This window comes from Tamandua tetradactyla, chromosome X (genome assembly GCF_023851605.1).
Source record: "Tamandua tetradactyla isolate mTamTet1 chromosome X, mTamTet1.pri, whole genome shotgun sequence".
NCBI classification, from domain to species: domain Eukaryota; kingdom Metazoa; phylum Chordata; class Mammalia; order Pilosa; family Myrmecophagidae; genus Tamandua; species Tamandua tetradactyla.
This window is the reverse complement of record NC_135353.1, coordinates 144,113,288-144,185,376: the sequence shown is the minus strand read 5'-3', so window position 1 is coordinate 144,185,376 and position 72,089 is coordinate 144,113,288. Positions and strand designations below refer to the sequence as shown.

At 36.6% G+C, this 72,089-nt stretch overlaps 1 protein-coding gene and 1 non-coding gene across 2 annotated transcripts; one reads left to right on the top strand and one right to left on the bottom strand.

Moving 5' to 3' along the window:
• Positions 1-19,945: 19,945 nt before the first annotated feature.
• LOC143670128 (interleukin-1 receptor accessory protein-like 1) lies at positions 19,946-60,747 on the top strand. Its single transcript, XM_077144757.1, has 5 exons — positions 19,946-20,073; positions 22,031-22,176; positions 46,551-46,694; positions 59,221-59,391; positions 59,850-60,747. Exons 1-5 carry the CDS (start codon positions 20,012-20,014, stop codon positions 60,566-60,568), a joined length of 1,242 nt encoding a protein of 413 aa, XP_077000872.1. The 5' UTR covers positions 19,946-20,011; the 3' UTR covers positions 60,569-60,747.
• On the bottom strand, positions 24,907-25,012 carry LOC143672264 (U6 spliceosomal RNA). The gene has a single exon (XR_013169734.1). It is a non-coding gene; the product is annotated as a U6 spliceosomal RNA (small nuclear RNA).
• Positions 60,748-72,089: the final 11,342 nt, after the last annotated feature.

The window sequence follows — 72,089 nt, the reverse complement described above, 5'->3', positions numbered from 1 at the left end:
AAGTTACTGACTTCTGAAAGATTTCCTGATTACCTCAGCACAGAAAATTCCCTCCCATTTTGAACTTCAGTTGTTCAAGCAGTTTCCATGGCAGTTTAAACTGCCATCATGTCTCCTTCTATCTAATGAGGACTTAAAAACCAAGCTTCATGGTGTATTTTGGATTCAGAAGCTGTCAGAAGCATTTTACTAAACCTCTACAAAGGAGAGACAAGCAGAGCTGTTGCGTACTGAAAGGATATTACTGATCTTGAGTCCCCAAAATACTGCAAACATGTTGACTACAATTCGAATATAAACAAATTGAGAAAAACATGTTTCTTTCACAAGCGATAACCAGACATTCTTGCGAGGATATAATATGGGCTGGTTTGATGCCTGCCAGAGGGTCTCTCCCTCAGTAAGAATATTGATTATGCCCAGACCTCTGTGGCATAAAAACCCAGTGCAGACACCACTTTAGTGAGTATCTGGTAAAGGCAGTCTGACACCCAGTTGCTCTGAATCTTGGCTCCAGTGCCCATGCTGCAGTACAAGGCTTGCTGCCATCCTCACCACACTGCAACCAGTGCCTCCCACCAATGGCTTCATACCCTTCACTGATTCTGCATCAGACAAGCTCTTGAGACCTCTCCTTAAAGGTACCTACCTACCTTATGTTGGTTCTCAGGCTGATGCACTTTAGACTCGGGTATCTTCCATCTTTAAATATACTGTGCCCCCTTGACCTGGGTATTGTGCATTGGTCATGTTGTCAGCTTGCAACTAAGCAAGCAAATAAATTGCAGTGAGCATCTGAACTATTGTCATGCTGAAGCTCCTTTCAAGTAGTACCAAATCTCCTTTTGAATCATGCCAAATCTGATTTTGATTTATTACAAAAATTCCATGACAAGAGCAAACCACTGTCTGAAATACCAGTGGATACACTAAGTACTTTTAATATAATGGTGGCAAACAAAAGCTTGTCTAGGCAGGAAAGGAGAGGACACAAGGCAGTGAGTTCACTAAATGTTTGTTTACATCTTAAATAATAAACAGCATGTACAAGTTATCATTATGCCCTCCACTAGCCATGATTTATAAGCTTATAAAATTTCCTGAAGAGTGTTTCATTAACCTCGAAAGCAATATGAACCTAATTATTATGATTTTTATTTTTAAAAATGTAAGAAAAGCAGACTTTGTGTTTATCTGAGTTATCTCTTAAGACCATGAATGTTAGGAAACTTAGGGAAGATTCCTTAGGAAAATGCAGAAAATATAAGAAAATGCAATTTGAATCTGACTTTTGATGTTCGCCCAACCAGTCCAGGCAAACAACAATAAAACAAATAAACAAGAAACCCAATAAGCCTTACTATCCAGAATATATAAAGAACTACTACAACACAACAAAAAAAAAACCCACAAATAACCCAGTTAAAAATGGGCAAAGGAACTTATGGTAAACCAAGATGACAACATAAGATATTTTGGGGTATGGTTCCCCATAGACTTTTTGAACAATTAGCAAAAACTAGCAGAGCCATCTTCTTCAAAATTCCAGAAAATATTTAAAGGTTGCAGTAACTTGATGATTGCCAAATCAAGAAAATGCAACTTTAAAAATGGTAGCAGAAGCTCATGGTGCCTTCTAGGCCTCTCCCCCAACCCCTTGTGGGTATCTTATGGAGCCAGCCTACACTCTCTTTGGGGTCCATGGGCCTGTTCCAGAGAGAGCAGATTAACCCTTATGTGCATTCTGGGGTGCCTGTATGTCACTGCCAAACTATAAGATGGCAGCTTGAAAGACTGAGCCAGGAAATTTATCTGGCTTGCCTCCCCTCCTCCCCCAACCAGAGAAATTGTCCTGCAGGCAGAAGCAGCTTAAGGATAGCTAATGCAGTATAAGAACCATTGAAATCAAAGTGGCTTGGGGCAAAGGAGTATGGCTTTAAGACATAAAATAAAGCACACAAGAGGCTGCGTATCTACTCCAGGGTGAGCAGAGGGGACTTTCAGATTCTTGTAAATGTGGGAATTACTAAAGCCAGCACAAGCCCAGGGCAAGACTCAGAGAGAAAGGACAGAGAGGACCCTGTACTTTTGCCACAGGCTGATCTTCTTGATAGAAGGAATAAACATGGCAGAAGAGCACCAGCCAACACAGAACCAATATGCAAAAACCATGAAAGATGTTTTTTGCTTTGGTTTGTTTGTTTTTGTTAACTCCTGGCACTCACGGACATCTCTATTATATCACTTGGTGGATACAAACTTAAGGAGCAGATAGCTCACGACTGAATTTGAGAATTAAAACTTTAAATAAAATGTACACTGTGCAACAAAAGATTGCAAGACAAATAAATTAAATGGAAATGATGGTCCATCCCAAAGAACAAGATAAAAAAAATTAGAGACTTGTGAAAGTCTGGGGGTGTATTACCCCTGAAAAATATGCTCTTAAATTTAAACCATTCCTATGGATGTGAACCCATTGTAAGTAAGAATTTTGATGAGGTTACTTCAGTTAAAATGTGGCCAAACAAGATGGGTTTTGATCTTATTACCGGAGTCCTTTATAAGCAGAATAAAATTATGACAGAGAGAAGGACACAAAGGGAGCAGCCAGAAGCTGAACATCAATGGAATCTTGAGAGAGAACAGAGATACCAGGAGAGACTGCCATGTGCCTTGCCACATGACATGCTAAGGACCAAGGATCAGCAGCAGCCAGCCTCACTATACCACAGTCTTTGGGGAGAAAGCATCACCTTGATGATACCTTGATTTGGACTTCTCTCTTAGCCTCAAAGCCATGAACAAATAAATCCCCATTGTTTAAGCCAAACCATTGCATGGTATTTGCTTGAACATCCCAGGAAACTAAAACAGAGACCACCAGCAAAGAAGATCAAACTTTAGACATACCAGACATAGACTGTACAAAAATGATCTTCAGTATGCCCAAGATGAAAGGAAAACATGGAGAAAGAACTAAAAGGTATCATGAAAATGGTGAATGGACAATATGAGAATCTCAATAAAGAGATAGAATTATTTTAAAAAAGGAACAAAGCAGAAATACTGGAGTTGAAGACCAAAATAACTAAAATGAAAAACTACCTAAAGGGTTTGAACAACAGATTGGAGGTGGCAGAAGAACTCGAAGACAAGACAATTGAAATGATTCAGGATGAGGGGCAGAAAGTAAAAAGAATGAACAAAAATGAATAGAGCCTAAGAGACCTGTCGGACACCATCTAGTATACCAATATATAGTATTGGAATCCCAGAAGAAGAGAGAGAGAAAGGGAAAGAAGGAATATTCAAAGAAATAAATATATATGGAATAAATTCTCCAGTCAAAAGGCAGAATTTGGCAGAATGGATTTTAAAAGCATGACACAGTTATTTACTGTTTATCAGAGACTCACCATAAATTCAAAGACACGAGTGGGTTGAAAATGAAAGGATGGGAAAAAATATACCATCCAAGTTGCTACCAAATACAGCTGGGGTAGCTGTACTAATATCAGTTAAAATTGACTTTAAGCCAAAAACAATTAACCCTTCTGATACAGGGGTCAATTCAACAAGACATAATAATTATAAATATGTATGCACCTAACAACAGAGACCCCAAATTATATGAAGTAAATACTGACAGATTTGAAGGAGGAAGAAATAGATAATTCTACAGTACTAATAGGACACTTCAGTACAACGCATTCAATAATGGATAGACCATCTAGATAGAAGATCAATATGTAAATAGAAGACTTGAACAATATTATAAACTATCTAGACCTCGCAAACATATATGGAACACCCAACAATAGCAGAATCTACTTTCTTCTCTAATGCACGTGTAACATTCTACAGGACAGACCATATGCTAAGTCAAAAACACGACTCAATAAATACAAAAACTATTGAAATCATAGAACGTATCTTCTCTGACCACAATGGAGTGAAGCTACATATCCATCTTAGGGAAAACTGAAAAATTCACAATTGTATAGAAATTAGCACACTCTTAAACAACCAATATGTCAAAGAAGAAATCACAAGGGAAATTAGGAAATATGTTGAGGTGAATGAAAACAAAAACACAATATATGAAAACTTATAGGATACAGCAGAGAGAGTGGGGAATAGATTTATAGCTCTAAATAGTTATGTTAAAAAAGTAGCATCTCAAATCTGTCTGGATAAGGAAGCACAAACTAAACACAGAGCAAGTAGAAGAAAGGAAATAACCAAGATTAGAGTGGAAATAAATGAGATAGAGAATAAAAAAAAAACAATAGAGGGAATCAATGTGAGCAAAAGTGGATTCTTTGAAAAGATCAGCAGAATCGACAAAACTTTAGCTAGGCTGACAAAGAAAACAAAAAGAGAGTGCAAATGACTAAAATTTAAATGGCAGAACATTACCACTGATATCACAGAAAGAAAAAGGATCATAAGAGGATACCATGAACAAATGTACACCAACAAATTAGATAACCTAGCTGAAATGGACAAATTGCTAGAAGCACACAAGCCACCTGAACTTACTCAAGAGAAAAGGGAAGCTGTCAGCTGATCTATAATATGTAAAGAGATTGAATCAATAATCAAAAACTTGTCTATAAAGAGCAAACCAGGATCAGACAGCATTACTGGTGAAGTTTACCAAACATTCCAAGAAGAATTCATAGCTATCCTGCTCAAACCCTTCCAAAAACTGAAGAGGAGGTGTGCTGGTTTGAAAGGATGTATGTCTCCTAGAAAAGCCATGTTTTAATCCTAATCCCATTTTGTAAAGGCAGCTGTTTCTTCTAACCCTATTCGATATTGTATGTTTGAAACTGTAATCAGATCATCTCCCTGGAGATGTGATTTAATCAAGAGTGGTTGTTAAACTGGATTAGGTTGAGGCATGTCTCCACCCATTTGGGTGGGTCTTGATTAGTTTCCGGAGTCCTATAAAAGAGGAAACATTTTGGAGAATGAGAGATTCAGAGAATGAAAGATTCGGAGGAGAATGACGTAGCTATGAGAAGCAGAGTCCACCAGCCAGTGACCTTTGGAGATAAAGAAGGAAAATGCCTTCCAGGGAGCTTCATGAAACAGGAAGTCAGGAGAAGAAGCTAGCAGATGATGCCATGTTTGCCATGTGCCCTTCCAGATGAGCGAGGAACTCTGACTGTGTTCGCCACATGCCTTTCCAATTGAGAGAGAAACCGTGAACTTCATCGACCTTCTTAAACCAAAGTATCTTTCTCCAGATGCCTTAGATTGGATGTTTCTATAGATTTGTTTTAATTGGCACATTTTCTCAGCCTTAGAACTGTAAACTAGCAATTTATTAAATTCCTCTTTTTAAAAGTCATTCTGTTTCTGGGATATAGCATTCCTGCAGCTAGCAAACTAAAATAGGAGGCAACACTTCCTAACTCATTCTGTGAGGCCAGCATCACCCTAATACCAAAGCCAGATTATGATCCCACAGAAAAGGAAATTATACTCCAGTTTCCTTTATGAATATAGATACAAAAATTGTTAACAAAATTGAACAGCCCAGTTTTAGTTTCCTAGCTGCTAAAACAAATACCATACAATGGTTTGGTTTAAGCAAGAGGACTTTATTGGCTCACAGTTTTGAGCCTAAAAGAAGTTCAACATCAAGGTGGCATCAAATTGATACTTTCTCCCAGAAAACTATGGTATTGTGGGGCTGGCTGCCTGCAGTGTTTGGTCCTTGGCTTTCCAATCACATGGCAATACATACAGAAGCCCAGACTGCTTATTTCTCTTTCAAGTCCTGTTGATTAGCAGCTTCTGGCAGCTCTATCTGTATTCTCTATAAGACTTCCAGTAATAGAGCCAAAACCTATCTTGATTAACTTGGACCGTATCTTAACTGAAGTAATCTCAACAAAAGGTCTTACAAGGGTTCACACACACAGGAATGGATTAGGGTTTAACAGCATGTTTTTCTGGGGTACATAGGTCTGCACCACCACAAGCCATTTAAGAGAATTATACACCCTGACCAAATGAGATTTATCACAGGTATGCAATGGTGGTTCAGCATAAGAAAATAAATTAATGTAGTACATTACATTAATAGAGCAAAGGGGAAAAAATACTACCTGATCATTTTAATTGCTGCAGAAAATCCAGCTCTCCTTCTTGATAAAAATACTTAGACTACTAGGAATAGAAGGAAACTTCCTCAACACAATAAATGGCATATATTAAAAATGCACAACTAATATTGTACTCAATGGTGAAAGTCTGAAAGCTTTCCCTGTAAAATCATGAATAAGACAGGGATGCCCACTGTCACTATTGTTATTCAACATTGTCCCGGGAAATCTACCCAGACCGATTAGGCAAGAAAAATAAGTAAAGGTATCCAAATGGAGAAGGAAAAGTTAAACTTTCCCTCTTTGCAGATGGCATGATCATATACATAGAAAATGCTGAAAAATCCACAACACAGCTACTAGAGCTAATAAAGAGTCCAGCAAAGTTGTGGAGTACAAGATGAATATGCAAAATCAGTAGTATTTCCTCACACTAGTAATGAACAATATGAAGAGTAAATTTTAAAAATTCCATTTACAATAGCAACTAAAAGAACCAAATAACTAGGAATAAGTTTAACCAAAGATGTAAAGAATTTGTCCAAGGAAAATTACAAAATATTGCTAAAAGAAATTTTTAAAAATCTAAATAAATGGATCTTCTGTGTTCATTGATCTGAAAACTAAATATTTTTAAGATGTCAATTCTAGGCAAAGCAATTTACAGGTTCAGTGATACCCCAAACAATAGTCCAACAGTGTTCTTTGCAGAAATGGAAAAGACAGTCATCACATTTATATGGAAGGATAAGGGGCCCCAAATAGCCTAAGCCATCAAGAAAGAGAAGAAAGAATTTGGAGGATTCATATATCCCAATTTTAAAGCTTATTACAAAGCCATAGAAATCAAAACTTATTACACTGGCATTAGGATGGACATCTAGACCAATGAAATAGAATTGAGAGTTCAAAAATGAGCTCTCACATCTATGTTCGGTTGTTGTGACAAGAGTGACAAGTCCACTCGATGGGGAAAGAATTGTCTCTTCCACAAATGGTGCTGGGAAAACTGGAAATCCACATGCAAAATAATAATGATGACCCTTACTTCACATCATATACGAAAATTAACTCAAAACGAATCAAGGACCTAAATATAAGAACCCAAACTATAAAACTCCCAGGAGTAAATATAAGGAAGTATCTTCAGGACCTTGTGTTAGACGATGGTTTCTTAGATTTTACAACAAAAGCATGAGCAACAAGAGAAAAAAAATGGATAAATGGCACTTCATTGAAATTTAAAACTTTTGCATATCAAAGATTGCATCGGGGGTATAAGGAGTATGGCAGGATTTGAGTTTTCTTTTTATTTATTTTGGTGGAGTAATGAAATGTTCTAAAATTGATCAGCTACATAATGATACTGTGAGAAACTTCAGGTGCTTTGGATGGTTTGTAAATATATCTCAATAAAATTGCATTAAAAATAATAAAAATATGAATGAATAATAAAATACTTCATCAGGAAAGTAAAATGAAAGCCTGAAGACTTGGAGAAAATATTTGAAAATCACATATCTGATAAGGGTTTAATATCCAGAATATATAAAAAAAATATTACAAATCAACAAAAAAATGTCAAACAACCTCTTCAAAAAATGGGCGCAGAACTTAAATAGACATGTCTTCAAAGAAGATATACAATTGGCCACAAAGTACATAGAAAAAATGTCAAAATCATTAGCCATTAGGGAAATGCAATTCAAAACCACAATGAGATACTATTTTACACCCACTAGAATAGCTGCTGTAAAAAAAATGGAAAATAACAAGTATTGGAGAGGATGAGGAGGTATAGGAACACTCATTAATTGTTGGTAGGAATATAAAATGTTCAACTGCTACAGAAAACAGTATGGTGGTTCCTCTGAAAGTTAAGTATAGAATTACCACATAACCCTGCAATCCCACTTCTAGGGACATACCCAAAAGAATTGAAATCAGGGACTGGAAAAGATATTTTCACACAGAGGTTCATAGCGACACTATTCACAATTGCCAAAAGCTAGAAGCAAACCAGGAGTCCATCAGCAGATGAATGGATAAAGAAAATATGCTATATGTATACAATGGAATAGTATTTAACTATAAAAAGGAATGAAGTCCTGATACATGCCACAACATGGATGAAACTTGAAGATATCATTTTGAGTGAAATAAGGCAGACACAAAAAGACTAATAATTTATTATTTCACTGATATGAAACAACTGGAAGAAACAAATTTTTAGAGTCAGAAACTATAATATAGGTTACCAGGGGCCAGGGTGGGCATAGTGAATGAGGAGTTTTAATGGGTATAGAATTTCTGTTTGTGGTAACAGAAAGTTTTGGTAATAGTTGGTGGTCATGGTAGCACAACACTGTAAACATAATTACTAGCACTGAATTATATATTTGAATGTGGTTAAAAGGAAAAATTTTAGGTTGTGTATATGTTATGAGAATCATTTAAAAAAAAACATAGGACTGTGTAACATGAGCAGTGAACCCAAATGTAAACTATGGACTATAATTAAAAATATAATTATATTATTTCATCAATTTTGACAAAGGTGCCACATTAAAGTGTTCATAATAGGGCCAATCATGTGTGTGAGGGGGGAGGTATATGGGAACAGTGTATCTTATGCATGATTTTTCTGTAACCTTCCAACTTCTCTACTGAAAAATGAATTTAAAATACTATGTGCAAAGGACTTATATCGACATTTCTCCAAAAAAAGAGAAACAAATGACCAATAAACACATGAAAACATATTTAATATCATTGGTCATCAGGAATATGCACATCAAAATCACAATGATATACCTCCTCATACCCACTAAGATGGCTATTATAAAAAAAAGAAAATAACAAGTGTTTAGGATGTGGGGAAGGCGGAACCCTTGTACGCTGTTGGAGAGATCTGGGAATGGTACAGCTGCTATGGAAATCAGTTTGGCAAGCCCTTAGAAAGTTGAACATAGAATTAGTCTATGACCTGCTCATCCCACTTCTAGGTATATACCCAAAGGAATCAAAAGTAGGTACTTGAACAGATAACTGAAGTCTGATATTCATAACAGCATTACTCACATTAGCCAAAAGATAGAAGTAACCCAAATGTCCATTAACAGGTGAATGGATAAACAAAATAAGGTACACATAAAATGATAGAATGGACTATTATTCAGTCATAAAAAGGAAAGAAGTGCTAATACATACTGCAACATGGATGAACCTCGAAGACATTGTATTGAGTAAAATAAGCCAGACTCAAGAGGAAATATCATATGATATCACTTATATTCCATACCTCGATTAAACAAATGTGTAGAGATAGAAAATACATTACAGCTTACTAGGGCCAAAGGAGGGGTAAGGGTGGGGTGAAATTATTGCTTAATGGATGCAGAGTTTCTTTTTGAGGTGATGAAAATGTTTGAGTAATGGATATTGATGACAGTAGAACAAAATTGTGAGTGTAATTAATACCACTGAATTGTACACTTGAAAGTGGTTAAAATGGGAAATTTTTAAAATGTATATGTTACTTCAATGTAAAGTTAAAATACAAAGCAAAACCAAAACCTCTCCAACTTATAAAATGCCTTATAATATATTTAAAACAGATATTATTTACTGTACTACACACACATAAACAAAGATCCAAGTAAATGTCTTGTAGTTGTCCTCTAATTACAATTAATTCCTTTCTTAAAAGGAGACTCATTCCTGATTCTATGCTTTCCTTTACAAAGAAGGGGTTTATATTTTTCTGTGTCTGCATTATGTACACAGGCACTTTAGGGAATTATTAGGAAATTAGCAGGAGATAAATGTCAATCTTGTCTACATCACTAAGCAGAACCAATTGGTTAGTATAATGTTATGATTTTGTCCTGCCACACTGTAACCTGGGAGATAAGGTGGTAAAAGTAGTTTTTAGAGGCAATGATTGGGTACAGGCTAGGTTGGGTACAAAGATGTCCCCAAATGCAATGTCTTCAATAAAATAGAGGTGTATTTCTCTCCCTAAATAGTCCAGTAGAAAACAGGCACAGGCTACTGGAGTGATCTGCTCTATGAAGTCATTCAAGAACCCAGGTTCCTCATGTCTTATTGTGCAATCATTTTGTCTCCAAATACACCATAGAAACCAGTTCACTGATACATCTGCTTACTAGCCTATACAAAAGGGAAAGATAAAATCCAGGGAATGAAGCTTCGTCATACAGGAAGTGACTAGAAAATTGGGCATATCACTTCTTCATACATCTCATTGACCTGAGCTCAATCATATGGCCACATCTAGCTGCAAGAGATTCTAGGAAATGTCATCTGTAATTGGGTAGCCATGTGTCCAACTGAACCCACTGGGGAGGGGGGTCATATTACTTTCAGAAAGAAGGGGAGAATAGGCACTTAGTCTTTCCCTCGTTAGATATCTTCCAGAGTTTGGAGATAACAAATTAAGCACAAAAAAATGAAGGCTATATAGAGATAGGGTCTGTTCAAGCTCATCACAACTTCTATATAACTGTTGGTCACTTACTAACATTTGAATGAGCTGTGTGGGATATTTCGATTTCCTTCACCACAACGAATATCCCTTTCCTTCCTCCTCCTTTCATGTTGCTTTCCCCCTTGCTCTCCTTTATTTGTATACTCCTCTTCTTTTTCCCCTCGGCTTTTTTTCCCTTCTTCTTTCAATAGCTTGTGATGTTGAGGTCTAAAGTATTTGCTGATCTCTGACCACAAATAAATGCTTTCTCTGTGTATTTTTAATAGCTTATTTGAATATGCTTGGAGGCTGAAAATGGCATAATTATCCTTTAAACTGTGAGGTTATGGTAGGATGAGAAAGCACTCTAAGGATTTAGTACAGTGACTGTGATTAAAGGAGCAAAAATAAAGGAGATGTCCTATGAAAATGTAATTACAAAACCGGGAGGATGGCAAAACCTCTGCAATTAAAACCTCAAAACACCTGCATTACAAAAAGTAAAATCCACTTTGTAGGCGACTCAAAATAATTTCAGAAATGTAAAAAATTATAAGCAGTTTTGATGTCTTTGGTGGAAAGCAAAGCACAAGGCACTTCTTCCATCCACTCTTCAACTAAGGGGCAGAGATGGCCCCACCTCCTGCCCTTTATCTTCACCGCACATTTCTGAGTAGCCCTTCTGAGCAAATGCATTTCCTGGCAGTTGAAAGTATCTACTTCAGGTCTGTGTCCTCTGTATCTTGCCTAATACCCATCATCTCAACACTCAGAAACAACATTACACCTTCCCAGGGTGACATAATGAAGTGACACATGTCTTAACGAATGTTTGGCAGGTCCCCTTCTTCAGCCTGGTGTCCTTGGATTGTTCTGGAAGCCATAATCTCTTGTATCATGCAGATAGAAGGCAGCCTTCAAGAGCTATGATTTGAATCCTTACAAGAATCTTTGAACCATCCAATTGCAATACATTAATCAATTCCCTTTTGCACACCCTTTTCCTTCAAGTGCATCAGATTTCCTTTCTGTTCCGAAGGGGCTCTGTCACTGCCTCTCTTCATCTCATTAGAGTGGGGGTTGCACTGCAGGATGCAGACCTCAGGTTCATGAATGGCATAATTTGGCCCAACTTGATGCACACATCACAAGTCATCACTTACAGCAAAACTTAAGTCACTTAGGTCATGTAATCGTAATAATGGTTAACAATTAAGGTGCACTCATTCACCATAGGCTAGAGACGCTTTGAGGTAATTTGGGTATATATTAACTCCATTAGCTTCAAGTTATTTGCTGTGACTCAAATCCTCTTATGAGCTGTTGGCTAGCCAAGTATGCTGGTTGGTTCATCAAAGCTACTGAAACATGTAGGAAGATAGTATAACATCCATTTTCATAAAGAAATCTGACACTATTAAATAATTAAATTAGCCTTGTTTATCCTTTGCAAGTTGAGCACTGTTCCTCCTATTACCTTTCCTGTCTTTTGATGTTCCTAAATAAATCTCTAATTTCCAAAGAACTATCTGTCCGTTTGATGCTAACAAGTATTATGTGTCATAGGTCCCAGTGCTGATTTGGGTAAATGGTCTTGAGGAAGTTCCAAGAAGGAAACGTTTTTTTTTTTATTTTCATCTTTAGTTTGGTGTGTGTGTGTGTGTGTGCACGCATGTGGGCACGTTTTATATATGAGAGAGAAAGAAGGAGGTAAGGAGAGTGCGAGGGAGAAGACGAGAGAGTTTGAGATTCTTTTTTGTTTCTGAATTAAGCTTTCTGGAATATTTAACTAATGAAAAAAGATAAATATGTTTTGTAAACCACTTTGCTTTTATCTTAAATGGAGAGTGTTTACCAAGACATTTATCTTTCCTATGACCATAGAGTAATTTTAATATGCATGATTAATAGTGCAAATGAAATCTAAAGTCCCTCTCCTAGTCACCATCTTATTTAAGAACAAAATGCTCGCTATTTCTTAGTTGCATTGAATAAGATCTCTGGATACTGATGTTTTTTAATTAGGAGAGGAATTTTCTTTTAATTTAAAAAAAAGTCAATTTTTCAATAAGTTAGAGAGTGTCCTCTAGTGGAGAGAGAAGCTCTTCTCTCAGCAGTTTGAGAAATGGCCATTTGATACCTAATTAGAAGGTTGTACTAAATAAAGGTCCCTACAGCCTATTGGAATCCACTGGTTGAAGAGAAGATGCATACTTTTTGCCCCCTCACATCATGGCCTGTTTGAACACCTGCTGTATGACAAGCATTGTTCTCATTTTAGATAGCAAATGATTTTTTGTGATCAATTTTAGAGTGCTTCCTTCTGAACCTGGGAAGATTGAGCTGACGGTGCACCTTCCTGCCAAAAAGGCAGCAGAAGCATTTAGTGCAATTTACTGCAGCTTTTATAGATAGCAACTTGAGACAGCAAGAATACCATTATCTCTGGGGCTCCAGCCCTGGCAGACTGTTATGGTTGATGTGTGTGGCTCCCTAGGCCGTAGCTTAAATTTGTCTGTTATTATTTGAAGGAAAATAAAGAAACTAAATTGAGAGAAAAATTAAATAAATGTCTCTCTCTTCTCTGTAACTTGTGGAATTCTAATGCTAATATTTCTGACTAAGTATAGAACTATTACTAGGGTATCAGAGATGAGACATAGAGTTGTTTTTTTTTTCTAATATCTAAATAGAAGAGGAAAGAGCTGTAGTGCTTAACTCTCTGTATCACGAGCTAAGATTGCCTTATTAGAAATTGCATGTTACAGCAAATTAGAGACTGGATGATAGAAAAGATGGATAGTGCGCTTGGTAAGTCCAATAATTTGAACTTAGGGTAAAGATAAAATTATCTTGCTGATTCTTTTATCTGAAAAGATGGAGAGGAATAAGGAAAGTGCCCATTACATCCTTTAGTAATCCAGCAGATGCCAGAGCCATGTCATATATGTATGTATAAATGTTGCTTATATTAATTGCAGTGATAAGCAATGAGACAAGAATTGTAATCCTATTAGGTACTTTTCAGAAAAATGCAAAATCGTGACTCATATGCAAGTATAAATTTAACACATATTATATACTCCTATGTTATAGGGGGACTAGGCCGAAGTTATAACTAGTTCAAAAGAAAACATCAGAATTATATGGAATAAAAAAGGAATGTTGAAATGAATTGCAAATAGAGACAAGACTGGCCTTTCCTTGGAGGAGATGGGGCATCAATTAAATCACTTCCAAACAGGACAGAATTTGCGTATCTATCAGTTATCTACAATTTACAGAATTGTAAAATAGATCTAAGACAGTGAAAGGGCTATAATCTGATAACTGGGAAGATTGTGCTATAGCTGGATGGGTAGTTTTCTACTGAAACACAATTTTTTTCTACATTCCTTTGGAAAGGGAATAAATCCCTCTGTCTTGGATTGGGTTGTCAGTGACCCAATTATACATCCTACTTCTTGTCTCCACCACCTGCTTTTCTACCCACCACTGTCATTATTATGAATCTTTCTTTCCTCTGCCCTGGCTTTGTTTCCGGTTGAAGGGCCCCCCTGTAATGTCATTCAATCATACTGACTTCTGAGCCCCAAATCCACTTTAAACAAAATCCATGGTAAAAAAAAAAAAAAATGCTCCAGAAAGATCTTCTCAAATTGTGACAACTTGCATTGAAATTGTATGGAGGTGCTCGTTAAAAATGCAAATCCCTAGAATTTTCCAGATTTGCTGAATCAAAAGCAAGGCTAATGGTAGGTGTTAGGGGTTATAACAATAATAACTTCCCTATAGATTCTAGAAAAATCTGACTGTGATTATTTTCGATTTGAATATCTGAAATATTGATATATCAATGCCCTTTCTAAGCTTTAAGAAATTTTATACACCCGTCACAATGCCTATAACACAACGGTGGGTAAATAAAAAGCATTTTTGGTATAATATTGACAAGTATATGCTCTGGTCTCATAAAATGAGTATTGTTCAGTCATAAAGAGGAACTGATACATGTTATATATGTTATAAGATTATAAAGGCACTGGGCCAGGGCCTTGGTTTTTTCCAATCTGTAGCAGGAAATAAAAAAGACCTTGAGAATTCAAAAGAAAAAAGATTATAAAGGTAGAGCCTCCTCATTCAGGTATTATTTCAGGGGTGTATTGGAGCTGGTTCATGCCAGTTTGCTAAAATTCAGATCTGTTCAAAAGGCATAGAAAGAGAAAGGACAAAATGACTGCCTATTCCTAGAAAAGCCAGGTCAGTCTTTCTGAAGAAGTGCTGAGTTGGGATTTCATGCATGAGGAATATATATAAATACTTGGTGGAAATGAGAAGAACTTAAAGCAAAGTATATAACATCTCAAAAAGCCTGAGAATATGAACTGAATCATGGATGGGCTAGTCCTAAACCTCAGATGCTAAAATCCTATTATTTAACTGGCATGTCCTGTTTCATTGGCTCAAGGTACAAACACAGCCACATCTCTTTTATTTTCCTGATTAATTACTATTAATCCCTATTTGTCCTCATTGGGTAGATGTATATCATCTCCACCTAAGCCCCACCCTACCCCATGAACTTCTGTCAACTCCTGGCTCTTCTTTAGTCTGAGGGGAAGGGATGATAGTCGTTTATTTCCGCTTTCAGACAGAAAGTAATACACAACTTGAGCTCCCTGACCACAGCTCTTTGACTCTCAAGTAATTAGCCACGATTTCCAGAAGGAAAAGTAGTGGGTGGTCCCAGCTTTTTTCCCAACACTTAGGCCCTTGGTATAGTCTCAGGCAAGACCTCTCAAGATTGACTCCACTGAGCCCTCAGGGTCTCTGCCAGTAAAGTTTTGCCTAAGAAGGGGATTGGTGCCTTTTAGTTCAACTACAGAAATTGGTCTAATTAAGAGAAACCACTCAAAGCCTCTTCACGAAACAAAGCTCTGCTCGAATTTACCTTCTGTCCTGCTTGTATTGAGAAGCAGCTGGCAGCTCTCCATCTCTCCTCTCCTCTCCCCCAACTCCTTTTCCCCCCCTTCCCCTCCCTTCTCTCCTCTCCCTCCACATGCATAACAAAAACATATATAAATTTTTTTAATTGTTTTCTACCTTAAGCTTCCTATTTAATCTCTGCTTTGAGAGGTTCCCTATTAGCACATTAATAAGAAACATAGTGATTTGCAATCACTGCTGTCACTTACATTTTATCCTTTTAGGAAGTTATGAGGAGATAATTCAATCTTTGCAAGTTTTGCAAATGCAGTAAGAGTGATGATTTCTTTAGAATGCAGATGTGATGATGTTAGTTCCCTAGTTGAAACCTTTCCCCAGCTTCCCATTGCCCTTCAAAGAAAGTTCCAAATTTTCCATAGGGTCTACACGGAAAGATAGGTGCTCACCGCCACCCCCCCCCCCACGCCTTCCCCCCACCCCAGACACACATGCCTGCACTTGTTTCAGCCACTCAAGTGATTTTATTTCCTTTATATCTCTTCCAAAGGTAGCCCTGCTTTCTCTCACACTCAGTCTTTCCTCTCTGCTTGAAGTGTTGGTTTATTTCCCCCACTTCTCTTCCCCTCCTCCTGCCATGAATTCCACTCCCTGACCTACAGTCAGCCCAGTCCAGGTCTGGATAAAGATCCCCTAAGGGCACTCAAGTCTGCCCAGTACTGGTACCCAAGATGAATTGGGTAATCAAGGACCAGGTGAGAGATGATGACTGAGCAAGCAAATCACTTTGTATATGTGTACGGGAGCCATTCCCTAGGCATGGCTGACACAGGACCTGTAGGGGACAGAAGTAAGAAATTCGGGAAGTGAAAAATCAGTTGATCTGGGAAGGTAGGAGAGTGATGAGAGAAATAAAGTCAGCTCCCATTGCAGGATTCACTTGGCCTCTCTGCTAAGGAATGTCAGGTTGAGTTGCCAATAGCTTGACCCTTATTATGAAGCCCCACTGTGTTGACCAAAATTGTTAAGGAAAATTAGGCACTCTCTAAGGAGTTCTATTTATGAGTTGGTCATTAAGCCGTACGTCAAAACTAAAACTTGATCCCTGAAAAGTCAGACTATATAAATTGTAGCTATATGGATTTTTTTAAACTCTGTAATATATATTGACTCTGTGACACGTGATGTTGATCATCATATTTTGAGATTTACTGTTGAATTCATGACTGCCTTGGCGTAAACATTAGTGCTTTTATCAAAATGTAAATGCAAAGATATTTGATTGAAAAGTATTTGTGCATATAAATCTCAACTGTGATCAAATAACTTTGGATTGGCACTTTACATAGAAATCATAGATTTGCAGATTTCCAATCGATAAACTCACCTTCACTTACTCATTTTGCCATGTAAATACTCTCCAAGGGAGGGGGCAATTCCATATTAAAACATTTAGAAAATCTTTATGTACAAAAATAAATAATAAAGGAACCTATTTGGAGGCCCATTTTAGCTCTGAAAAGCTTGCAGCATTTTCTGAACTTGCTTTATCTCGTCACCAAATGATGACTATTGCATAAAAAAATCAAGGTCATGAGGAATCTTCTTATGTGGAGAATGTACAAGTACAACCAAAAATAAGGTAAAAGGGCCATCTTAGAAATACTGGAAGAACAACAATTTATTTATTAACCATTATTACATGATGACCATAATTGAATGAAGGTCACCTTTCTCCAGTGTTCCAGCCCAGCATAACCCCAAGACCAAAGAACACACTTGGCATGGAGTTACCCATGAGTTTAATTAGGGACTTATGAACAGAAGATTTTTCCATATCACGGCAGGGAAAATGGAAGTCAATCTTGCATGAGAGAGAGAGAGAGAGAGAGATTCAGTGACATTCTTTTCCCCCTGAGGGTGTCTGTTGAACTGAGTCCTAAGTCCTCACATCCAGTAAAAATATTCTTTTTGCAACTTGGAGAACAGAGCTTACATGTAGGTGATACCAAGCAAAAGTAGGAGGTTCTCTGATCGATAGAACAGCCGATCTACGAACCTGGAGTTTCAAAGAGAGAGCTTATTGTGAAGTGTAAAGCAGGGGACCAGATGGACTATAGGCCCAAAACTCTGTCTCCCCAGGTCTAAGGAGTTCAGGGTTTTTATGGATCCAAGCAAGGAGAGAGAGAGTTGTTATTATTACAATATCAAATGCAAGCAGGGCTGAAACTAGGCTAGAATAACCATACAATAGTAAGTATAAACAGGACTGAAAGTTTCAGTGATTTCAAGTATTAACTTTTGGCTCTTCTACAGTATAGGAAGAAAATCTGTATAATGATGTAATACTCATAATCATTTGTTAATTCTTCATTTCTTGGTTACATATTCATGCCTAGAGTTAGAAAGTAATCAAATTAAAGTTGATTCTGCTTTTCTTCTGGGTTGATATTGTAGAATTAATCAGAAGCACAATTTTGGGAGATGTTCACAATTAATTCTTAGCTCTGAAGCCTCTAGTCTTTAACAACCTCCTTCCTTGCACCTCAAGGACATAGAGTTGTTAGGGCCCTCTTGGAAACCATTCAGGGTTTTATGGCTGCAGACAACTGAGAATATTTGCTTACTTCAGATCCTTGCAAAAGTGCGGCTGGGGCCAACTTTTAGGGCCCTCCTGTAGTACCCATCCCTGAGGATTCCTTCACCCCAATCCAAACTGGCCTAGGGCCTTGCAGGGCCCTATCCTTTCTAAATGTTTTACTCCACTTGGAGGAAGCAAGCTGTTAAAACGATCATGTGCTAAAATGTTCCAGTTCTCTAATGCTGACTGAGGCTTGAGAAAACCAGGCATTTGCAAAAGAGTATAAACTGTCCAGCAATAAACCTTAGCCTTCTGCAGGCATTAAATTCACTTCCACCTTTTAGTCAAGGTACTTACTTACCTTGCTAAGTAATCAACCACTCTGTATTCACCATGAAAATAGTCTCTCCCAAGTAGTGTATTCAAAGACATTAATCTCCATAGTGGTGTCATTGATTTTACATCTAATGAGAATCTTACATATTTATTATCATGAGTCACTCGTTTGTTTTTAATGTGCTTTTTCTTTACCTGTGCATGTGTTGGTTTCCTTAATTAAGATATTATTCCTTATGAATTAAAACAACTTTAATCACATTTTCTTAAGATTTTGAATATACGGTTTCTTTTCTTTCCCAGCCAAAAATTTTGCAGCCTTTCTATTTCCCACACTCAAGACGGAGAAACACCTTCTACCTGCCATATAAAAATCTTATAATTATGTACACCCTGATATCATGTTTTGAGAAGGGCACATTGTAACCGAGAAATCAGGATTAACGGATGATTTTGGTGACTGAATCATTATATGGACATTTCTTTTGCTTTCTGGTATATTGGAACAGATAGAGGGAAATACCTAAAATCTCTAAATTGTAAACCAGCTGCCTTGATCTCTGATAATGATTGTACAGCCTTTATCTCCTGTCCCTGTAATTGTAAAAACCTTGTGAATAACCTTCATTTCTACCCAGTTATCCAATTTTTCAACTTTAGAGTCTTGTAATCACTAAAGACAGCCCCTAATGTTTATTAATGAAGGGTCTTAGGTCAGCCCAGAACTAACCCACCCCAAGCCCAAAGTTATCTTGATCACCAAGACTGGATCTAAGCAAAATGGACCCGCCTGACATGTGCAGTAGCTTAGCTTCAACAAGTCACCTATACCTCATTCTGCCATCTTCTTTTACACGTTCTATGACTAAGCATGTAATCAATCTGCGCATGCTCAATAATTAGATCCCCCCCTAATTACATCACCTGGGGCCACTGTGCTCATTATCCTAAACCCTGCCCATTTTTTCTGTAATAAAATGATCAGAGTTGCTGTGATTCAGAGACACAGATTTTGGGCAACTAGGCCATCTGCTGTCCTACTATGCGCCTAGTAATAAACTCTTTCTTTGAAACCCCAGTGTCTCAAGAATTGGTTATTGAGCGTGTCAGGCAAAAGAATCCACGGCCTTTGTCCAGTAACATCACCTCTGTGGGTTCTTCCCAGAAATGCATAACCTCTATCTAATCATGAGAAAACATCAGGCAAACCCAATTGAAGGGCAGTATACAGAATAAAACTAACCTATATTCTTCAAAACCTTATGAATAACTCTCATCCCATTAAACAAACTATGCTGTCAAAAGCACTCATTCTATAAATTTGACAAAGTTGAAAATCACTGAAAAATTGTTCTTTTAGAAAAATGTTTATTAAATCAATGAAGTGATCAAAATGTTACTTGCCAGTTTGTCAAAATAAATGTATACAAATAGTTTTATAGCACATTTCCATTCCTTCTTTCCACAGGCGACTCAGCTAATCTAACCTGCAGAGCTTTCTTTGGGTATAGCGGAGATGTCAGCCCTCTAATTTACTGGATGAAAGGAGAGAAGTTTATTGAAGATCTGGATGAAAATCGAGTTTGGGAAAGTGACATTAGGTAAAATATATTTTTTTCTTTTAACTTGTACCATCAAAATTAATATTTGCTGTATTAGTGAATAGAGAGTGAGCTAAAAGAAAAAAAAAACGTGTTTTGCTTTGGGTCATTATTATCATAATAAAAATACTGCAGTATTTAATGACAAATAGGTAAAATTGCAAACCATAAATGCTGTTTCTAAAGGATGTAAAAGGAATAAAAGGGAGTTTTTTAAGATCTCTAATGAATGTGAGACAGATCAAAAACCCATAAAATATAGAAGATATGATAGCATGCCTTTTGTTCCTAAGAGTTCTTTTTGTTTTATTGTTGAGAAGAAGCATTAACAAAGTGCTAGGTCTCAACAAAACACAATCTTTGTCATTCCCTTTTATATGCTTTTGTACATATGAGCCCTTGCTAAGAATAGTAAAAGACAAACAAAATGTTTCCATCATCTTTCTTAATTTGACTTTACGGTCTAAATATTTTTATAGTAGAATGATACCAAGCGAATAAACATTACAAAATATCATCAAATTTGAGGGCATAATGTTTAAGCTTCTTTTCTTTAATATGTATATATTTATTCATTTACTTTTAACTATCAAGATATTCAAGGATAACTAAATCATACTTTGGCACAGATACTTATTTTTAATTATAATGTAAATTATCAAGAATATTACTAATAATAACTGAGTTAAAAGAGAAGAAACTTTTTCATCATTTCTAAACCTTCTCCCATTAGGCTTCTGGGTTGCCTCACCTGGGTACATTAGGAGCTTTTTAACCAGGTTTCTACTTCTTAAATAGAAGACCTTAAAAACTGGAAACTTGATCAAGGAAAAGGTCGTTCAATAGAAAATTAAAACATAAAATTGTCTTAAGTTTATTTCAATTGGCTTTTTCTTCCTAGCAACAAATACACAGAAATCTTGCATATTGGTATTCCCATTGAATTATGGAAAGACCAGATGGGCAATTCTCCAATATGTAATAAAATACTCTTCTGCCATCTTTCATATTTAAAAGTTTTCTCTTATATTTTACCCATAGACTTTGAAATGCTAAAGTTAAGAAGGATCATAAACCAACTAACTTTCCCCCCTCTGGTTTTGTGTGTGTCTTTCATTTTCTTTCATTTTCCATTTAGAAGTGTTGAGCAGAGATGAGTTAGCAAAGAGGTGGGAGAGTGGAGGTGGAAATATGGAGAGCAGAGGAGAAGCGAGCCCTAATTTGAAGAAGTTTCCCATTTGTACTGAGAAATTGCCAAATTCTTTTGACATTGATGTTAGTGAGTTTTTACCATTAATTTTAAGTGTTAGAATTAAATAGTTTGGCAGAACACTAATTCCATGGGTTTATAATTTCACATTTCTTTAAAAATAGGCAATTGGTTTTTATCATTAAATGAAATATGTCCTTGCTCATCTTCCTTCAGGCATGTACTTTCACTGCGCATTAAAGTTTTGAACTGTAGAAAAAAAAAGTCAGGCTGGAGGTTTCAACTAAAGTGTCAAAATAACTCGGAAATTTTCTTTTCCTTCCTCCCTTCCTTCCTCTCTCCCTTTCATCTTTCCTTTTTTTTTTTTATGAACCCAATATATAATTAACCTCCAGCCTAAGGCATTAGAATTTCTTATCCTATCTTTACATCATCTTTCTTCATAAAGAGGAAGCAATTTGTAAACTTTTCTTCAAGGTCTCTCTCACTCCTCTTTATTATGACAATGTGATTGTCCTGCTAAGAGAGATAATTAACTACAACTTCATTAGCATCTACAAAGACAAGCTTCCTCCTTAGAAGTGAAGAAGAAAAGGGCATGATATAATTTAATTAAGAAAGCATGAAACCATAGCCAAACTTGAAGCACAAATGCTGGGTATTTTCACATCAGGTTCATCTACATTTCTTTATGTTTCATGTATTTATGTTTGTGTGGAATTTGTTTCTTTCTGCTTTATATTTTAGAATTCTTAAGGAGCATCTTGGGGAACAAGAAGTTTCCATCTCATTAATTGTGGACTCTGTGGAAGAAGGTGACTTGGGAAATTACTCCTGCTATGTTGAAAATGGAAATGGACGGCGGCATGCCAGCGTTCTCCTTCATAAACGGGGTGAGTGTAACCTTTTAAGCTAGAGTGGTTAACTGCACCTACAATGGGAGGAGACTCTTTAGAGACCAAAAAAAAGACTGGTTTTTAGCGCAAATTTATCCCAAATAAAATACTTACTTTAGCATAAAGGCATTCAGGACAGACAGCACTGGAGATGGGTGATCCGCTCTGACTCTAGAGTCAAATTTGAATCGCTGTACAACCTTGGGTTTGTATAGCCAACTTCCCTAAGCTTCAGCTTTCTCACATATAGAATGGGGAAAATAATTGTAAGGATGAAGAAGACAGTAAAGTTAAAGGTCTTGGCACAGAACCTGTACATGGGATATTTAGTTTAACACTATTTATTAAAGATAGGCAAGTCAATTAAAAATAGCCTGAATGGTTTTAAGTCAAAGAGTGTTTTCCTTACTGGGAAGTTGTTCCTCTACCATAAGAACTGTCCACTGGATTCTGCATTGTGTTATTTCTTGACAATTTTTTCTGACTTGGATAACTTACATGTGTAGCATCCTTCCATCATTAATAATAATTTATTATAAGTAAGATAGGTTGTGGTTGAAAGCACTGTCTGACACACTAACTGCACAGCAGTCCTAACACCTTAACTATGTCATTAAAAATATATCTATCATATAAACGTATATTAAAGTATAGGTATTGAATTGTTTGAAATTTTGGACAAATTGTAAAATTTGAGACATGCTGTTTAGTTAATGAAAATGTTCATGTTCATTATAAGATTTAAAATGTATTTTTCCTACATTATGCTAAGAGAAAACATTAGCATAGCACACTTGATGTTCTCTTACTCAGCAAATTTGCAGTGGGTTTAATTTCAAAGCACACATTTAATCCTACACTCTTTAAGGTTAGAAAAGAAAGGAATTGCTGAAGACTGTTTTCCCCACTTTATTGGGCAATAGATTCCTTTTACATAGTGTTACTGAAAGCTATTAAAACACAAGCCTCTGTTGTCAAGGTGGCTACAGTATTAAAATAGTCTACTTTTGGGGGATGTGAGTAGAGGGGAAAGGCAACTCGCAATGTGGTTGCTTCTTTCTCAAGCTTAATATACTTACTGTGTCAATGAAGCATCTGTATTAGACATATTGGACATATTAAAAGCATAGCAATAGCTTCTCAGGTTGGGAAGCAACTTAATTGTGTAATTGAGTTGCTCACCCTTCTACAGTGTCTTCTCCACGTGATCCTTCAGCTTAACACTGAACCACATTTCCACTCAAGGGAGTCCATTCTACCTTTGGAAAAATCTAACTATTATGAAGCATCCCTATTTTACTGCCTTTCCATCCATTGTCCCCAGTTCTACACTTTGAATCCCTCTTCTCCAAGACAGCCCTTCAAAAGTTGGATGACAGTCACCATGACCAGATTCAACTTTAGCTCTTTCGTTCTTCATTTCTGTGGATAAACTCCCTTCACTATTCTGTTCACTCTTCTGAATATACTTTAATTAAAATGCCTGAGAAATTACTCATAGGGAAGGGAGGTAGTTAGATGAATAGAAAACATAGGGAACATATAATGTCTGTTGACTTGGACGACATATATTTCCTTTTGGACAGGGTAGGGTGAGAGCTGGAAAGGAAGGAAAATGAACTGTATCTAAATTGTATCTAAAGACACAGCTTTTAAAGATTAAAGCTCTGTTCTTACAGAGGGGCACATAGCCAGGGAGAGTCAAACTCCCCCACCCCAACACCCTAGGCTGTTTTTAGCTGTGTGGCTTAAGGCTAAATTGTCTGTAGCTACAATAGCTTCCAGTTCTAGAAACATAAAGGAGCGAGGAATTAAAGATAATGGTTTGAAAAACTTTCCCCATAATGTACTGTTCCCCAAACAAAAAGAAGAGAACTGTGGCCAATGCTAGAGTGTTCTTCAATACTAAGTGTTCATGGTTTTTCAACAGCTTTTCATTCATAATAAAATAAAGGCATTAAGAAGTCAAAAGGAGTCCTTCAAACTTTGCTTTCCTTTTAAAGGAGTTACAGCAGATGAGTCATCGATTCACACAGGCAGCAATGGATGTAATCTATCCAGGAGGGACTCATAATTATACAGAATGATTTGGGGGGGAAAGAAAGGACTTAGGTCAAGGTATGCCATGCTTCAAGTTTACAGCCCTGCAAGGTTCAGAAGGGCAGGACATGGTACATATGAGCTGAGAGATTTGGGCCTTTAATCAGAGTTTCTCTAAAAGAGGCAAATTGTTGTCACACTAGAAATTACGTAATTATCAGATGAGTTTCTATATGACTCAGAGAACTAAGGCTCAGAGATGGAACTGGAAGCTGTCACTGTTAATCGAATATTTCTGCCATCAACTCATAAATCCCTTAACTTATCTTATAGGCCTTCAAAGCCTTTCTTTGTTAAACCTCTCTAGAGAGACATGTTAAAGCATTTGATGAATACAGATCTTGTAAGCAACGAACTGTCATTTCTTCTGACAGATACACTTGCCAGGACACTGTTGCCAAAGTTAGCAAAGCATTTTTTTCTCCACAGTTACTTTTTGTTTAGTATTGTTGACATAATAAAAATGATTTCAGAGGGCTCTATGGGTGTTATGGGTTCTTTGAGACATCATTCACATGTGTCAAATGAGACTGAAGCCAGAAAGCTCCAGGAGTTTTCAGAGAAACCGAGACCTCAACCAAGGGCTGGTGCCATGAGGGTTCTTTCTCCTTTTTTTTTTTTTTTTTTAAATATATGGAACACTTCATGAATTTGAATGTCATCCTTGCACAGGGATGATGCTAATCTTCTCTGTATCGTTCAATTTTATCATATGTGCTGCCGAAGTAAGCACGCCATGGGAGTTCTTGACTCAGCAGCAGGAAAGAATTCAAGGTCGAGTCAGTGTGTACAGCCCAAAACTTTAAAGTGTGACAAAAGTACTCACTCGAAGGGGGTGAACGCAGATGTTCTCCAAAGGAGGAGAAGCTCTTGGAGGTTTGGGTCCTTCCATTATAAGGACTTGGAGGGGCCCTTTCCCCTCTGGTTATGATAACAAGAGACTGATGAGCTATACTTTTCTTTGGTTCTTGTCAGGTGCTAACCTGAGTGAGGGGTAGGTGTGAGGGGGCTAGGTGTGAGCATGCCAAAAGGAACTTTTTATTATGGGGCTTAGGGTCACTTCCTCCTCCCTCCTTCCCTATCTAAACTGCCTCAAGGATTCCTTAACAAAAAGGGGATACTGCAATAAATAATTCAGCTAGGTTTGAGCTGGGCTAGATTCCAGGTCAGCCTTTTATCTTTAAAAAAGAAATCTTAATTCCACAAAAACTAGCTGAAAATTGTTTTGGTTTGCTAAAGCCGCTGGAATGTAATATAGCAGAAATGGGTTGGTGGTAAAAGCCAAAGGGGATTTATTAAGTTACAAGTTTACAGTTCTATAGCCATAAAAATGGCCAAATTAAGGCATCAACAAGAAGATACCATCACTCAAGAAAGGCCGATTATGTCCGGGTTTTCTCTGTCAGCTGGGAAGGCATGTGGCCGGCATCTCCTGGTCTTTTGCTCCTAGGTTGAATTGTCTTCAGCTTATGATTCCAATGGTTCTCTAAGCATCTCCAAATGTCTGTGTCTAGGTGTCTGTTCTCTGTGTCACTTCTTTTAAGGACTCCAGTAAACTAATTAAGACCACTTTGAATGGGTAGGGCCAAATTTCCATGGAAATAATCTTAATCAAAAAGTCCCACCCACGGTTGGGTTGGTCACATCTCCATGGAAACAACGTAATCCAAAGGTCTCACCCACAATAAATCTGCACCCACAAGATTGGAGTAAAAGAGCATAGTTTTTCTGGGGTACTTAACAGTTTCAAACCAGCACAAAAATCTACCAGGAAATTTCACTACAGTGATAGCTTGCTTGAGAATATCCAATGCTGTCAATTCTTGCAGCCAGAGAAAGTACTTGAATAGTGATTATTATTATTCACTATACAGAGAATTAGAATATGCAGTTAGAGAGATGAAGAATGAAGAGGACAAGCTTAAGGTATTTTTCTACCTGGTTCCCACTGACTTCCTGCTTCTTGCTTCCCCCGTTACTGTCTCTTTACCAGGCCTCCAGTAATCTGGATAAGGTCCACCTTCATTCACTTAGGTTACATCTGCAAGAGGTCCTCTTTGCAATGGGTTCACACCCATGGGGGTGTGGGTTAAGATGAAGAACATGTTTTTTGCAAGGTACATAACTCAATCTACCATAGGCATAGATTCTAGAGCTAGGTTGTCTGCTTTCTAAACCCGATTTTCTGCTCACAAATCACTTAATATCTGTGAGCCTCAAATTTCTTTTCTGTAGAATGGGAATGATAATAGTACCTACCACAACAAGCGGCTTTGATGGTTAAATTAATTAGCATATATCAATACTTATCACAGTATCTGACATGTCTAGCACCCCCCAAAATGTTAGGAGTTTTGATGTGATATGTCTACTCCAACTATGTGATCTTCTAAGTAGTGTAAGATGCAGCAATAGTGTGTTCCATTAAACATTCCCTCAATTCCATATTATCTTTTATTAATATGGTCAATTTTAGATCTAACAATTTTGTACCATCAATTCTATATTTAACTTTATAATAGATTTACTTTGTTTGAATGTGCTGTCCTAAGAGAAAATATCGTTCATTTATTCACATATTTAATGATTGTTAAGAACCTGCTTATGTGTCTGGCATTGGTCTAGACACTTAAAAAATTAAATGCACAAGAACACAAAGACCAGTATAAATCAGGATGCCATTATGTACTTTCTTAATTGCATGGATATTAAATTTTCCTAACATAGAATTGTGCTTCCTAGTGAATATTTGGCTTTGAAACTGTCCCTTTAATGGGATGTTCATTAACAATCTATTCTAAATGTTTATTTTACATATATTGAGTACAATAATATGGCAATTAATTCATCACAAAGTTGTGTGGGAACTGGCAAAGTATCTATCTGAGAGACTAGCACTAGTTAATAATGATAAACATCTAAGTTTTTGCTATTCTCCTTCATACTCATTTTACTTCTTGCATACTCTCTCTTTCTTCTTCCAAAGAATGTAATCAATAGGAATTAGACTTGCTCAATAAACAACCTAGTCCTCAGAATATCTTTAGCAATGTAATTAACATGCACATCACTTAGGAAGTATTGTTTTAAAGCTAGATGAGTTTAGCTTAAACACTGGACTTCTTTTCCCTTCTTGTAATGAATCGTCTTTGTAATATGTGCCCCTCTCCTTGTTAGTATTTGCCTGGGGGATTTATTTGCTGAGAGATACAGGAAGATCATAGAACTGTTTGCAAACTCTATAGGGGCTGGCCACATGAGATTATCCATCACTGATTTCAGAATATCCAAAAAAAAAAAAAAAAGCCAAACCTTTCTCAGAAATCAAAACTTTCTGCCTCTCTAAATGACAGTATCTCCCCCAAAAGACAATGTCCCATTACAAGCTGAGTTGATGTCTCCATGAAAGAGTTGCTTTTACTGAGCCTAAGCTTATACAATGGCAAAATATTCAGGAACATTAGTTAAGTTTCCATAGAATCCCCAAATCCAAGCCATCAGGTTCTGTAAAGTCTCTCCCTGGACAAGATTTGACAGTTTGCAGTCAGACTCTTCTTCTATGCTATAATTTTCCTAGTTTGTCTGCCGCTCAGCTGTGTAAGACATCTAAACAGCTAACTCCAATTCTGTCTTGATTCTTAGCAATTAATTCCAAAATAAATAAATTTGGAGGCTATTATGAATGCACAAATTGTCTAATATTATTGACTTTACACCTTTGAGTTTCTTGATATGGACATTCCAAGAGGTTATTTGATTACCACCAAAATCACAGGCAGGAAAATTAACCCTTTGTAGTGACTATTTCCTTAGACACAGAATATATATTTTTTCTTTTTGACAGTTTTATTCACATACAGTACAACCCATCCAAAGTTAGAATATATTATTTAAGTAAGGTTAGCACAAGTTATTTTTGTCTCAATGGTGGAATATTTTTTCAAAGACCTAACTCAGCTTTCGCTGATCAGTTATAGCACAGAGATTTATTGTATAGCATGGGTTTGCCTTTTGAACCATGTTGGCTGCTTAGTTTTCTTATGTGTAAACAAGAATATCTGTACTGCATCTTTATTAGGAAAAAAAAAAGACTATTGTTTGCTGATGACAGGTTTGGTTCTCAATAAATAAGTGAAAAGAGGATGATGCTGGTCCAAAACTAATATCAGAAGCCAAGAAGGATAAACCCTTCAGTTTTATCATTCTTGTTGAACTAATCATGTGGGCCAAAACTCTTAGTATTTAATTATACATTGTCATAGTCATTGAAAGTCCTTTATTTGTTTTATTGAGTTCTACACTTGTTTTCCTAATTGCATGTTAAATTCTTGATAAAGATCTTCAAATTGTACCTCTCTGTTATATGCTTCAAAGTACTTAGCCAATTCGTAAATGTGATGAATGAGATGATTAAATGTATTCTGAGTCAAATGAACATCTACATCAGGGTTTCTTAATCTCAGCACTACTGATATTTTTAGCTAGATACTTCTTTGTTGTGGGGGCTGTACTGTGCATTGTAGGATGCTTAGCAGTATTCCTGGGCTTTACCCACTAGATGCCAGGAGCACCCACCACTCTAACCCCTGCCCCAATTGGGACAACCAAAGAAGTCTCCAGACATTACCAAGTATCCTTAAGGGACAAAATCACCCCCAGTTGAAAGCCACCTGTTCCTGTAGGATGGAGATCAGAAATTCCATCCCTTTTTTGCAAATGATTTCAACATCTAATCTATTCAAAGTAGAGCAAGTTCATATATAGAGACAGATATTTTCATCTTGAAAATTCTTCAAAATTATACGAAAACTGGTTAGAAAGTCAACAGAAAGGGTGCTTCGTTTGTTGAAAGAATTGACAAAAGATAGATCCCTTGTGTTTCCACTCCTGGAGAGTCAACTACAAGCTCCTAGGCCAGTGTTTTGCAAACTTTACAGTACATAAAAATCAGCCACGACATTTATTAACAAGTGATTCAGTTTCATGAAGGAATCTTCCTCAGTATCGTAAAGGTCATATATTAAAAACCCATAGCCAGTACCATACTTAACAGTGAGAGACTAAAAACATTTCCCCTAAGATTAGGAACGAGACAAGGATGCCCTCTGTCACCACAGTTATTCAACATTGTACTAGAGTCCTAGCCAGAGTGATTAGGCAGGAGGAAGAAATAAAAGGCATCCAAATAGGAAAGGAAGAAGTAAGACTTTCATTATTTGTAGACAACATGATCCTGTACTTGGAAAACCTTGAGAAATCTACAACAAAGCTACTTGAACTAATAAATTCAGCAAAGTAGCAGGATACAAGATTATTGTACAAAAATCAATAATGTTTCTCTACACAAGTACTGAGAAGACAATAAAGGAAAAAATTCCATTCAAAATAGCAACAAAATAATCAAGTATTTAGGAATAAACTTAACTAGGGATGTCAAGGACTTGTACAAAGAAAATTATAAAAAATTGCTAAAATAAATTTCAAATTACCTAAATAGATGGAAAGACCTTCCATGCTCATGGATAGGAAGGTTGAACATCGTTAAGATGTCAATTCTACCCAAATTGATCTACAGATTCAATGCAATACTAATAAAAATTCCAACAATCTACTTTGAAGACTTGGAAAAGCTACTTATCAAATTTATTTGGAAGGTAAAAAGATCTTGAATAACTAAAGATAGATTTAAAAAAAAAGAGTCAAGTTGGGGGACTATCATTTCTTGACTTTAAAGCTTATTATAAAGCCACAGTGGTCAAAACCACATGGTACTGGCACAAAGATAGAAGTATTGACTGATGGAATTGAATTGAGAGTGCGGATATAGACCACCAAATCTGTGGTCAATTGATCTTTGATAAAGTCCCCAGATCCACTGAATTGGGACAGAATAGTCTTTTCAATAAATGGGCCTGAGAGAACTATATATCCACAGCCAAGGAATGAAAGAGGACCTCTACCTTACACCCTATACAAAAATTCATTCAAATGGATCAAAGACCTAAATGTAAGAGCCAGTAACATAAACCTCTTAGAAGAAAATATAGGGAAATATCTTCAAGACCTAGTAATAGGAGGTACCTTCTTAAACTTTACACTCAAAGCACAAGCAAGCAACAAAAGAAAAATAGATAAATGGGAACTTCTTAAAATCAAAAGCTTCTGTGCCTCAAAGGACTTTGGCCAAAAGATTAAGAGGCAGCCAACTTAATGGGAAAAAATATTTGGAAACCACATATCAGATAAAGATCTGATATCCTGTGTACATAAAGAAATTATACAACTCAACATGAAAAGCGCAAACAACCCAATTATAAAATGGGCAAAGGATATATGAATAGACACTTTTCCAAACAGCAAATACAAATGGCCAAAGGCACATAAAGAGATGCTCATCTTCATTAGCTATAAGGGAAATGCAAATCAAGACGACAGTGAGATATCACCTCACACCTATAAGAATGGCTGCTATTAAACAAACAGAAAGCTACAAATGTTGGGGAGGATGTGGAAAACATGGACCATTTATTCACTGCTGCTGGTAATGTATAATGTACAACTGCTGTGGAAAATAGTTTGAGGATTCCTCAGAAAACTAAATATGGAGTGGCCTTATGACCCAGCAATACCAATATTCGATATATACCCAGAAGAGCTGGAAGACAGTGGCACGAACAGACATTTGCACACTGATGTTCATAGTGGCACTATTCACAATTGCCAAGAGATGGAAACAATCCAAGTACCCATCAACGAATGAGTGGATAAACAAGATGAGGTATATACATATGATGGAATTTTATGCAGCAGTGAGATGAAATGTGGTCCCAAAGCATATGACAACATGGACAAACCTTGAGGACATAATGTTGAATGAAATAAGAGTGACACAAAAGGATAGATATTGTATGATCATATTAATAGTATGACTGGTAAAAGTAACATCAGAGGTTTACACTGTAGAATATACAGGACCTAGAGATATACAGAAGCTAGAAATGTGGGAAAGGTTACCCAATGTTGTTGAACATAAATGTAAGGGAAAGGATAGAAGTGATGGTAACTAATTAGTGGGTTCATAAGTAACATTGTCATATTGAAGGTGAATATGATTGAAAGGAAATGTATAGTGCCATGTATCCCACTGATTAACTCTACAAGTATAGATATGTTCTCTCATGAACTTCTTCAAAGGTTTGATCTTGTACAAAGAGTCAATAATAGAGGGGTATGGGGGAAACTAAAATCACATGCTAAGGCCAATAGTTAACAGGAAGACATCAACAGTACCACAGAAATACCAGGGGTAAATAATTGGCAGGGAGGGACAAGAAATTAGGGGAGGTTTCGATTTAATATTTGGTAAGGCTGGGTTTATCAGTTATCTCTTTGGACCAATGAAAGATGTCTAAAATTGAGAGTGCTGCTGAGAGTACAAGTAAGTTGTAAGACATGGTTTATTTATTTTGGACATTATCCATGACACCCAATGGATGGAGGGGGCCAAAGGTTACAGTAACTGAGAAGCCAAAAAGTGAACTGTGATATATATGATGGAATATTAGGCAGCTAGAGAAGGAAAGACATCATGAGGCATGCAACAAACTGATTGAAGGTTGGGGACACTGTGTTGTGCAAAATCAACCAGAAACAAAAGAACACATGCTGTAGTCTCTTTCAGAAAATGTTTTAAGAAAATTGGAGCCTAGATTGTAAGTTCTTATAGCAGCCACACTTAGTCCAAAATTTTAAGTGCATTTATGATTCTGTGACACTGAGCAATATATGCGTAAGCTTGAATTTCCCTGGAAATCTGAGTATCTCAGTAACACCTAAGACTCAGAACTGGACTTCTGCAGCCCTGAAAGTTAGCATTGCTACATACAATAACAGTTATGGTAACTGATAATGAGATCAGGCATCAATTAGAGATAGAAAGAAAGCCAATCTGGCCGGGACTAAGGTAAATCAGAATACAAGGTAAAAGACGGTAGTGTATGTACTATAGACCTTCACCTGCTCTATGGGACCAAAGGCAGAGAGGTTTATTGTGTCTAGAACCTAAATTTTCTGTGACACACAATCTAAATTAACCTGTTGAGTAGCTCATTTAAACAACCCAAAACTTATGGAGCCCAAAATGGGAATAAGGCCTTTTAATTCTGTATAATTTAATTTAATACCCAGATACATCCCAGAATATGGTGGGCTGTAAATAAAAAGTATTGGTAGAATCCCTTGAGGGACCAAAGAAAAAGAATATGGAACTATTAAACATTCCCACCTGAGAACCCTCTGGTACCCTCTCAAACTTTGGGGACTCCCAAGAAAATAGGCCAAGCCATTGATTCTGAGGCTTGCCTTTATGAAACGTGTTCCTGTAGTAGAGAAGTTCACCTATATTGAAGCCTAAGAGTTACTTCCAGGAAACCTCTTTTGTTACTCAGATATGTCCTTTCTTTCTCTAAGCCTAACCCTGCAGGGAAAATCATTACCCTCCCCCCTACATTGGACATGAAATTCAGGGGTGAGGGTCTCCCTGACAATGTGGGGCATGACTCCCAGGGAGTCTGGCCCTGGTACTGTGGGATTGATAAGCCTTCCTCACCAAAAGTGGGAAAAGAAGTAGAACATAAGAGAGTTCAAATGGAGTCAAGAAGCTGTTGTGGAGGCTACTCTTTTGCAAGCTTCAACTAGATATTGCTAATTCCCATGGTTTGCCAAACGCCAACCAACATCATTCCTGCTAACTCTAAAGAACACCTAGGGTTCTAACTGAGACTCTATAAAAGTTGCATGCACTAAGTTTGCTTTCCTGAACCTATAGCTTCCAGAGGGTTCCTAGGCCAGATGGATCCTGAAACCCAGAGGGACCAGCCTCTCCAAGATTTTCAATAATCACACCCCCCATCACTTATTCTTGGCACACCTTCTCAGCATGTAAAAGTTGAAATTCGCATTGTCCATAGATCTCTATAGATAGATAGAAGGATCAAGAGAAGGAGAGGAGGTATAACAGAGAAAATAGGATCTAACAAATGAGTATGACTGCTGAACCACTATATTGATATTTCTGTTGGTCTCCAGTGTTTTGGAGCAGCTAGAAGGAAAAATCTGAAATGGTGGAATGGTAACCCATAACAAACTGAAATTTGTTCCCTAACTATTTGTTAGAATGTACCTTGAAACTGATTGTTTTTACTTTCTTTTCTTTGAATATATGTTGTATTTCACAATAAACAGTGTTAAAAAAGTGGTTCAGATTCAGTAGTCTGGATGGGATATGAGATTTGAATTTCGAACAAGTTCCTTGTTGATACCAATGTAGGTGGTGTGTGAATCACACTTGGAGTACAAAGGCCTAGCCTATTATATTCTAATAAAATTGGTAGCATCTAATAGATAAAGAGCAACTAGCTTTCTTGAGCTTACTGTTTCCATGAGCCAGGAATGAAAACAGAGTAGAGCCAGACAGTGTTACTTATTCAACTAATTGAACGTTAGTACATTGCCCTCACACTCGACTCTTAATGAGGTTATTTGCCTCACATATTCAATTAAATTGTGCTCTGTAGAACACAGTTGCTACTCAGAGAGATGTCTGAGAAGACACTCTTTTCAAGTGTTAAAATAATTAACCTCTTAAAATGAAGAGGACCCTCACTGTTGGACACAGCTCCTACATATTCCATTTTTTTTAAAGGAATTACATGTAGGAATATCTCAACAACATATATGTGGATATATACATATTTGTAAGCCTATGCAAATAGGCAATATAAATAGTGTTCGTATGATGTAAATAGCAATTATCAAGGAGGAACAAGATGTATGGTAGGCAGTAAACACCACTAATTCCATGTTTTGAGCACTTGGGTTCAACTATATCTCAATTATTTGCAGTAACAAAGGATGGACATGGTATAGGATTTGAACCTCCACATGTTATTGGTCAATAATATAGCTACAAAATAGGCAAAACAAAAGGAAAACAAAATGCAGTAGCCAAAATTGGACAACAGTCTCTACATGTAGAAATATTCGTTTCAATTTAACAGACATCTGTCTAGCATCCAACAGAAGCTATAGAAAACAAACGAAGTGATGACAGAGGCAGTCCACTAGAACTCAGATCCTTGTATTGGAAAATGACCAAAAGGCAGTTTAGGAAAAAAAAATTCAGTCTTACACCCTTTCACTTCACTGCAGGCTACTTAAAGGAAATCATTCATGTAATGCCATTTTATGAAGCAACAACAAATCATTCCCATTCAACAAATATGTATTGAGGGCCAACTGAGGGCAAAGCACTGGGTTAGTTGTCCTTAGTAATTGTGGCCCTGCTGCCAGAGGATGTGTACCAGTATCCTGGGGCATAAAGGCAGCAGTGTTGGGAAGCAGGAGATGGCTATGCATTTTTATGGCTGTGATTTCCCACACTCGGTTGAGAAATGGCACAACTGGGTCATAAAATGCAAGGTATAACTTTCAATAAGCAGTTCCTGCATATTGAACTTTGGCAGCCAGGTCAGTAAAATGAAAAATTAGACATGACACATAAAAAATGCTAACTGCTCTCCCAGGTCACATAGTAGGAAAAAAATATGTTGATTTCCAATATATTACCATGGTAACTTGTATTAGATTTTAGCATTTAGAATTACATTTGCCATCTGTAAGAAATATGTTAGCTATTTGTCTCTACTTTTAGGGCACATGTACTATTTTTAGCATGTGTTCTATAAAGAAAAATGTACCTGGAGGTTCACTTCCCTAAATTAAAGGTGGACATCTAGATGCTATTAAAATAGATTTTATTTTTAATTCATAAAAAAAACCAGTGGTATGTTTAGGAAAGCACAAAAAGGCCATTTTAAAAATCACTAGCGAATCATTCCCATTATTTGAAATTTGATATGAATGGGGATTGACTGAAAAGAAGAGAAAGTGTGAACTCTGATAATTAAAATGGACAATTACTTGAGAGTGTTTGTTCTCGACTCTTCACTTATGTGTGACCTAGAGCTAGTCTCTTTGCATCATTGTTTTTCAATTTTTATCATTTGCAAATACTTACCTCTATGCCCAAGTGCTGTACTGTTCTAAACACGCATTAGACTCAGGGGGACTAAGAGTATATATTAGATCATTTGTCAGGTTTTGCTGATTCTCAGAGTTCTGAATCGTTGTACCTCATTTTGCTTATCTTGAAAGTAAAATGAAGTGGTTGCTCATCCAAGGGATTTTCTTATGGTTTAAGTTTTTGTAAAGTTGATTCAGATCTTTAGGAGATGAGACCCCATAACTGAAATAGAAATTACCATCTCTTATGCTATGTGATTGCAATTCAGAGTACTGACTGGAAATGGCTGCCAAAGTAACACAAACTCAAATGGAAGAGGCCATTATCAACGGCCAAGAGGATGAAAAATAAACTGCCAGATTTAAGTTAATTTGGAATTCTGATTCTAGTACGTAATGTAAAATGAGTATGACTTGAAAACTCACTTCCGCTATTCTACAATATCAAGGTACACTTCTACTTCTCCCCCAGATGGACAAATCTATCTCTATTATTTAAATAATTCAATATTAAAAGTAGCTTAAAGGAATATATTGACGATATCACAATAAAATGCCATATTGGCTTTCTTAAACAGATTTGCTATTAGTAGCAGTTCAGTAGTCATGTAAAAATTGGCAGTATTGAAATATATTTTCAGCTGTTGACTATTCACATACCGCTTTAGTTTCCTCATCTGTGAATCAATGCAATTAGATTAAACTGAATTTGAAATCCATACCTTCTCTAAAACTAAATTATATTTTAAACTAGTTGTGAGTGAATATTTGTCAATTTTTGCCAAATATGTTCTATACATAGAGCAAAGAGCCATAATGGTGTTAAGTAATTCCTGCTAGACTTGCCTTGCTGCGCCAGGTCATTATAAATGATATTTGGATACACAGATATTGAATAAATAATTAATTATGCTAAAGAGGCCAACATGAGGATGCTTAGAAGGACACAGCATGGAAACCACGTTGGATAATTCCATCCCAAACTGTCCAGAATAAAAGGCAAAATGTAAGCTATTTTCGAGTATTAGCATTTAAAGCTATGATCACTGGCCTATAGTAAGGGTACATGGAAACCTAATACATTATAAAGAGAAACATAAAAGAGCTCTCACTCAAGTAATAGTGGTAGTTATCTCATGGCACTGTAATTTTATATAAACTTTAATTTCTTCCAATTCTTCTTATACATTTTTTTCTTTATAATAGGCATGTTTTATAAAATCAGAAGATGAGAAAATTGCAGCTGTTTTTGGTAGAACCACTGAATATTTTTTAAATGCTTATAGGAAACCTATACTTTATCTGTGTGCTATAAAATCTGATTATTTACATTTTTAAAGTATATTGAAACTGTGTGGGCCACGGTGGCTCAGTGGCAGAGTTCTCACCTGTCTTGCGGGAGACCCAGGTTTGATTCCTGGAACCTGCCCATGCCAAAAACATAAATAAATAATAAATATTGAAACCCGTTCTTGAATGTACACTCTTGCTCCCACTTCATGTCTGTCTATACTAGAAAACAGTGCATTTTGGGAGATTAACTTTTTTTCCCTACATTATTTGCTGAAATCACTGCTAATTTTCTGGCACTAAAAAGTATCACAGAGAGTGAGATAATAAGTTATCACCCACCAATTTTGTTCTCACCTTTGTCACGACTTAAGGAACCATTTACTGCTCCCTTAGAATGAATCAAATACTGGTACGTCCTGCTATTGGTAGTCGCCAAAACAAGCTCATCTCTTCATAGATGTTAGTGGGAGGGGGGAAAAAAGGTCAAGAAAAAAAAATTCCATTCTTGACTAGTATCTCTTTCCAAAATAAAACAAAAACAAGGGAGATTAACAACTACTTTCCTCAGCATTTTTATATATGCAGAAAACCGAGTGATGAAAAAGATTCAAGAGAAATAAGAAATGGATTTTGCTTTTACTCCCATCGGGGGAAATAAACCAGTATATGGTTTTATTACCGCTTTTGCTTTAATAGTTTCTAGGTCTGTGGAATCACCAAATTTTTGAATGGGACTTGTCTCATGAGAGAAATTATTACCAACAGATTTTGCTGAACACATGTTATTCTAATGCTTTCAGTAATTAGGAAATATGTTAAACCCCTAAAGGAATAAAATTATCATAATAACATAAAATTCTGAAGTTTATCAAAACATCCCATTTTGCCTACGGTAGGCATTGCAGTCAGTTTTTACACTTGACAACTATTTTTATAAATCTATTCCCATCAATTGAATATACTACAAATCATCATACTATATATTTTTTAGAAGAGTTCAGTGTTTCGGTAGAAAACATGGCTCCTTCTATTGGTTATCTAAACAGTCCAGATGTTGGCCATTCCAAAGCATTCCCAGTGGAAGACGCAATTCTAACAGTGACAATGCATCCTCTGGTGGAGAATTGCGTTAAGGATAAACACTGCTTCCCTTAACAAAAAAGAATAAAATGACAATGCCACCTTCACTCTGACAGTTTTCTCTCAAGAGATGTTTTGTAACATTCCATCTGTGCCTGTCTATTTGTATGACATGTGGAGAAGGAAATTCCTAGGAGAGAGAAGGCAAATGCTTTTTATCAAAGATATAAGGCAGCACATGATGGATTTCTAAATACCAAGTGAGTACAATGTTTGCTAGCTCCGTAAGTCTACAGAAGACTGTGTTGTCATTAGATTTATGAAAGAGTATTTTTGAATCTGCGCTTAGAGTTTGACCATTTTTCTATAGCTTGAAGTTTTATTACCAAATTACTGGGCTGCATATTAATTAGTTAAACCACTTCAGTTGCTTGAACATCTTGATACATTGCCTGGAAGACTAGTTCACAGAGATATACCAGAATTTTAGAAGCACTTGGGATAGATCAATAAAATACATATATATATATACAGAAACATTTAACTCTCCTAAAAAATAGATAGTATGATGATTTGTAGTATATTCAGTTGATGGCCTTGCTGTCATGGAATTTAAATGCCAAAGGAAGAAGACACACAATAAACAATAATAAACCTATTAATAAGTAAATTAAATGTTATGCTATATAGTGACAAATATATAAAGAAAAAATAGAGAAAGAAAAGCAGATGAAAGGTGCATATGCAGGTTTGTGACTCAAAATGAGCAGACAGTAGACTGCACTGAGAAGGTACCATGTGAGCAAAGACTTGAAGTGGAGGGAGGGAGGCATGCAGAATCCAGAGGAAAATCATTCCAGTCAGAGGGAACAGCCCAAGCAAAGTTCCTAAGTCAAAGAAGTTGTTTCTAATGTAAAACCATAAACAAAACTAACTCTGATATACTGCAATATAGTAAGTGTCATGTTCAGGTTCATGTGTCAACTGTTACCAAAAAAGCTATAGGACATACATGCTCAAAGGAGGACAAATCATTTTTAGTTGGAAAAGCACCATTGAAAGTACAGATTTTATCCTTGCTTTGCAGGATTGGTAGGGTATGGATAAATGGAAAGGAGAGGTTCTAAGTGGGTACAGAATTGGGAAAACACGTCAAATTCAATTCACTTTGGGGGGGATGTTTATTGATGGAGATTGGTTAGCTGCTTCAATTAAAGGAGTGATGGACCTTGAATGTCAGCATAAAAGATTCAGACTTTTTTCTACAGGCAATATAAACCAGCTAACAATTCCTAAAGAAAATTCCAAGATTCAGAAGATTAAGTTGAAGGCTTTGTGCAGATTAAATTGAAATAGCTGTAATTACAAAGTTTTAATCCAGGGGTCATCAACTCCCAATACACTCTAATTACAATAACACTTGCAATAATGTGATCTTAACGTTTAACTTGTCCTATATTTTTAGCTTTTAAAATTTCGAAATAAAATTGCAGGAATTACAATACTAGTCCAATTAATAAAAATTGCAATACAAGTACAATAAATTTCCATATACCCTCTCCACCTAGATTCATCAATTAGTAACGTTTTGCCATATTTGCTTTGCCTCTCTATAGGTAGGAAGATAAAGAACTAAATCTACATGTTATGCATGCAAATCCAGAGACACTTATTTTGTTGAACCATTGGAGAGTAAATTGCAGACATCATGACTAAATACTTCATTGTGAATCTCTAGAATAATATGGATATTTTCTGACATAAGAAGTGTACATTTGTCAGAGTCAGAAAATTTTTAAATGAGAGAATGTTATCATCTAATATAGAGTCTACATCTAAATTTCAAAAGTTATTCCGATAATATCCTTTATACCACATTACATTTAGTTTTCAAGTCTCTTTAGTCCCCGTTATTCTGGGATGGTTCCTTAGCCTTTCTTTGTCTATCATGACATTGACATTTTTGAAGAGTAGAAGCCAGATTTTATTTTTTTTTTTTTATAAAATATCCTTCAGTTTACGTTTATCTGATATTTTCTTCATTTTCCTGATGTTTACGCGTTGCTGGCAGGAATAATATATGCATGATGTTGTGCCGCTTAGGGAATCACACCAGGAGATACATGATGTCAAATTTGTCCCATAACTGGTGACGTTAACTCTGGTTACTTCGTTAAGATGCTGTCTATTTTTTCCTTAATCGTTAATGGGGAGATACTTTGAGACAGTGTGAATAACCAGCTTCATCATTCAGTCACCTGATAATTTTAGCCTCCATTGATAATTCTTGCCTGAATCAGTTATTATGATGAAAGGGCTGAAAGTGGTGATTTCTAACTCTGTTATTTGTTCTATATTTACCACTTGGCATTCTACTCAAAGGGAGAGCTTTCTGCTTTTGTTTTTTATTTGTTTATAATTAATACAAACTCATGGATTCTTGTTTTATTCAATTACTGTGGTCATTCACTAACTTGTCATTAAATAGACATCTCTGGTGAGTAATCCCTAATCCATAGAAAAAGGAAAAACTAACACCTGTGATAGTTAGGTTCAGGTGTCAACTTGACCAGGTGAAGGTGCCTAGTTCTGTCGCTGTGGACATGAGCCATTGGTTCATGAACCTCATCTGTTGCTCATTACATCTGCAGTCGGCTAGGAAGCGTGCCTGCTGCAATAAATGATGTTTGAATTAATTGGCTGGTGCTTAAATGAGGGAGCTCAACATAGCACAGCCCAAGCAGCTCAGCATACCTCAACTCAGCACTCGCAGCTCAGCCCAGGCCTTTGGAGATGCAGAAAGAAGTCACCCCAGGGAAAGTTGTTGGAACCCAGAGGCCTGGAGAGAAGGCCAGCAGAGATCACCCTGTACCTTCCCACAACTAAGAAAGAATCTCAGTTGAAAGTTAGCTGCCTTTCCTCTGAAGAACTAATGAAATAAATCCCCTTTCATTAAAAGCCAATCTGTCTCTGGTGTGTTGCATTCCGGCAGCTAACTAACTAGAACATACCCCTTTCTGGTTGGGAAGAGGAAAAGCACATTGCAAGGTTGGGTTTTAACTGTGTAGAGAGTGATGCATCTTTTTTCTCTTGTCTTTCATTTTATTTTTTGTTTTTAATGTTCATTAAGATGTAACAGTTAAATTCTAAGGGCTTATAAGATGCTTAGTTTAACTAGGCCCTAATAATGGGTCTTAGCCAGCGACCATATCTGTATTCTTGATTGGCAGTAAGTAAAAGTTAATTTGCTGCTTTGACTGAAAACCCCTCTTCAAAATGGCAAAATATATTACATTGAAGCCAAACTTTTGTCCAAATGTTCGGTCACATAGCTCAAACTGCTACATTCAGGGACTATTATTATTATTATTTTGGTATACTCTGCCTTGTTCCAAAAAGGACTTTTGCAAGAGCCAAACTGCTATCCTTACATACTAGTTTATACCTTCCTAAAACATTTTCTTGCTATTATGCAAATAGCAATTTGGCTTCTTAATGTGTTACCAAAAAAAAAAAATTATAACTGCTTCTAAATTGCGCTGATGTATTGTAGAATTGAGTTGAATATCTTTGTAGGCTGAGCATAATTATCCTCCTGCCAGGAACAAATAAGTTATACTGCTCCAGAGAAATAAATATGCATATGAATTTATGTGGATGGATAAATCCTTATAAAGTTTAGCTCTTTATAACACAATGAGAGAGGAAGAAATGTACTTGGTGAAGCTAATGAATAAACTGGGATCATTATATTGTCTGTCATGCATTCCCCCCCACAAACTTGCATTTTATTGCATATAAATCAGAGCAGAACATTTCAAAGGACTTTATATAATGAATGAGCTAATTTTGGGATGAATGATGTAAGAACAAGCCAACTAAAATCTTCAATTATACTGTAGACAAAATTATTCATATAAATATATATATATGCAAAATGAAAGCTCTAGGTGAAGAGTTTGAAGATACATATGGACTTCTATCTACTTTGTTAAAATCCTTACCTCCTCAAAGGTATCTAGCAGAGAAAGTTAGCAAACAATGACACCAGTTCAGGAGAATTTTTTTAAAAAAGAATCCCAAATGACACCTAGGTAGTTGCAGCAAGATTAGTGTAAAACAAATGCATTTATTATTTGCAATGTAGCCCAATGTACTAAGAGATGGCATGTGTTTTATTTTAATTAGCTGTTTCTTTTAAAGCGTTGCTTAGTCCAACTGTCTTGATAAGAAAAAATGGTAGTCATTGCTCAAAATGCTTGTAGCAAATCTACTTTTAAATTGAAGCAATTTATTCCAAAAAGCAGTCTACTACTGCAACAATAATCAATGTGTTTTCCCTTAGCCCATACTGGAACTTTCCAAGGACTATTGTTAATTGCCTGCAACTAAATGACTGCTGATGCCCTTAAATGTAACTCTTTGGCACTTGTTCATTTGTTGTGTTTAACCAAATGCCAGTTTCCCTTAGGTTTTACCTACCGATTTTACTTTACAATTTTCAATATTCAGTCTCAGTCCCTGAAAGGGGGCCAAGTCTATCATTTTAACAAAATAATGCAAAGACTAAACAGTTTTAAAAGTCCTGCACTTTCTTTTTCTGTCCTCTGATGTTGAATTGTGCTGAAATGGAATCTTTTTATTTTTTAAATACTGCCACTCTAGGCAACTTGAACTTGAGTCCAAAAGCAATTGTTATTGGAAAGATAAAATATAGCAGTGGGTTTCAAATCATTTCTTTTCACTGAAACAGAATTTAACCCCTAGTGATTTTGTCCTGACCCAATGAATAAGCAATAATAGGTAGCACTTATATTAATGAATGTGTCTGTCTTGGAGCAAATAAGTACAGAGACTAAATCGAATGCACCATTTTCTTTGAGAGCATTTGCACATGCTATAGAAACAAACGTGAATAACTTAAATCGGAAAAATGTAACCCGCAAACATTTAGAATATGTAGGCATGCGTATTACTTTCTTGCATAAAAAGAATGCGGTAACTTGAAGACCAGAGCCTGGTGTGTGTACTGTGGGGAAAGGACCTTTGAGGATGTTAGGAGAACATCATGTCTCAGCATGCCGTCTGGAGAGAAAGCTGAGATATTTTCAGGATCAATTATCTCCTTTGGATCAATTTTTGCTATCCCTATTATTGGTAAATGACTATTATGAGATACTTAGTCTAACTGGGCCCTAACACTGTCCTAACCAATGACCATATTTGTATTCTTGATTGGCAATAAGTGAAAGTTAATTTATGGCTCAAAAGGCATTCTTGCTTATTGTTCATACTCTAGGTAGATATAACTTTTCAAGTGTTTACATCTTAAAGGACATATTCAAATGACACAAGACCGTTTCTGTAACTTGCTAAGCTACATCAACCCTGCTTTCTTTTTCTCATTACATTTCAGACAATACTATTGTTTGGCCAAGTAAATAGAGCATTCTAGATAATGTAAACAATTTTTTTTTAAATGGCTCATGACATCTAGAAATGGGAATGATTCACATCTGGGCATTTACATCTCTAAAAAGAACAAGGACTTACTTTAGTACGATCTATCTCTAATTTACACATATTCAACTTTTAAAAGTAAAACAAAAAACAGCAGCAAAACAAAAAAAGTATAGAGACCAGTATTATACGTACCATCTAAAGAAAATGAGAGTTGTTTGTTGGATAAATAGGGCTGTGTTTCAGGCATAGTTTTTGATTGTTTCAACTTTCCTAAATTAAAGCTTTGTGAGAAGATATAAGCTCTTGAAGCAAGCAAGATGGCAATGCATGGTGCCACGCCTCTTTACAGATGCAAAGGGTGGGCTTGAGGGCACCAGAGAAGAGTTATTCCCTACCTGGGCAGTTACCTACAGCAGAGCACTGGTCCTGACTCCCAGCTCTCTTTAGAACTTCTTGCCACATAGGCCTTGACTTGGAACTTATAATGGCTCTTTGAAGAAATCAATTTGCTAGAGCATTGAGCTATGACTAACAGAAAATAAGATGCATAGATCTGAAGTGTTCAGTTCGGTGAGTTTTGGCAAACGTATAGGCTTGTGTGACCACACTGCAAACAAGGTACAGAATGTTTCCTTCACCCCGGAGAGTTCGCTCTTGCACCTTTCCAATAAATTTGCCCTTCACCCATCCAAAAAGCAACCAGTTTCTGATTTCTATTGCCGTGGACTGTTTTGGCCTGTTCTTGGACTTCATTTCCATGGAGTCATACAGGAGGATTTACTATAGATCTGGCTTCCTTCATCTAGCACAATTTTTTTTTGTCTGAGATTCATGCATGTTGTGTATACCAGTAGTTTATTCTTTGTATTGCTGAGTACATTCTATTGTATGGACATACAGCAGATTGTCCTGATGATGGTGAATGTTCAGAGCCTTTCCAGTTGTGGCTGCTATGAATAAGGCCACTCTGAACATTCTCGTACCAGTCTCCTTGTAGATATCTGCTTTTACTTTTCTTGGATAAATACCTAAGAGTAGTGGGGATGCAAGGGTAGTTTAGTGGTAGAATTCTCGCCTGCCATGCGGGAGATCCGGGTTCAATTCCCGGCCCATGCACTTCCCCCAAAACAAAACAAACAAGCAAACAAACAAACCAAAATTCAACAAATGGTGCTGCAATAATGAGATACTCACATGAAAAAGAATGAAACATGATCCCCGCCATACAGCATACAAAACAAACAAACAAAAAAACACCTAAGAGTAGAATTGCTATTCATAGAATATATTTATGTTTAGCTTTATTAGAAATTGTCAAGAACATTCCGGTGCCACTAGAATGTTTGGGTAGAAATTAAGCAATCTTGATTTTTTTTTTCATTTCTCTTCTTATGTAAGAAATTTTATAGTGGTCAATTCTGAATGTATCATGCACAACATAAGAACACAGAATGGATTTTAAAAGAAGCCATGGTCAAATGCAAATCTTTCCCATCGTAACCAGTATATATGTATAAAATGTTTTTTATTGTGATATATCCAGTATATTTTAAATCAGATTTTCTGGCATATAAATAACACCTATGGGCATAAATTAAAATTATATATAGCCTTCTGAATGTGTGGAGTTTTACTTATATCCTGAGAAAAAACAAGACTTAATATACCCCATGCTCTTATACCCCCACTTATCCTCTCTGTTCACAAAGAAGTGGGAAAATAATATACTCAAAAGGGCTTGTGTATTTTACCCCTGGTGCTTTTGTAGTACTTTCTTGTGTAACCCCTCCTAAAGTTCAGTAGATAAAGCTGTCTGTTATTTTTAAATACAAAATAAAATTCCTGGAGGTGTTTTTCAGTATTTCACACTTAGTATTAATTTACGTAGACCAGAAGATTTAATACCTCACTTTATTATTCTTTCTTAAATCCATAAAATCTAGTCACTTTTAATAAACTTTTTTTCTGTTTCCCATTTAATTTTAATAAGTGCAGAAAATACATTTGATTAAAGAGTAGTTATATGTGTTTATCTTAATCAAACTCAAATTTGGAATGAAGGACTAGATAAGAAATATCACTGAGATTTTTTTCTGTAATTATCACAGAAAAAGTGGCATCACATACAAACACACACACACACACACACACACACACCAATGTTCTTCTGAGAAAATGTAGGCCCTGCTTTTCAGATTCTTTATTGTTGGCACTGCATTGTTCCCCTGATAACTTCGCCCCTTGAAGAGAAGTCAGGAGCAATCTTGTAACCTCAGAGTGGTTATTATTGTAAAACCATTGATTATTTTAAACTTCTCATTCTAAGCCTTCATTGGCTGTGTTAAGAAATTGAAAAGATAAACTGCTGGTGCATTCGAAATGACAGCTTCAAAAGCGCCACTATTTTCAAGCTACAATTTCAGGAATGTTTATATTTTATGTTAAATAAAGAAACTAGGTCTTTTCAAGGTAGTTGTCAACTGCAGGGAACAGTGGCTAACCATCAATAACAACAGTTAAAGTGAATTTCAAAATCTGTGCATGGCAGCTTAATGTTTAAATACCCGTAGCCTTGATTTTGTTATAATGCCTGTGAGCTCTAAAGGAGAAAAAGAAGTGAATCTCTTATCCCCAAAGTTGCCTGATTCAGTAAGAAAAGTAGAACTTGTTACAGGGGACATTCAGCCTCTAAGACTGTGGTAGGCCACTTTGACACCAGTCTATTCAGGATATAGGATGGGAAGCACTGTGCACCAGCAGAGAGCATTAGATATTTCTCTTTCGTGGAAGCAGTCTTCACAAATCTATGCAACAATCCACACTGCTCTCTCAGGGTGCTTCTCTTTGCCCCTTTCACCTTTGTGCCCCATCTCCAGGTGACAGCTCACCTGGGAGAGATCAAGATTCACAATGGGTGAGTGCAGAAGCCTTCCTGGTTTAAAAACCTCATCCAATGGGACCAATATTTCTTTTATCAACTCCAAGTATAGCTTCCTGGATCCCCACAGAGGTTATGTTTCTAATAAGTGTCTCTATACTCTGGCAAGCTCCAAAGTACAATTTTCAATCAAGTATTTATACTTTTCTCAGCCCAGATGCAATCTACGCATTAAGGGTCATTTGCACCATAAGCAATGTTGCTTAGCAACACTGTTCCACATGCCACCTTATGTGTTATAAGAAAGGATCAGAGCTAGAAAGTTACCCGAAGGTCAAATTCTCATGCATGAAGGGAAAGGGTTGTGTTAACACTTTGCCCACATCTGGTCTCATCCACAGACCATCAGATCAAATGGAATTTATGATTTTCAATATGCAGATGGTATAATTCCATCTCGTGATATTTTTTTCAGAGCTAATGTACACAGTTGAGCTCGCTGGAGGACTCGGTGCTATCCTGCTGCTGCTTGTTTGTTTGGTGACCATCTACAAGTGTTACAAGATAGAAATCATGCTCTTCTACAGGAATCATTTTGGAGCTGAGGAGCTGGATGGAGGTAAGATGGGTTCCCTCCTTTATTGCTCCTTCTGAATATTCTTCTTTGTTCCCTGCCTTTATTTTATTGAAGAGAAAGAGAAGCTACCTACATAACCTTTGGCAGCAGCTCTTAAAGTCCTTCAGCGTTCAGTTTATACATAAGTTCATCTCGTATGAAGACTTATACGGGTGCTCTTTGCAGCCCCCAAATATTTTCTTCTAAAAATTGTAAAGTAACACCTATCCCCTTTAGAATCGTATTCCAAACACCACTTACAAATTCTAAACTGAGACTGTAATGGCATCGGCATGTTGGTTTTCTCTCGCCTTGTAATCAGTATTTAAAGGCCAGCTTTATTTCTCTATAGGTAGGGAGTGTCTTTTTAAATTGTTTGAAGTGAATCTCAATTTGTTCCTTGTTTAGACAGATCGGTGATAATAAAATATGCCCAGTATTTTAGAATTCCTCCAGCAATCTTTTCAATCCTATTTATCTAGTTATTTTTAGATAGGCTAATTTTTAGTCCAAGTGTAGACCGAAAGAGAGAAAAATGTACAAGCACATTGTTCCATAAGAATAAATCTAAAATTTTTAATCAATTTAGAAAAGTAAATACTGTTTTCATAGCTACCATAATTATTATTTACCTCTGGTCAGACATGAATATGTATATAATCTAAGAGGAATCTGGGGTCTTTAAAAATGAGTTCTCTAAATCACCCGTTAGAGTACTTAAAGTTTTGTTTTTTGTGTTTTTTTTTTTCCTTTTTGGTCATTTGAAAGTGATTCACACATAACATAAACTTGCAATATAGGAAGTATATGCAAAATGACCCTGAACAGTGTGATGGCAAAAGTTTCTCCATCATATAAACATTTTTTTCCCACCAACTGTCAGTTTCGCATTAACTAGTGCAAAGGGCAGTTTCTCTGGAATAAATCCACAGGCAGAAATGTAAGTGAGACAAGCAGTTTCTTTAGCATCCCTAACACTCCACTCTTTTTCCCATTAGGGTGAAGACATTCATAAGAATGAAACAGCAACACTGGTTTTGTTTTTTATTTTTCAGCGCTGATTTGCCTATTTGTTCTCTGTTTCTACTTTTCTTGCTTATTCATACAAACTATGATTTTTTTTTTGCTATTGCTCCAAAGAGATATGAGAAAAATTGTCCATGTCAGACTATTGTTACATGATCCCCGAGCAGAGAGCTAGACATTCTTAAAATCATTCTTGCTAAGCCTTGCAAAAAATTCTGAGGTCAGTATTATAATCTCCATTGTACTGATAAGGCAATGGAGGCTTCTAGAGGTTAAATAACTTACTCAAGTAGATAACACAAGTAATACTGTAAGTGGGCAAGATGGGATTTCAGTTTAGGTCTATTTCCAAAGACTTTATTTTATCGAATGCTAATTCCCAGTTATTTTTTATGTTAAAAATTTAGTACATTCAGTATAATCTAATGATCTGTTGTTGTTCGCACAATTAGTGCAGTAAAAGTGATTTGAAAAAGCAGAACACCTTGACAAGTCTCACTTTATCTAATTAACCTTGTTTTGAATATGATTATTTTGTGTTCTGCATAATATGGGTGATTTTACCCAAGCCATCAATTTTCAGTGTAGTTTTCATCTGTTATGCTCTGAATGGTAGAACATGCTGGAATACAATGAAAAAGTGTGAATCATAGGCAGGTGAATGACGCTTCTTTTGGGGATCCTGCTAATTGTAAACACTTCAGTGAGTTACTAGGATAACCTTACCGGATTTTTTTCCTGCTATTATTCTGTAGCTGTGGAGCCTCAGTTTATCTAAATTATTTTAAGAAAATCAAAAAAACAGTGACAAATCATATCTAATAGTTGAAAAAATTCTCTCAGAAAGCCAACTTAATTAATAAATACCTTAAGAATTGTTAGAATCATATCCTTAGGACCATCTTGGACACAATTTGGCATTTAATTACTAGGGCTCTCCATGAGATGCCACTGTGAATGCATCAGAACCAAAGAAAACAGACTTAATTATCTGTCTTAATTATCTGTTAATATAAATTGGCATAATGTTAATGTACAAATCACTCCTCTAAAATTTAAAGCAGACCCTGCCAAAACAGTGATTTTTCAAATGGTTTTTTTGTAAAGGATTTCTTACTGTAAGTGTGATCACATGTGCAAACTTCCTATGGTAAAGTAGATGTGCCCCAGCTGAAATAGTGGGAGAGGCCCACCCCAACTTTTCTCTCCCCTGCAGAAGCACTCATCAGAACCATACTGCAGTAATAATAACAACAACAATAATAATAATGTAGCAGGTTTAAAATCCGTATCTTAACAAAAATATCTGTGCATAAATGCAGCTTCCTTTAATTCTCTAATGCTATAAAGCCATTCAGCTTGGCTCTTAAGTTCCCATTTCCACTGACAGCAGAAACCATATAACCTTGCCACTCCAGGATAACTCAGTAACTTCTGGTTAGGAATTAAGCTTCTTTTGGGTAAACATTCAGTCGAAATTTGCCATCTTTTATTTCCTTTCTCCTTCCCATTTCCTCCAAGAAATCCATTTCTAGGGAACTCATAGCTAGCTTTCTAGAGAGGGAAAAAGACATCTGGTGAATGTGCCACTGCATTCTCACTGGAGCTATTACCTGTCCTGGAATACTGGGTGCTTAAGACCAAGACCCTTGCTATGGCCTCCAGTGAGGAAGTTCAGACACTTGTCCAGAATCTTCTCCTTTGGGAATTTTAGAGATTTGTACCTGGGTGCTAGCACCACAAACTCTTCTACACTCATACTTCTCCCCATAAAAAAAAAAACAAACCAAAATACCTCCACCCACTGCCACCCACCCAGTGTTGGGTGAAGGATTTCTCTACAAAGCTTACAGTTTTCCAAGCTCTCACCTGGGAAAATGACACAACTCTCAGTGTCTTAGATTCCACCTCAAACCATATGGGCGTCTATCATTTCCTCCTTGGAGTCCTAAGGCCCCCTTCTCAGAAACCCAGACACTTCCTTCTTAGATCCTTCTACACGTGCTATGATGGTTGAAAAATTTTCTACTCTCCCAGTGGTTGGAAAATTTCTCTGACATCATCAGATCCCCCATTCTTCCTAGTTCTCTCACAAGTCCTTTCCTCTTCCAAAGAAGAGATGGCTATTACAGATTCTTGGCTTGGTTTTATAAGAGAGTTTGAAGAACAGGAAAAGAAAGTTTGGCTCATATTGTGAAGAAATATCCTACCATGGTACTGTCCTACTTATGATAAAAGGAATAAAAGACCCGTAGACCACTTACTGAATATGTATTAAATAACAGGTATTGTGTTGACTATTTTTTGATACTTAGAGTCACACAACTAATGACAATTTAAACTGAAGTCTAAATTACTCCAAATCTCCAAAATTTCAGCCAATGAATCAGACTGATAGACATATTTGGCATCAGGGACACTTTTAGCCAGTTCCTTTCAAATCATTAAAATGGAGGTGACCTGACTATATCAGTTCTATGTCAGAAGAGTTCTTTGTTTCCCAGATGGTACATGCAGTTTTGCTCTCTTGCTTTGTTCACATCATTCCTTGAACCCTTCCACATAACCTTATAGTTTATTGGTTCCGCTGGCTTCAGACCTCAGTACTACTCTTCTAATTCCGTAACACCCCACCTTTTTGAATCACATTTACTACCGTATCTTCAATTGTATTTATACACAAATAATTCCTAGGTCTAAATTGCCTGTCCCCAGTTCTAGTGTTTAGTATCATTTTTCTAGTAATCTATTGGTTATTTTCACTGAGATAGATCCCAAACTCAGCTTATGAATCACCTCACTCGTTCCTTATCCTCCTCTGATTTTATACCTCAGTCCCTTGTATCATCCTCTATCCCATTAGATTTGCTTTATCCTCACCTGCCATCTCCAATTAGCCATCAAGATGGGTCAGTAATTGCAACTGCCTTGTTCAAGCCTCCTACACTTTTCAAGTTTATAGATGGGTTATTTTATTTCAGCTAGAATAAAATGGTGGTCTTTGGAAGACCACAGTTGTGAAACGACCTAAAACAATGTAGTCATACATAATTCTCAGGTTCTTTTGAGTAAATGAAGTAACTACAAAGTTTCAGAAGTAACCACAAAGGATAGGAGAAGGCTAGCTATTGCCCCACTATCTTGAGCCCAGGATATAATGAAAGAAAAGGTTGGGCCAAATTGTATTCTATATATACTTATTTAACAAATGGTATATAACCCATCATATAAACTTGAAAAAGGTCCAACTCTGTCCTTTGGTATGTGTGGGTGCTCCAATCAAACCTTACAAGAAAATTTCCTCCAAGGCAAATATGACAGTATTCCCTGTGCAGGAGTAAGCCAGCCATTTGATGGCAACCATGTATATTCTTCATCAGGACACAGAACCATTTTGGAATCAAGCTAAGAACAGTATCTCTCAAGGAGGCATGCCACTGCCCCACCCCTAGATTTTTGCAGGTGAGAGGTGTGTCTCTAAATTATGCTACCTAATCCATGTGTCTTGAATAGGACTGATTTCACCATGGAGAAACCATTTTCAAGAGCCACTAATTTTAGCAATGAAAACCCATTTCTAATATTTATTGTCTTAATTAGCAAGGCATCTAGTTTTAATCAGGAATAGAAATATATTATCCACCCATTCTAGAACCTTCTCTGTGGTGAGCCCTGATAGGTACTATCCAGCTTGAATTGAATATGTAAAGGGACAGAGAACTCACCTGCTCACAAGGGAGCCTATTCTGTTTTTCCTGTTTCTGTATCTTCATCCATTTTAATATTAGACATCGGGTTCTGGTTAATCCATTCTTGCAGTGCATCATAAGAGACCTCCTCTAAGTTCACTTAAATCTAAAAATCCATAGGTCTTGATCACAGCTGTGTAACCAACCCAGGAATACTGGTTATATTACTATAAAGTCAGTACCTTCCTATGTTATCCACAGTGATGTCATTAGAAAAGGTCCATTTCAAGAAGAAATCAGGATATAGCATAAATAACTTTCCCCTGATCTACTGTTATGTAACCCTAATCATTTTTTAAAGGGAAAAATATGAAGTTAATTTAACAATCTTTAGTATATTGCTTCCCTATCATCATACCCAAGCCCAACTATCAATTGCTGCAAACCTACTGGTCTCTTCTGGTCACACATATGAATGAGCTTTCCCAGTCATTATTATTATTAGCACGATATTTTATTACTGCTTAACATTTGGAGAATGATTACCACTTTCAGAACATTGTGCTAAGCATGCGACATACTTTATCTCATTTATTTATTTCTATGAAAGGAAGGCTCGAAGGCAAAATCATTAAGAAAAGAATTTTATTACTAGCAAAATTTTGCAAGGCTATCCAGAATTTTAGAACCGGCTCTCCAAATAAAAATGTATATAGGAGGTATTTAAAGAAAAATGAGGTACAAAGTTACAGATAGTCTTAATAGGGGAAAAGAGTAGCTTTCATATATGATTATCATATCAGTAGATGTCATTACAGAACAGTATAAGCTTTAATTAAGGAATAGCTTATGGGAACAGGCTTAAGGCTTCATTTATATGGGGGAATTAGTACTAGGCAGGCTGATCCTGCTTTATGTTAGTTTTGTTTTCTCAGACTGCAAAGTATTTTGATTTGTTTTGGTTTTGTTTTTGTTTTTTACTTCCCTGACTATCAGCTATAAAGAGTATGCTTACCAATAATGATGGCAGGGCAAGCTTCTAAGAACCCTCTAATCACTAACTACTCCTGTTTTAAAGATGAAGAAAGAGGTTTCCTAATTTTACTTCAGGAAGTATTATAGGTATTGGATAAAATGAGTTAGAGCAGTCTTTTATAATCTCTACCCCTGGAAAATATGAGCATCTTTTCCCTTTCAGGCAAATGGAGAGAATTGGTATCTATTCAGTGTCAGAACACAGAATTTTAGTTTTCTTTCTCCAATTACAAGCTCACTCACTATTCAGAGTTTCAGAAATTATTGTTCTTGTGACCGTCAGTGAAACATAGTACTTCTGTAAATCATTTAAGATATCTAATGTGGTATGTGTGTGTATATATATATGGTTTTTTTGGAGGGGGTATCGAACCAGGTTTTTTTGGGGGTCCGGGAATCGAACCCAGGTCTCCCGCATGGAAGGTGGGCATTCTAACCACTGAACCACCTGTGCACCCAGGGTATATTTTTTTCTTTAGTGATTAGATACTTTGCGTACACAGGAACACCTAGAATGAACTTCTTAATGACAGAAGGAAACATCTGTGGTCTTTTTTTGGTATATGACTTGCCCATAGTCAGAAGCTGTGAAGTAATAGGAACCAAAGCCTTCTTATTCCAAATCCTTTACTCTCTTTACCACTCTACTGCCTCTTATCTTTTTAAAACTTTTGCCATCAACGTAGTTCATGGCCCTCTTACAAGTGCAAGAGAAGGAAATTTATTTCCATTGAATGTCTCCTTTGGGCCAGGCACTGCTGTATGGTAGGGAATCATTTAATCCTGGGCATCTTCAGGAAGGTGCTATTTTATGAATCAGTAAACTTAGGTTCAAATAAGATAAATAACAAGTAATGACAGTCAGAATTTTAACTTGGCTATTATTTTTTTCCACTATATCACACCATAACTATTTTAATTAATACCAAATTTAAGTGTTTTGAGACCCGATGGCATCAAATAGTCCAGAAGAGTACCAAATGGAGAAATTTGTAAGCTAGAACAATATTGAAAACATTTTGAAGTGTAAAATTCAAGCGGCTTTATTTTAGACTGCAGTTGCCAGAGGTTGCTACGGCAGAATTGAAGTGACAAGTGAAATTTATTAAGATAATTACATTCCATAATTGCAAATTCAAAATATTAAGATTATATACCTAATGCCTATTTATTCAGAGATATGGTTTATCTCTGCAAGTATTTCCTTTTCACATTTGTTCTCATATTTGTACAATTAGCCACCATCATCATCCGTTCTGGGTTTTGCTAAGTTATGCAGTTCCAGTTTTTATCCTCTAGCTTTCCTTCTGGTGACATTCACGACTCTAGCCTTCCTCTTTCAGCCATACTCACACTCACCTTTGTTAATTACACTTAGTATACTGTGCTACCACCACACAGTATTGTGCTATCTATTTCCCAACCTTTAGGTTCAACCTTATTAAATACCCTGTCCTCCTTAAGCATCAATTGTCCAATCTCTACCTTTTACCTTATGCTTTCGAATTTAACTTGCAGGTTTTGCTCATTATAGTTAGTTCATATTAGTGAGACCAAACAATATTTGTCCTTTTGTTTCTGGCTTATTTCACTCAACATAATATCCTCCAGGTTCATCTACTTCATTCCTTTCTACAGTTGCACAATGTTCCATCGTATGGATACACCACAGTTTGCCCATTCACTCATTAATCGATGGCCCCTGGGGCTGCCTCCATGTACTGTCTGCAAAGTTTTTTATTTGAAAATAAATTATATCTTGAAAATGTGAAAAACCCTACAACAATAAATCTGAGATATGAGAAGTAAGTGTTGCTTACATTCTGAAAAATCTTACTTATTCACATTATATCAAAGCTACTTTTCAATCATCCCATTTCTGTGCTAATATGCCACACCAAACATACAAAGTAATTTTTATGAGGTGAGGTACACAATTTATCTTTGAGTGCTCCTCCATTCTCATTTTGGTAACCTATTAGCTGAATGATAGCCACTGTCACTAGTCAATTTAACTTATGTGACTTATAATATTTGAGAATAAAAAATAAATAAATGGCCATCTGCCAACTATTCACCAGATGTTTAAAGGTTTAAAAACTCCCAAAGACTTGAATGTTCATTTCAATCCATTTATATTGTCAGTAATTATCTTTCCTAGCCCAGATATAGCATTAGCCGCCACCTCCATTTTGAGAAGGGAGTGTTCAACCCACATTTCTTTAAAAAGTTGTGCTGTTCTAAAAAAAATACAGGGATCTTTGGCTTCTCAATGCACCCAAAAAGTATGGACTAATAGCCTTCCATTTTTCAAATGCAAATATAAATTCATCACCTTTCCAAACCCTTTTATTCATTCCTGATACCTGGTTCCATATTCTCCTTTCCCCATAATAATTTCAAAATGACATTTAAAATCCATGCTTTTATTTCTTAATTTTCTCTCCAGAGTCCAAACTTCTTTTATCCCCTCAAAATATTTTTAGAGAATACCAAAGTCAGTTAATTTGGTCAATTTAAGGAAAAAAAACCTGCTGGATCGGTTTCTTGGCTGCAAGTAACAGAATAATTATTTGATTGACTGGTTTAGTTTGTTTGCTTTTGTTGTTTAGGGGAGGGGGGATTCAGCCAAAATCTCTTGACTTCTAAGAAGGTCTTGAAAAGAGTAACTTAATGACTATCTTTGAGATTATGTAGAATTATTGCAAAGAGTGTGTAAACCAGCTATTATCCATCTCTATGAGGTACGAAGTATAATCAGGCCTTAAACTACAGAAATTAAGATTTAGAGAACAAAGTTCAGAATAAAAAATAGATTCCTCTACTACCCTGTTAGGGCTGACTGTATTTAAACTGTTCATAAACCTAAACTGAATTTAAATGATCATGGACTCATCCTTTAAAAATATTAATAAAATGTGACTTTTTCTATGGTTTCAAAAACCCACCTTTTAAAAAGTTTCACCTGTCACATGAAACTCATATACATGGATATTTATCAATACATATTCTTACAGATATCAAAATCCACCTAAGAGCTATTACCCAAGATGCATATTAGTACTTAATTCAACCAAAAATTGGGAAAAGAGGTGAGACCATAGAGTCCATCTGATTTTGAGTCAGAAAACATGCTGAGTTTAGTAAGGTTTACAGCGCTGTGCTTGCAGTCGGACAGATTTCAAATCAGGGGTTTGTTCTGTTGGTAAATAAATGCCTAGCCCATTACTATACTGATGTAGACTCTGGGGAAAGAGAGGAATTAGCTATCAATCAAGTGCCCCATTAATTTGAAGATGCTGCTACAAATGCTCACAAGGGGCTTTCGAGCCACATTTACTACCAGGATAATCTGCATGTGAGCAACTCCTTTTTATCTGGGAGATATTAGCTTAAATGCTGTAAAGATATCCAGATGGTATAAAGACATGAAAAACTGACTGAGGCACCAGTTCCTTAAGGTTAATATGGTTATGGCATATGTTAGTCTAGACAAGGATCTATCTTTTTTTGTTAATGAAAATGTGCATTTTCAACTATTTTATTATGAGCTCTCAACAGGAGGATATGCCCTCTAAATATCAGGAACATTTATCACATAGCCGAGACTGCAAGGTTTAGCTTTCTTTATGCTCTGGTCAATTACCTGGTGGCTGACTGCAGCTTTTTGATCCCATCGAGACATCCGGATGCCTATTCCCCATCCTCGTGCAGAGGTTCTCTGTGTGGTCCCTTGGCCAGAAGCAGCAGCATCTCTTGGGAACTTTCTATAAATGCACATTCTCAGAACCTACATCAGACCTACAAAATCAGAAAGTCTGCGGGTGGGCCCAGTATTCTGTGTTATAACAAGCCCTCCAGATGATACTGATACATGCTCGAGTCTGAGAATTACTTCCTAAAGGAGTTTACAAGGACCCTAAGATCTTCCTTTGAGTCATTGGGAAAAACTATAGTTCAAGACTCTTTCAAAGGAGCTTTGCTAAGCCCTTACCCTACTGCTCTTAGCAATTCCTTTAGGATTTCGGGCAGCATGGAATCTACATCTCCAAAGCCATCTCTAGTGGGAAATGACCCTGGTCTTGAGACAGTCCCCAAATTGGCTGTAGGATGTGAGATATGTGGTGCCAAAATGAAAGGCCATTCATTAATTTATTCAGAATATCTTTTCAAGCATCTACTAAGTCTTGATCACATAAGGATCTTGTAATCTAAGAGAGAAGATGAGATATGGACACAGTAATATAATAAATGAGAAAAGAGATCATTTAAACTAAGGGAAATCAAACTCCCCCTCAAAGGAAGCAAACTACAGATGTAGCTGCTGGTTATTTAGACAGTGGGTAGCCATTGATAATTTATGAGTCACCATATGATATGATCAGCAGCAAGCTTTGGAAAGATAAATTTGGTGACACTATAGAATGGGCTAGAAGGAAAAGGAACTGGAGAGGGATGATCGGGTAGAAGATGATTTTAACAGCTGAGAAATTTCTAGGGCCTGAATGAGAATATGGAATTGAGAAAAGAAAGCATATTATGGAAATAGAATCTAAAGGTGTTTTGTCAATGAATGGCTATGAGATTATTGGTAAAGAATAGGAATAAGTGGAACATGCATTGGAAGTTTGGAAACTAAAAGAAGTGAGGTTGATGTGTTATTAAAATTAAAATGAAAAAAATGAACTCATAATAGCTTGAGATGGCAAGCTTGTTCTGTCGTACACATGTTGAGTGTGTGACGCACACCAAATATCCAAATTAAGGGGGCCAGGGAGCTGGTGAGAGTCAGAGAACTAACTATTGGTAGTTAGGAAGAAAGAGAACAGGATTGGAACTCTAAATTAGGGAGACATGCACACCAAAGTGATTGTTGATGTCATGGGAGAAAAAGAGATTTTTAAGGGAAAGTGGGCTGAAAGAAAAATGAAGCAGGCCATGGGAAAGCAAGAGTCTTGAGGAAAGACAGCAGTTATGGGTTGGAAGAGAGATGTGCATGGAAGAAGCAGGGGAACCAGGAGAAGGCAATGTCATGTAAGCAAAGATGATATCTAACCAGAACTTACCAGTATGGAACACCAGTTGTTTATATCAGTTCTGATTCATAAGTGCTCAGTTTATGTTGGTGTTTGTGTGGCTCTGGCTTTTAAATATTTTTAAGCCTGGAGAAGACAAAAGACAAAGAGTGGAGATCTAGTCATTACACACCCCAGATTTGGTGGAGCATCAACATCTTGTAGAACTTTGTGGCAAACTGGAAGAGAACAGATTCTCAGGAAGAAGCTAGGATGTGCATGAAATAATTCTACAATCCACAATCTGGCTTAAGGCAACCTCCCTTTGGATCCTGACCCCTGTGCTGCTACTGGCAATGCATTTATCCCCTAGAAATGGACTGTTGATTTGTCTGCATCTCCTACTAGACTAGAAACTGCTGACCAATACTGAGGGAAATATAATATCTCATAAGTAATGCAAATAAATACACAATGAATGAATATTTCAATTGAATACTAAGTGATATTACATAACAGTTTTATTGTGTGCTGTTTTCTATGACGTCTTACTCAACAAAATGGTGCCACTATACACTGTCTTCTGGGATATTGTCATAGCCTTGATGTCACAAATATAATTCTTCTTTTCGGTGAAAATTGGATTCTGTTGAGAATATATATAACTGTATTCTGGTCAAAGAATAAGGAAAGCGCAAAATATAATAATTAAGGTGATTATTATTTTCTAAACTTAAAAAAAGTCTTCAACAGCTAAAGGTTTTCTTCCAAGGATCCTATACTGAAATTGTTAGCATGTAAATACCTGTGTTAGCTTTAGGTACAGTAACTGTTTGCCCTGAAAAATCATTATCAGAATGACTTCTGGACAGCTCTGGGTTATCAGGCTGCAAGAATGAGCACACAAATATGGATCTCAGGAAATGAGCTTTGGTGCTCCTGAAAAATCAAAATGAGGTGCCCAAAGTCACACACTGCAACTGTCCAGGATGTACCTCCATCTTTGTTGTTTTGTCCCCTAAAATGTTAAATTCTATGCCTAATGCAGAGTTCATTTTATTCCGAAATTTATGAATTTTTCAATTCAGCTCTTTGAAATCATTGAGTGATAAACTGATGATCATCAGGGAAGCACAAGGAGCTGAGGATATTTGTAAACTCAACATATTGAGAGTATTTAGAATCACGGTGCACTATGAATCCTGATATCACATTCTAAAAACGACATTGACAAAAGAAAGACTATCTGGAGGATAAGTGATTCTTACGCTTAGGAACAACAGATGAGGAATTATGGGTGTTTATGTGAAAAAATTAAGATAAAAAGCATGATAGTAGTCCTCAAATATTCAGAGAGTTCCCATGTAAAAAGAAGAGTGAGTAAAGAAAATCAGATTTGAGTGCTAACTTTCTTTCAATTATATTGTTCTTTTTAATTTATATGATCAAACTTGTTAGGATGGTGAAAATATTGGTGATCACTTCTGTGTATGATCTGTGCATTGAAAATGCTAGAATTTAACATTTTATTGCTCTTTTCATTGATTTTTCCTCTTACTGTCTTCCCAACAACAGCAACAAAAACCAAAATGTGACTCCTTATACTTCCCAAATCAGTTCCAGAGTCTTTGGTATTATTGGACTTTTCATGAGAAGTAATGAAAGGCATTTGGGGATGTTTATGAAAAAAAGTGATTGTCTTCATTTTCTATTGTTCTCTTCGTAAAGTGGTGACTGCAGCTTAACTCTGTAATTTTTTGACAGACAATAAAGATTATGATGCATATTTATCCTACACCAAAGTGGATCCTGACCAGTGGAATCAAGAGACTGGGGAAGAAGAACGTTTTGCCCTTGAAATCCTTCCTGATATGCTTGAAAAGCATTATGGGTATAAGTTGTTTATACCAGACCGAGATTTAATCCCGACTGGAAGTAAGTTCATGATTTTATTCGAGAGCATGCATATTCATGTGGGTGTTTGTGTAGACATTCATTTGGAAGGAAGAACGTCCTTTGATTTTAATTTTTTGGTTCTGCAAAAATTGTGTATGTGAATTTCTCAAGAAGGAAAAGTCTTTATGTATTCAGAAGAAATTTCATGTTTTGAACCTCTGAGGAGCTATTTTCACCCTCGTCTAAAACAGTTCATTGTATCCGCCATGACATTCAAAGAAAACAAATGAGAGATTTGGACCTGGGGCCAATATTTCTAACACTGGGAAGAACAAGGCCCAAGCTCTATTCAAAGTAATCATTGGCTGTTTCCACCCTCACAAGACATTGCCCAACAAACGACAACTCTCAATTAACGTGTGAGAGAGATTCTCCCAGGGCTTTCTGTACCCAATGCTTAGTTCACTCTTTCTGACAAAGTCTCTTCTCTTTTGTAGCATACATCGAAGACGTGGCAAGATGTGTAGATCAAAGCAAGCGGCTGATTATCGTCATGACCCCCAATTATGTAGTCAGAAGGGGCTGGAGCATCTTTGAACTGGAGACCAGGCTGCGAAACATGCTCGTGACTGGAGAAATTAAAGTGATACTCATCGAATGCAGCGAACTGCGAGGCATCATGAACTATCAGGAGGTAGAGGCCCTCAAGCACACTATCAAGCTCCTGACCGTTATTAAATGGCATGGACCAAAATGCAACAAGTTGAACTCGAAGTTCTGGAAACGTTTACAGTACGAAATGCCTTTTAAGAGGATAGAACCCATTACACATGAGCAGGCTTTAGACGTCAGCGAGCAGGGGCCTTTCGGGGAGCTGCAGACTGTCTCGGCCATTTCCATGGCCGCGGCTACCTCCACAGCTCTAGCCACTGCCCATCCAGATCTGCGTTCCACCTTTCACAACACGTACCATTCACAAATGCGGCAGAAACACTACTACCGAAGCTATGAGTACGACGTACCTCCTACTGGCACCCTGCCTCTTACCTCCATAGGAAATCAGCATACCTACTGTAACATCCCTATGACACTCATCAACGGGCAGCGGCCACAGACAAAATCCAGCAGGGAGCAGAATCCAGACGAGGCCCACACAAACAGTGCCATCCTGCCGCTGTTGCCAAGGGAGACCAGTATCTCCAGTGTGATTTGGTGACAGAAAAGCAAGGGACACCCCGTCCCTTAGAGCTTGAGTGGAGTCTGCAGTCCAGTGCCTGGAACTAAATCCTCGACTGCTGCTGTTAAAAACATGCATTACAATCTCTAGAACACGAGGAAAAACAGGGTCTTGTACATATGTTTTTTGCAATTTCTTTGTAGCATCAGTGTCTTCCTGTTTTACCATGTCTCTTACCATTACATTTTTTGACTTTGTTTTGTATGTCATTGGAATTTGTATATTTACCTTTTTTTAAAGAAGAGACTGATGTATAGATAGAAAACCCTTTTTTGCTTCATAAGTTTAGTTTTAGACTGGGTTTTTATTTTTCTTTCTTGGTTTTCTTTTGCTTTTAACATTTCCTTGGGGTGCTTGGACAATTCTATCCAATGGGACAAGGAGCACCACATCCTCTCTCGGGTTCTGCTTAGGAACAGCAGGACCACGTCGGCCTTCAGAGAGCAGTGCAACAAACGCCAGCGTTGCCACTGGGAGAAACAAAATCTTTTGAGAAGAACACTTGTTCATAGGAGGGCCCCACTAATCAGAGCCCTGAATCTCTTCCTTGTCCCGCCTCATTCCCCACCTCTACCCTTCTACCAGCGGCATGATGTGTAAACTCTGCGGAGGGGTGGGGGTGAATCTAATTGTCTTAACATTTAATTCACTGCTCGTCAGAATACACTCCAGACCCAAAGGTGTGCTAGTCACTTGACTGTGACCGCTACAGAGTGCTAAGAAGAAAAGATGATGGGCATGAAAATGGGGGAGAGAGTGTGTTTCCTTTTTTTAAAATGAGTTGATGTACCCTTATATATATATATATGAGAACAAAAACAATGATACAAAAACAAAACAAAACAAAAAAACACAAAAAACAAAAAAAGAAAAAAAAAAACGTGCCAAAAAAAAAAAAAATCAAGCCCTATATTTGATCACTTCCTGGAAAGGCATGAATGTGTTTGTGGCTGTTTTTGTTTAATATTCTACTTCCTCTTTTCCCTCTATAATTTTTCTGCAAATGAGATTATGTGCATATGCCAGGCAAGTTAACTCAAAAGGGTGAATCAACGTAAGTCAACACGAAATTTACACTGAAGGCTTCCAAACCAAAGGGAAGGACAGGATGTGTCATCAAATACCTTTTGTCACCTTGTATAATACAAAATGTTATTTTCTAAAGAGTCAGAGCAAACCTGTGAAACTTATTATGGGGTCCCTTTGTATTTAGGTGTTAATTCACTGTATTTAATTTTCAGTGCTACAATTAGAATCCGGTCTTTGTTTCGGTTTGTGTACAGCAGCAACTCATTATTAATATCTAGGTGTTTCAATAAGAACTCAGGAGGCCAAGCATATATGAATACCAACGGAAATCAATATTTTCAAAATAAATAATATTTACATAAAATAATTTTTAAATTAGACCAGAAAGTGTTGAAAATAACTTACAGTAGAAAGAATTAGTTTATTTTAACTCTATGTTTCTATCTTTCAGAAACAAAGCTGATGCTCCCAGGAAATTCATTCCATACCATTTAGCTTTATGTTTGAAATCAATGACATAAGCAGCTATTTTATACTCATGTTGAGGACGATGCAAAATCAACCATAAAGGAACCTGCAGAAGGCAGAGTTATCAGAAGAAGATATTACCTATGTAGCTTTTAGTTAAAAATAAATAAATAAATATGATGAAAGCGCTGATAATAGAACTAATGCGTCACTTTAGTGATTCATCGTAGGAATTTCCATCCTGGTCATTGTCTGTTGGCTTGTGTAGTGACTTTTGTATGTTTGGTTGATTCCTACCACTATATAATGAGAAACCAATTCTGCAGTTTTGGTCACAATGGCCTGATGTGAGTTGGCCATGAACACTGTACAAACCACAATAGAGTTCATTGGGGAAGATAGGATTGAATTGCAAAAATATGAGCGACAGGTATCAGCATTTTGTTACAGTGCAGAAGTCTCAGTTTTCTGTGTGACAAGGTAAAGGAGCTTTGGGATGTGCATTGGTTTTTATTAGCTTAAAAATGTTTATTTCCCTGACAACTCACCAGAGTCCTTCTCTACAACCTGTTCTTTATTCCCATGCTCCCCTTGGACCTCTATCACATTTTCACAAACCATGACTGAAGCTACAAGGACACATAAAACTTTAAGGTCAGCTTTGCACATTGGGTTATTTTCAGACTCCAAGAAGGCCATTTTTTGCTTTATACTATGGACACCCGCCAGGGGCTGGTAGCAGCGAACCTCATTGGCCTGGATTCCAAACTCCCCCAGTGCTCAGAAAAATGTGAACACAGCAATGGCCTGGTTTATTACTTTGGTTTTTGTTTTTAACTTTTTTAAGTGCACGATGGAAGTGTGGAATAAATGTAGAGGAAGTAATCAGAACACAGTCATATTTTAGGTATCCATAGGTGTTTGTTTGGCTGCATTGGGAGTACATTCTTTGTTCTATTTTTAGTGTAGATTTAAGCACTTTGAATAGCATGATTCAGGGATTGATGGGTAATATTTGATATTCTCACAATTTAAGAAACTTTTTTTTCCTCTAATGCTTTGTCATATTTTTAAAAACTGAAATAAATGGACAAGAAGCTCTCTATGGCTTTAGAAACATTCCTCCCAAGTATTCCTCTATCAGCTCCGTGTGAGAACAAATGAAGGAAATTGTCATGTGCTCACGTGCTTTATGTTTAACAAAAGTTTTGTTAGAACGCACAATAAAAAGAGAACAAAAAAAAACGTATTTTCCCTAGTGCTTAGGTTTCATCCTCTTTTTTCGGTGCGGGCTGTCGGGGATACGAATAGTTTAGTTGTCAACGCATGGTTGAAAATGTGAATGTGTTAGCCCAGGTGGGGGAAAGAATGGGATTCTGGACTCGGACATGCGCAATGTTGGGTTTTGCCTGTTTTTCATCAGTCCCCGCTTGGGCTCTGAGTGACACGTTGTGGATTCAAAACTCCATCTGGTCCTTTAATGCAGCCTCTACTTGCTGCCTCTTTATTCTGGTGCTCAGACCTTTGATCATTTAAGTTGGATTCCATTCCTTAGGTCTCCTGTGGGCAGAGAGGAAATTTGTATCTCACATAGCTAGCTGAATTAAGCTTAGATCTATTCCATTAAATAAATCCAAGACCTGATGAGGTAAGAGGCCTGAACCTATTATATTTCTAAAGCTAAGCACGTTGATTGCTCAAGCTTTCAACCATTTTGTGATTATTACTCTCTTAGTGGTAAATGTATATGGCCCCTGTTGATTTAATCTTAAATATCTAGATGTTGGTTTCTTCCTTATTTTCATCATTATTTAGCATTTTTTAACAAAAGCAAACATTAACTGAGAGCCAACCCTCCAAATCTAAGTAAGTTTCGTTCATCCTAGCACAGATATCTTTGACAGATACCATTTATGTAAATTAAGATGGCCATCTTTAGGAAAACATTCATTTGTATCTTTGTAAATTATTTTCTGCATTCTGGAATGGTCCTTTAGTTCTCCTATTTCTAAGAAATATTTTCTTTAATCTTCTACTTACTTTCTTTGTGCTTTGTTTGATTTAATTTTATCATTAGTCCCAGGGAAAAGCTTACTCAAATTCTAAGGAGAGTAGCAGCATTGTGCAAGTGAAATGGCTGAATGGAATTAAGAGAATTTATAGTCAAGGAGGAGGAAAAGCCCTTAATGTCTTTGACCTAACTTGCTTTTGGTCATTATTCCCAACATTGACGTACTTGATTAATAGCAATGAAATATTGAATGGGTAGGAGATCCCACCCATTCATATTCCCTATACCACTGAAGAGGTTTTCTAATAATATATAGTTGTTATAGACATGTGATGAAGCTGGGTTCCTTAAAAGGAGGAGCCTGTCAATGGAAGCAGAGGCTATTCCTTGCCTTATCATGAACCCTCTTACTTTATTGTTCTGAGCAAAGAAATAATCAGTAGTCAAATCAGCAGTGGACCTTAAGCTTGGATTCAGGACATCTTGGCTCTAAAACAAGGATTAAAGGAAATAGTGAAGCCCTTGAAATTCTAGGTGAAACTGCTAACGTGTGCAAATCTGTGTTTTCCTAGGTGTGAGTCTCAAAAATATCTATCATCTATAAAGGTAATGATGTTTTTGGATTTAGAAAATATTCTCATAAAATCTACGTATCTCACAGGCGCTAACTACCGTGTCTACCATTGCTTACCTTCATTCGTGAAAAGTCAGGGATTGGTAACTGTTCTTCTAATAACTAGAGCCAATTCCTCTTCCAAAATGCCCTGACTTTCTGGGAGACCTGGTTTATCATAAGGAGAAACTTTACATAGGGGCAAATAATCCATGCCCAGATGAGAATTGGCTATTATTACTGCGATAGTTTTCTCGATTCTTTATCTACTCAATGCAGTTTGAGGGGAATGTGAAACCACACAATTTGGCCATGAGGCCTTGCTTCATTACACTTGTTTATGATTTGTGTTTTCTTAAGCCAAGATTTAGAATTAGTTATGTATTTCAATGTAAGCAATTATGATTTTGTCACCGTCATGACTTATGATATGTCTTTGGGGCAATCTGAAGAATTTTGAGAATAAACTAAAGTGAGATGGTGGTTATCTGAAGTTTTACTCTTACCTGTGACTGGTAGCAAAGTGAAAGTTTGTGCTCCGTTAATAAATTGGGATGTTGTCACAAGGAGCTGTAAAATCTCACTAAATTTGAGAAAATAAATGGAGGAGGAGGGGAAGGATGATGATGATGTTGAGTTAATCCTAATCTTATGTGCCTTGTCATCAAACTTCAGCCACATCCATAGAAAATGCCCAGCCTGAAAAGGATAGAGGTCAGCTCTAATCCTTTCCATTGAGTACCATTCCGTCCTTCCAGGTTCGGAACACAAAGCGTCTCTCCATTACAGACACATAAGACAGAAAAACAAAAGCAAAATTCCTTCTGTCTTTTAATAAATGCACCTCTAATTTTTATGGACTCTGGGTCCGCAGGCAAACTCATATTTCTCAATTCTTCATTAAAGTAATGAAGAAAAGTCACTTTATCAGGCACTATTATTGTTTTCTACAATTCACTACCTTCACTGAAGCATCCCCCAGGGTCCGTAAGCCTGAAAATTATTCTCTTTCTAAAAAAGCAATCACTCTTTAAAAACAAAATCATTTTACTGCCGCTCCCTCAACTGCTAAACGGATAGCATCTGAAAAACTGCACATGAACTCGAGAACGTAACATGGTAATATGGATGCCCTGGAAATTTCAATTCTCAGAGTTTAGATAAGCTTAAGTTGCAAAGAATATGAAAAGATTTAATGTGAAATGGCATATTACATAGCACATGAACACGTGGCAAAGTAATTCGGCCCCATCCTTACTAGTCAATTGGGAGATTAAATTGGGGAGATCAGATGTAAATGTTTTAGGGTAATTCTCAACTGGGATGAAGACATCTCTATGTTAGAATACACAGGCAGCTGTCCATAGTCCTTGCAGTATATGCTCCGGTAACTAGAATCTTTAGTGTATTCTTTACAGCAAAGTAGTGGAGATATGTTCATATAACCTGCTATTGAATTACAAAAACTTTTTACATTTTCAGGGTTTGAGGGAACCCAAAAAGGAAAGTGGATTTAGTCATTTTCCTCTACTGGTGTTCAAGTCAAATCTTTAAACTCAGATGCTCTCAGATCTGTTCAACAGTCAGTAAAAGTGGATTTTATGTAGTGTTTCCCTTTAGTTTTGCCTACTCTCATTTGATTTTGTACAATCTAGAATGTATGTAACTCATGCGTAGGTGATGGAGGCGCTCCTCTTTTCTTAGAATACTTACAATTATATATTTGGTTTTGCTTTGACTAGCAATAGGAAAATAGACAAATACAAGTGTAAATTGAAAAATTTTAAACTCGAATTATAATTTGTGTTTTATAGTCGTTTCATAAGTCTGTTGCTCTCTATGAGTATGCTCTCTATATATCCTGTAAAAATAAATTTATATGTTACATAGAAATTCAAGAAATTAAATTATTTATTAAGCTACAAATGTTTCTGCTGGTTTCTACCTGATCATAGATGAAAATAAATTAAATAACGTGTTGTTGGAACATCTGTAAGTACCTTGGTTAATTTAATAACTCTTGCTATACTTTTCCTTCCCTCTCTGTTCATGTCTGTATAGCTTATAATTCTTAGGCCTAATTGCTACTATGATTGTGAAGAAAGGGATTAAGAAATGCCCAGTTGGCTCAACAAAAGGAAAACCTCGTTAAAAAAGAGTCCTCGCTTAAAAATCCCTCTGTTTTTCTTCACTGTTATGCAGAGCTTTGGATCACAAACTCGATCACTTAAGAGTGATGATGACATTAATGGTTTTTTCAAGGTCAAATTCTGCATTTTTTTTCTTCACCTGTTTCATAAATTCTTGGAGAAACAAAAATGAAAGAAATGATACCACGTGAGCCCTTCTGGATGTTTCTCTTTTTTGGCTCCCCAGCTCTTATTCCTTTTTTTTTAAAGCTACTACTCACATAACAACTTTAGAATAAAAGCCCCTCAGGTAATATTTTTTTAGTTCTATTGGTTTTTATTTTGGGGGGTTGGGGGGGAGGTGTGGTGCATGGTCCCAGAATCGAACCCGGGTCTCCCGGGTGGAAGGCAAGAATTCTACCACTGAACCACCCATACACTCTCCCTCAGGTAATATTTTAAAGTGACCAAGAGCTTTAGTCATTCTTTTTCTGCTCTGTTTGCTTCTACTTGTAGTGCGCAGTCATTCCTAAAGGGAAGTGTTTTCCGCCTTACTTTTCATCTTAAGTTTAAAATAACCTTATTTATTTATTTGGTGGAAGGGGAATGATGGTGAATCTTTCATCAAAAGCATAAGAAGTGAACAACAGTAAACCTCCTAGAATGAATGGGCTTTTGGGGCAGAATTCATATTTTAAGGAGACAGCCTTTCCAGAAACAGTTATAAAAGCTAAAGTAGAGAGAAATCATTATGAAAATAGAAAAGAATAGTTTTTGTTTTTCAAATAAGGGTATTTCAGTCTGGATTTCAAAGTAATCAACATATTTAAAATTTCTTAAGCCATTTCTACCTCAGGAGGGTTTTTTAAACATGAAAAACTAACCTCTAATGAAAAAGTAAAATGTTATACGAGTCATGACTCAGTGTATAATTTCATTGTATGTTCTAAGTTTGTGATTGATAGGCTATGGCCCATTATTTAATGTATCAAAGGGGAGCTCTATAGTCAAAGAATATTAGGGATTATTTCTGCACCTCAGAGACACATATACATTTTCAGGAAATTTCAATTACACTCACATTATTGAGAGGTGTTTTAAAGACTAATACCCATAGAAGAACTTAGTTTTAGGACATTCCTAACTGATACCAGACCTACATTTATTGTTAAAATAGAAACAGAGAATGAGACAAATATTCAGAGAATTTGAAGTGTGGTGACCCAATCACATACTGCTGTGGGGTTTTTAGCATTTAAATATGGCCTGTCAGATTTATTCAAGCAAATTCCTTCGTTTCCCTCACATTTGCAATTGATGTTTAATGCCCAGTGATACTGGTATAAGGTCATATTTGTAATTCAGAACCCCAGAGTGTGTGGGGGGGGGGATTTGGGGGGGAGGGCGGTGGTAGAGATTTGGAAAAAATTTGATCAACGGTTTGGCCAATTGTTTGCCCAAATTAAGGGGTTTTGTTTTAGTTTTTGTTTTAACCTCCAGTAATATGTTAATTGATTTTAGATGGTACACAGGGAAGTTTTTATTTGAACAGTTATGCATTTGTTTTAAAATGTGTTAGAATTTAAACAAAGCAAACAGAAACCTAAGTAGTACATTAAACTCAAGAATTCATGGATACTATTTCTAGGTTTATTTATATGGTAGAATAATATATACATACATGATTTAAATTAAAGCATAGGTAAATAGTCTAGAAAAAGTGAAATATGGCCGCAATTATCAAGATGGTTCATGAAGACAAATCTAGGGAAAAATTGCTAAAGCAGCCCACTTTGTATCTTCTGGCAAAAAAAAAAGAAGGTAAAAAACCTAAGCACTAATAAAAGGTGAAACATCCAAAACACAGAGAGCAAAATAACATGCCAAAAGCCTGCATAAGCCACAAACAGAACTATAACATTATGCAAATAAAGAGCTGGATTAAGTTAAATGAAATATCTCAGTTCTCATATTGTCCTTGGCAACGAAGAACTATGTAGACAACCCTGGACTTGAAAGGAAAACTGGGTTCCAAATAGAACTGTGTAGACAACCCTGGGCTTGAAAGGAAAACTGGGTTCCAAATAGAAATATTTTCTCAGGTGGTCTCAGGCTGAGCAAGGAATCATTTCTCAGCATGCTTGCCTAAATAAAATGGGAAATGGATTGCTAGACATTATTATGTATGATTAGAAATTGTGATTTTGGCATGCTTGATACTGTAACATAAAGATTTGGTGAAGGGTGAAAGAGTTCTTTCATAATATCCTTCTAAGGAGCCTGCAAGTAATGGCTGTGAGACTTGGACACACTTAGAATCATCTGGGAAGGTTTTTAAAGTCCCAAAGTCCCAAAGATTCAGAGGTAACTGGTCTGGAGTTTGACTCTACTGCTAATATTTTATATAAGCTCCCCAGGTGATTCTATAGGACAGAGTTGAAAGCCATAGGAGTCAAAACAGATGGGGCTCAAATTTTAGGCCTCTGAGTTTCCTGGAAAGCTTGTTAAAAATAGACATTCAGATTCTACCCGAATAGGATGGGCTGGGGCCCAGAATCTATTTACTTAACAAGCTTCCGTGGTTATTCTAATATGGAGCTCCACAGACCACTCTCTGAGAAATACAGGTGAAAGATTTGTTGTTTCAGTCATTACAACTGCTCTTACTTTTTGAAATGCAAAAAAAAAAAACACTGTAGGGGACAAATGTCACCACCATAAACCAGGCTTTTTTTTTTTTTTTAACAATTCCTCCCAATTTGTTACATCAGAACTGAAAATGAAGAGCTCCCAGAAAACAGCAACAACTATAGATCATTACACTTCGGTTGAGAATATCTCAAGAAGAAGAAGGGGGGTAAAAAGAACTAGTCTAGAAAGCTAAGTCCAGCCTTTCCTTGAAATATAGAGCTTCAGAAAAGTAATGGCGCCATTATAGCACAAAAAAATCGACCTAATTAACAATTAACAGTTGATTAAAAACACACCTTCCTTCGAAGACATATAAGACCTATTGTCACTTCTGTTTTTATTTGTTAAGGAGGAAAAATGTCAAAATTAGATACGGATGCCAAAGATATTGGTTGTGAAAATAAATATATAAATAATAAATTAGTTATTGAGACTAATGAATTAAAAAAGAAAAACAATTCTTTTTCCCTCCAAGTTACCAAGTAATTCATCAAAAGATTCGCTCTAATGAAGAGTTTTCCAGATGTTTTTCAGCCTTAAAAAAATCACTTACCTAATCACTAACTGAGCCTACATAATTTCTTCTGTAAGTCAAACATAACCACATCTTCCCTGCCTGTGCTTGGTGTAACCTCACCCTTCTTACAGCTCTTTAATGATTTACCCTTTTCTACAGGAATCACACTTAACGCGGAAGGCCATCTACAGCCCGCAACTGACTCACAAATACAGTTTATTTACAGTGGATAACTGTAATGCTGCAGGGAGACAGTGGATAATTGTAGTGTTGCCCTATGAACAGCTAGAATGCTGTACGAGAATAGTTAAATGGCAGTTGCCTGGGACCAGGAAGAAACACTAAACTCCTGAGGGAAAGGGGGTATTCAAATCCATGTAAATAGGGGAATCCTAGGGCTACACATGGATTACAGGACAAGCCACACCCTCAGAAAATACTAGGGAGGGTCCTAAGCAGAAAAAAAAAAAATCACTTACAGGGAGGGCAACGGTGGTTCAGCGGCAGAGTTCTCGCCTGCCATGCTGGGGACCCGGGTTCGATTCCTGGAGCCTGCCCATGCCAAAAAAAAAATCACACGGCATTTGTTAGAAGCAGATTCCTGGTTCTCCAAAACAATCAAATGTTTATGATCATGTGATTTGGGGAGCCCTATTCCAGTGAATGCGTAAAGCCCACAATTGTATTCATGCAGGATCAATAAATTTAGCAAATTCTATTCAAGATGGCCAGCTAAATGGATCATCACCTTGCGTTATTTCAGCAAAATGAAAACCTACACAAACAAAAACACAGGTGGTTCTTTAGTTCACACCTTAATAACTGATTCTGCTAATGTAGTTCCAACCACATATATTTATTATTTATCTCACTGGGCTGTTGTATGCTGGAAATGCCTACCAGCATTGAGGTTGTGAATGTACTTTATGTCAGATTCTCATGAACCAATCCTGTCACTGATCCTAAATGCATATTTCACGGACATGGCCCCGTTGACTAAGAAAAAATATTGCTATACATTCTTCATGGAATAACTACATCAAAGAACTGATGATGAGTTAGTTTCAAGTTTCCAAAGACCCCCCCATATCCTTCTGACTTTCACAGTAACTGGTCCCACTTCCCATCTAGGATTTCATAGCGCCAGAATATCAAAAAAAAATAATATTCAACAATAGTATTTTGTTAGGTGCACTATAGGCTTTGATATTTCTATGCTAAATGGAAAGAGACAGCATACTAATTTAGTGTGACTTACTTTCAGAACATGTTCTGGAAAACAACAGCTTGAAATAGTCGATTGTGACAATACAAAGCATTTAGTGTGCTAAATCAGTATACATTTGTGCATGCATGTTTGATGTGTGTGCACTCTGTAATTAAAAAGAAACACTAGCAATAAATTCAAATAAGCATAATCAATATCTGTGCTACATTAAATCAACTACATGAGTTCCCAAGATTATGCACTTCATCAGGAAATTATCTAGTGAATCATTTCTGTGCAGGCTAAAAATAAATACCCCAGGTTTCTGTTCAACTAGCTCTTCTTTTAGGGACATGCATTTCATCTTAAAGAAGTGAGTCAGCTTATTCTTACTTTTCCCATAAAAATTCTGTGATTGTTTCCATTTTCTACTTTTCTATTACACGGTAGCCCTGAATTATTTATTTATAAAGACTGGAGAAGGTATTGCACTCAGCAACTATCATAAGAAAAGTCTATGAAAGTGCCGAGATTATTACCATCGGTTTCCTATCTTTTAGTTGATTTTATTTTTCCAGGGCTGTGAAATAACTTATTTTTCAGATTCCATTTAAATTATGTCCTTAGCAAATAACATGTCCTCAGCAAACCTTACCTTTAGGAATACAGTTACTGAGAAGATTTCTTTTTTAGTTTTTTCTTACTTTACAGAATCTGTGCTATCACTGAAGTGAAATAGGAGCACAATAGAATTAAATAAAGATACAACTGACTATCTTATGAGTCCTGCACCTTAAATATTCTGTGCCACGAGGTGACCTTGTATTCATAATCA

What these genes read in the sequence shown, in the direction of transcription:
- LOC143670128 (XM_077144757.1), top strand. Translation starts at nt 20,012, where the DNA reads ATGAAAGGAGAGAAGTTTATTGAAGATCTGGATGAAAATCGAGTTTGG. An exon ending in GTTTGGGAAAGTGACATTAG is followed by an intron (nt 20,074 to 22,030) that starts GTAAAATATATT and finishes TTTATATTTTAG; the next exon opens with AATTCTTAAGGAGCATCTTG. An exon ending in AGCTGAGGAGCTGGATGGAG is followed by an intron (nt 46,695 to 59,220) that starts GTAAGATGGGTT and finishes ATTTTTTGACAG; the next exon opens with ACAATAAAGATTATGATGCA.